Source organism: Capricornis sumatraensis, chromosome 10 (genome assembly GCF_032405125.1).
Source record: "Capricornis sumatraensis isolate serow.1 chromosome 10, serow.2, whole genome shotgun sequence".
Taxonomy (NCBI): Eukaryota; Metazoa; Chordata; class Mammalia; order Artiodactyla; family Bovidae; genus Capricornis; species Capricornis sumatraensis.
In genome coordinates, this window is record NC_091078.1 from 92,637,292 (window position 1) to 92,707,772 (window position 70,481).

At 45.1% G+C, this 70,481-nt stretch overlaps 2 protein-coding genes across 8 annotated transcripts; one reads left to right on the forward strand and one right to left on the reverse strand.

Annotated features, from left to right (window-relative positions):
• The first annotated feature begins 3,507 nt into the window (after positions 1-3,507).
• ACTR8 (actin related protein 8) lies at positions 3,508-31,120 on the forward strand. 6 transcript variants are annotated; one of them, XR_011145485.1, is made up of 17 exons: positions 3,508-3,739; positions 7,452-7,622; positions 9,205-9,315; positions 10,973-11,077; positions 11,361-11,534; positions 12,044-12,137; positions 12,346-12,478; positions 14,299-14,452; positions 15,227-15,322; positions 15,825-15,965; positions 16,890-17,154; positions 17,704-17,867; positions 18,930-19,117; positions 22,533-22,735; positions 27,465-27,552; positions 27,995-28,398; positions 30,896-31,120. XR_011145485.1 is itself a non-coding variant. In XM_068983056.1 (14 exons), the coding sequence occupies exons 1-13, from the start codon at positions 3,617-3,619 to the stop codon at positions 19,071-19,073; spliced, it is 1,875 nt and encodes a 624-aa protein (XP_068839157.1). In that variant the 5' UTR covers positions 3,508-3,616; the 3' UTR covers positions 19,074-19,117; positions 22,533-22,835. The 6 variants fall into 6 exon arrangements, 2 of the variants coding, with proteins under 2 accessions (XP_068839157.1, XP_068839156.1); XR_011145488.1 differs by having other exon boundaries at positions 3,688-3,739; positions 7,489-7,622; XR_011145487.1 differs by lacking the exon at positions 3,508-3,739 and adding an exon at positions 3,933-4,027.
• Positions 21,860-37,459, reverse strand: IL17RB (interleukin 17 receptor B). 2 transcript variants are annotated; one of them, XM_068983057.1, is made up of 11 exons: positions 37,396-37,459; positions 35,640-35,664; positions 34,801-34,941; positions 32,944-33,071; positions 32,209-32,335; positions 30,340-30,387; positions 28,772-28,914; positions 28,324-28,389; positions 27,021-27,117; positions 25,818-25,916; positions 21,860-22,803 (listed from the first exon to the last, which is right to left on the reverse strand). In XM_068983057.1, exons 1-11 carry the CDS (start codon positions 37,453-37,455, stop codon positions 22,244-22,246), a joined length of 1,494 nt encoding a protein of 497 aa, XP_068839158.1. In that variant the 5' UTR covers positions 37,456-37,459; the 3' UTR covers positions 21,860-22,243. The 2 variants fall into 2 exon arrangements, with proteins under 2 accessions (XP_068839158.1, XP_068839159.1); XM_068983058.1 differs by having other exon boundaries at positions 28,324-28,397; positions 28,771-28,914.
• Positions 37,460-70,481: the final 33,022 nt, after the last annotated feature.

Genomic DNA, 70,481 nt, shown 5'->3' on the forward strand with positions numbered 1-70,481 from the left:
GAAAATAGAAGTGACAGCATTTTATACTCAGACGTCTTATTTGGAAAAACATTTATATCTTAACCCTTGAAAAATTATCTTTTGAATCAAAATGTCTTTTGAAGAAGGTTTTATAACATGCAATGACTGAGTTTTTCATATAGATCCGAATTACCAGTGAGTAACTATTATAATGTTCTCTTTTAGGTAAACGTCTGCTCTAAGAAGCAGACAACTGGACGTGCACTTTAATAGCAGAAGGAAACCATCAAGAAATGGAGTGCTGATCATGCTGGACAAGTTAGGTGAACGTGTACGTCTAAACTAGGACTGCTCTGTGTCCTCACAGACGAATGAAGTCATGCTGGGAATTCCCTCTGCAGGGATCTGGCATGACTGACAATGCAGTTCTATAAATGCACATTGGTCTCATCTTTTTTGTATGGTCTGTGAAAGTGTTAATATAGTTTTAATAAGTAAATATTTTTAGGTTACAAAGCTGACTTCTCAACTTCTCATCTTTATAAAATGAAAACTCAGAAAGCTGCAAATTTAAAGGAAAATAAAAGACTGTGTATTGATTACTATTAGTGTCACCTTTTTCAACTTATAAAATATTGTTCATTGTTGGGTTTTTTGTTCTCATTTATAAATAAATCACTGTGCTTATTTCAGTAGTATGCATATGATATCTAATCTCTTGAATTAACTTTTAATCTTAAAACCTATCTGTCCCATGGATCTATAATACAGTATGTCTTATTTGCTACCAAATGTAGTTAGCAGGGTACTTATAAAGCCATAACCAACAGACCTGAGGTACAGAATGTTCGTTTGATAAATGATCTTTAAAATTATGGGCTTCAGTCTATCTGCCAATTTTAGTTCTAGAGATGCTACCTGTTGGCTTTAACCCCATCTGAATGTAGTGAAAGCTCTATTTGGTTAGAGATTTTTCTTCTTTATCCCAGTGCTTTGAACAGTGAAGTGAAGTGAAAGTCACTCAGTCATGTCCGACTCTTTGTGACCCCATGTACTATCCAGTCCATGGAATTCTCCAGGCCAGAATACTGAAGTGGGTAGCCTTCCCCTTCTCCAGGGGATCTTCCCAACCCAGGGATTGAACCCAGGTCTCCTTCATTGCAGGCAGATTCTGTACCAGCTGAGCCACAAGGAAAGCCTGCTTTGAACAGTAATAGAATTGTCTGTACTATTCATTTTTTTCATAACTATTTCAGTGCCTATTACATGTAGCTTTGAACAGTGGCCACATGTAATAGGCACTGAAGAAGTGAAGTCGCTCAATTGTGTCTGACTGTTTGCGACCCCATGGACTGTAGCCTACCAGGCTCTTCAGTCCATGGGATTTTCCAGGCAAGGGTACTGGAGTGGTGCTGGGGTCCAGCCCCGGTGGATCCAGGGAAATTTGAAGCGTGGATGGCGTTGGCGAGGAAAACTTATTTATTTATTAATATAAGATTAGATTAGGAAGAAATAGTGTAGTAGGAAGATTAAGTGGAGAAAGAAGGCTGAATAACTTGGTTTACATGGGAAGCCAAAAAAGTTCCAGACAAGGAGCTTGCACCATCTACTTTAGGCCACCAGCGTCCTCTTGAATATCGGGGGGGGTTCCCCGCCTTGGGCTTCCCATCGCGTGGATCTTAAAAGCCGGGACAAGTAAGTAGACATCGTGAGCCTCCACGTTCCAAGGGATCAGCCTGAAAAGGAGTAAAGAGGAGACACGGGGGAAACCAGTCCTTCCAATGACTGGCCCCGCCTCTATTGTCTAGAAAGCCCTTTTATACCTTTTTGATTGTACATAGAGATCAATGGGTAATACAAAATTATGTAGTGTTAGCCCAGACTCTTTCTGTATATCTTTTTTTATACGAAAGGTCTCAGGTGATTTACATTATCTTCTGGCCAAGAGGCTTTCTACCACTTTTTGGCTCTCCTTAATGAGTGTTAATTTTGTTTCCCCTGAAGTGTTTTTCTTTAATCTGCATCTCCTTAAAGCACTAAAGTTACATCTCTATAGAACAAAGGCACAGTAGGTTAAAACAAAGAAGATACTTGACTCAAAGATCTAATGTTGCTAATACCAGGTCTACTACTTGTTTTTCTATATACCAACTATATCTAAAAATAAAGGATGAAAATTTGGCAGCAAGCATTGGCTTAACAAATGAAACCTTTAATCAGTCCTATTCTAATGATTTTGACTCCTCGGAAGCCCCTACATTCCTAGGATGTTTTAAGCTTCCTGTGCCTCCTGCAGTCAGGAGGCCTCAAACAATCAATTGCGCAGCTGTATGAGCCCTGCAGGCAGGCTAAAAAGCCATCAGAGGGGTTTTTGGATTCAAACACCCTTTCAAATGCAGAAGACTAAAGCCTTGTGATGACTTTCTTTTCCAGGCAGGCATATTCTTGTTTTTTGGGATACACGCTCAGGAAATACCAGGGGGAAAACCTGAGATCTGACTCGACCTTGCCCATCAGATCTCTGCCGCATGACCTTGTCACGGGTGGGATTCCTCATGCTGGCTCCCGGCAGAGTGGGTTGCCATTTCCTTCTCCAGGGGATCTTCCCAACCCAGGAATTGAACCCAGGTCTCCTGCATTGTAGGCAGAGGCTTTACTGTCTGAGCTACCGGGGAAGTCATAATAGGCACTAAAATAGTTATGAAGAAATGAATGGTTCAGACAATTCTATTTTGTGTTTAATAGTCTTTGGATCCAAGGTGTTCGGGTAAAAGTTTTTGTATCCATTTGTAAGCATTTATTCAACTCTGCCTGGAAATAGGAGTGGAAGGGCATTAATACACTGGTTTGTATGAAGACCAGATCACAGGAGGACAAGACTGGAAGCAGGGAAATGCGTTCAGAGGATGTTGTATTCCAAGTGAGACAGTAGATTGGACTAGGTAATGGTGGTAGGAATGGAGAGATGGTTGCATTTGATGGATTTGGCTGTAGAAGATGTGGATGACTGAAGAAACAAAGTGAAACTTGCTGAGGATGGTTTAAGTGAGGGTAGATATGGGGGGATCAAGAGTTCCATTTTGTACATAAGTTTGCAATGCCTTGTAGACATCTAAGTGGAGATACTAAAGAAGCAATTGGTTATCAGGGAGAAATCCAAACTGGAAATACATATTTGGGAGTTATCTTCATATTTAAAGCCATGAAACTGGATCAAATCCTCCAAGGAGTGTGTGGAGAGATGCCCTAAACTCTCCAGGGAACACTAACATCCGAGGCCGGACTGAGCACAGCCAGTGAAGTACGAGAACTAAAATTACGTAGGTTATCTGAGAAGCCCGAGGAAACACGTGTGAGGTTTAAGCGAGATGCTAGGTATCCCGGATTCAACAGCAAGTACGGAAAATAAAACGCAAAGTAGCTGGCCGGCTCGCTGCAGCCCTGACCAATCGCATCAGCATCCGCCCAATCCACCCCCCACCCCGCCCGCGCCGGGCAGCTCCGCCTGCGCCCTTCCGCCTTCCCGGAAGCCTCTGGGCGGCCGCCTGGCGGCCTCGTTGTCTGTAAGCAGCGGGATCGTCTGCGCTGAGACCAGTTTTCTGGCATTCGGGTCGCGTCACTGAAGCTAGAGACTGGAGGGGCGTCGGCGGCCGACATGACCCAGGCGGAGAAGGGAGAGGCGGAGAACGGGAAGGAGAAGGGCGGGGAGAAGGAGAAGGAGCAGCGCGGGGTGAAGCGACCTATCGTGCCCGCGCTGGTGCCGGAGTCGCTGCAGGAGGTGAGGCGGCGGGGTCGGGCCTCGGACTCGGCTTCCGGGCCCGGGCGGGGCCCGCGGAGCTGGGCGAGGGGAGGAGACTGGCGAGCGACCCGAGGCTTCGGGCCCTCACCCGGGTGGGTGGCGCAAGGCGGTCATTTCCCGTTCGCTCCGAGGGCACTGGGCAGATGGCCCGGTCACTGCGTCCCCGCCGGTCCCCCCCCACCAGCTGCTGTACGAGCCCCTTCCGGACCGTGAGACCAGGACAGGGCTGTCACTTTACTGTCATAGGTTGAGGGAGCCGACTGGATGGTGGGTAGGGGCCGTGACAGTTCCCACTCTCTAGGATTCTCCCACTTGGAGAGGGGGAGGCGGGAGGAGAAAGCTCCAGTTGAGTTGGGGCAGTAGGTAACAAGGCCTGATGTCGGTAACAAGGCCTGATGTGGGATGGCTAGTGCAGAGCACCATTGTTGTTTACTCGCTAAGTCGTGTCCGTTTCTTTGCAACCGCATGGACTGCAGCACACCAGGCCTCCTTGTCCTTCCCTGTCTCCCGGAGTTTGCTCAAAATCAGGTGCATTGAGTTGGTGATGCCATCCAACCATCTCCTCCTCTGTCATCCTCTTCTCCTTTCTTCAGTCTTTCCCAGCATCAGGGTCTTTTCCAGTGAGTCGGCCCTTCACATCAGGTGGCCAAAGTATTGGAACTTCAGCTTCAGTATCAGTGCCTTCAGTGAATATTCAGGGTTGATTTCCTTTAGGATTGACTGGTTTGATCTGGCAGTCCAAGGGACTCTCAAGAGTCTTCTCAAGCACCACAGTTCAAAAGCATAAATTCTTCAGTGCTCAGCTTTCTTTATGGTCCAACTCTCAAATGCATGCCTAACTACTGGAAAAACCATAGCTTTGACTATATGGACCTTTGTTGTCCAACCAAAAGTGATGTCTCTGCTTTTTAACATGCTCTTTAGGTTAGTCATAGCTTTTCTTCCAAGGAGTAAGCAAGCGTCTTTTAATTTCATGGCTGCAGTCACCGTCTGCAGTGATGCTGAAGCCCAAGAAAATAAAGTCTGTCACTTTTTCCATTTTTTTCGCCATCTATTTGTGCAGCTGACACCTAGACAAAGACCTAAAGGATATTTAGGAGTTAGCCATGGGGAGTGTGAGGACAGGAGAACATTGTGGAGGAGACCTGGGCCAAGAGAGCCTAGGAAAGCGTTGGAGGTGAGAATATCTGGAATCAGGGAAGAGGAGAGCAAGAAATGAGAATGGAGATCTTAAGAGGGGTGTCATCATGAGAGTGGTATAAGGCAGAGCCTGGGCTCTTCTGAAGGGGAACTTTGGAAGAGCTAGCCAGACTCCGAGCTGCATGATCAACTCTTTTAATCCTCATAGTAGCTCTCTGAGGTAGGAACTTCAGTCAGAGCCAAGAAGTGGCACAGTCTGAATTTGAAGCTGTATCTGTTAATCCAGAGCCTGGGCCCTTAACCACTGTTGGAATATTTGTTTAACATCAGTCGGTCATGTAGCACCTTTTGGTTTTTCCATATCCTCTGTGGCACCTCTACTGTTATTTGCTGAATGCCCCCTTTTTTTTTTTTTTTCTTCTGAATCTTTTCTTAAGCAATAATGTCCAGGAAATGATATGTAGGATTCACTGGCTAGTTACTCTAATATGTTAAAATAAATATGTAATTAATAAAAAGTCCTTGTCCAGACTTTGAAAAACTATTTACTACTCCCAGAGCTTCCCAGTCAGTGTCCTGCAGCCTGTGTGCCATTGATGGGGTACAGGTGTCCCCGAGAGCAGGCTTCCCAGATAACTCATTGGTAAAGAATCCGCCTGCCAAGCAGAAGATGCCAGTTTGATCCCTGGGTCTGGAAGATCCCCTGGAGAAGGAAATGGCAACCCACTCCAGTATTCTTGCCTGGGAAACCCCATGGACAGAGGAGCCTGGGAGACTACAATCCATGGGATTGCGGAAGAGTCAGACACGACTTAGCAACTAATCCATCACCACCCTGTCCCAGATGGCAGGCAGCCTTGTTGGTTTAACTCAGTCGCCTAGGTATATGTTGTCTGCCATAACACACAGAAGCTCGAGGAGTCTGCTGCATAGCACCAGGCCTTGTGAGAATGGTGCCATCACCATTCAACAGATGACCTCTGTGCCATGCACTGGGCATAGAGTAGTGAACGAGACAGTAACAGTCCCCTCTTACATGAAGGTTTTGTCTTCTGGGAGAGCAATCAGTAAATCATTGTAAGAATGACAAGTGTCATGAAAAGGAGGGGTGCCATAAGATTTTATTACAGCAGGACAAACACACCTGGTCTAAGGACATTTAACTTAAGACCTGAAGGGAAGAGTAAGATTTAAAAGGGAGAAAGAACATTGCAGACAAAGGGAAGTGCCTTTGTGCAGGCCTGAAGGTCAGCACTGTAAGCTGAGAAATCAGGAGAAATCTGGATTCGGAAGACCACAGAGACTTAGAAGGAAGGAGTTCTAGAGTAAAGCTAGAGAAATAAGCAGGGTCCTGGTCTTGGAGGTTCTGAACTGTATCTTATCAACAAGTTACAGAAATGTTTCGAAAGAGGGCAGGCCAGGAAGACACAACTGAGGCCAACGGGTGGAACGGAGTAGGTGCTGGCTGCGGAGTCGTGCTGGAAAGGCCATTCTCAGCGGAGGCATCCATTTGTCAGAAGGACTCTCTCTGAGTCCCCCACTGAGTCCCTCAGCGTGTTTCCATGGTAACGGTTCCCCGGTCACTCAGGTTATATTCTTCTCCATTGAGAATTATGGCTCTAAAAGCCCACTGTCTTGATTTGTGCTCCTTGTCAGTCCTTGTTGACTGTCTCCCAAGAACGGGTGGTGAAAGGCAGACATACGAGGATAGAATTGTGAACTCTGGCCTTTTAACTCCAAACTCTTACCAGATCAGGTAAATAGCACAGAGTCAGTAAGGGTAAAGCGTTTAAAAAACAGTGACCAAAATACAGTTTATGCTCATTCTCGAAAGTGGTTCCTGTATTGAGCCTTACTTTCCAGCATTAGAAAACAGTGATTCTGTTCTAATACTACATTTCTTCCCTCACCTACTCAACCAATGTTGTCACAGCTGAGCGATGATACTGATTACCTCAGGAGCATTTGTAAATTGCAGATTCCTAGGCTGTCTCTCCCAGGAGATTCTGAATCAGAAAGTTTGTAGTGAAGCCTTAGGGTCTTTTTATTTGTTTTTTAAACAAGGATCTTTAGGTGTTCGGATTTAGGGAACCCAGCACTTGACGAGTCATAGTATTCCCCACACTCTTATTCCTTATTTAACTGTCTTCTTTAGTAAATGGAAAGTTCTCTAGTGGCTGGGACTTTGTCCTTGTCAGCACTGTACCTGTAGTGCTTGGCACAGAAACACCTTCAAATCATAGCTTGATTTGCACTGGGTGCTTGAAGTGAAGATGCTCAGTCGTGTCCGACCCTTTGTGACCCCGTGGACTGTAGCCTACCAGGCTTCTCTGTCCATGGGATTCTCCAGGCAAGAGTACTGGAGTGGGTTGCCATTTCCTTGTATTTCATTCATTTAAGCAAAGATTTGTTGACCTTTGTGCCATGAGTCAGATCCTCAAAACACAGATACAAAATGAGTTTGATAGTCATTATAGGAAGCTAGCTTCTTTGAGTCTGTTACCATCTATATTATTTTCTAAAGTCACACTCCTTTGTTTTATATTTACAGCAAATCCAGAGCAACTTCATTGTTGTCATACATCCAGGTTCCACAACTCTGAGGATTGGTCGAGCCACAGACACACTTCCTGCCAGCATTCCTCACGTCATTGCACGAAGACACAAGCAACAGGGGCAGCCACTGTACAAGGACAGCTGGCTGCTGAGAGAGGGGCTAAACGTAAGTCAGGATGAGGACCTGGAGGGGGTTCCCTGGCAGTCCAGGGGTCAAGACTGCTTTTGCTGCCAAGGGGCCAAGGTCAGCCCCTGGTCAGGGAACTAAGATCCCACAAGTCACACTGTGTGGACAAAAAAAACAGCACACACACACAAAATGTAGGACCTGGAGAGAAAGCCCAAGGTTGTCGCCTTGGGAGGGCTTAGATACTCAGTGTATGGCGTCATCTCGAACAACATCTTCATAGCTTTAATATATCTTAAAATAATGACATTGTTCAGGGTTACAAATATAATTTTTTTATTAAAGCTAGGAATTTTAAATTGTATAGAAATAATTGTAACAAAAGAAAATTAATTTTTATAACCCATCAGGAAGAATTGGGTATTGAAGAAGCTGATTTTTAGTGGAGGATACAGAATTGTCAGTTTCTTAAAATGATGCATCCAGGCGTCTGTTAACTGGCTGCCGTATTTTTTCTTCCAGATATTTAGAGTTTATATTGAGCTTATTTTTTCAATCTGTAGCAAATTGAATTCCTCACTTGTTATAATCTTAGGTTAAATCATAATTTTAAGGCAAAAAATAATATGTTCTTGGGGTCATTTACTTAGGATGCAGTAAATGTCCTATTTTGCAGGTGATAATTAACAGGAAAATTTTTCATGATAGGTATTGAATATGTATATAACATTATAATCCACTTTTAAGCTTTAAATCAAGGGTAGTTTTAGGAACTTGCAGTTTCTATAACTCTGATAGTAGGCCTTAGGATTTCATTTTCTAGCATAACTAGCAAACCATCCTTAAGTCCATTTCTAAGCTTAACTATAACTTGACAATGTAAGGGTTTAAAACTCACTTATACCTTTGGATCTTGTAATTCTATCTTAGGGACTAAATCTCAGGAGTAAAAATAGAAAGAAAATAAAATAATCTTTTCAAAAGTATTTATGGAATGTTCTTTGCAATATCACAATAACTTGAATACTCATTAACTAAGTGAAATAACACATGTAGGAAAAAATATTGCTATAAAATTGTAAGCATAAAAATTGTCCCGATATGTGGAAGAGTCTTGAAATACTTGGTAAGTTTAAAGTGCGCTATGCTCTGATATTAAGTCAGAAGTCCCTTGAAAGTGAAAGTGAAAGTGAAGTCGCTCAGTTGTGTCCGACTCTTTGTGACCCGTGGACTGTAGCCCACCAAGCTCCTCCGTCCATGGGATTCTCCAGGCAAGAATACTGGAGTGGGTTGCCATTTCCTTCTCCAGGGGATCTTCCCAACCCAGGGATCGAACCCAGGTCTCCCACATTGCAGGCAGACGCTTTTAACTTCTGCACCACCAGGGGTTATAGATATTTGCAACAGTTGGTTTATGTGATGGTGCTTTTCTGATTTTTTTTTTTATAAATAATAAATAGGTTACTTTGAATTCTTAGGGTTAACATATGTGACATAAGTGGAGGACACGCTTGTTGATGAGAGAGCATTTCCTCTTCCTAGATTAAATTAGTATTTTGTCGTTACTTTCTCTTTTTCACTAAATCATTTATGCTCTTCATCACTGTTTCTTTTCTGCCAGAAACCTGAAAGTAACGAACAAAGGCAAAATGGCCTTAAAATGGTGGATCAAGCAATATGGTCTAAAAAGATGTCAAATGGTACAAGACGGATTCCTGTGTCCCCTGAGCAGGTTGGGTCTCAGCTCTTTCTTCAGATTCATCCCTTGACCAGTGCTATTATGTCATAACCATTCGTGTGCTCTCCCTATTTCATTATGCAAATTATTAAAGATGGGATTTTCTTTAAAAAGGAAAGAAAACCATTTATAACCACCTACAGAATGCCTAAATGGGTGTTACAGATGTCTAGGCATGCCAGTTTGTAAGGTAGCGTTTCTTATGTCAAGCTGATGAAAATTTGGTTTGCCTGAGAGTCTTGAGTGTATTATTTCAGCATCTTGATGAGAAGCTGTATTCTTACTACGTTTGTCCTTTTAGTGTGATAAACCAGTACTGCTGGGGATGGACATGAGTCTATGTCCAAAAAGTTCCTTCAGTTTTTAAGTAAAAATAAAAGACAGATTTTTCATTTTTACCTAGAACTTTATTGAACAATGTGTTCACTGTTTTGTTTCACTGCCTTCTACTGCTTTTCAGGCAACTTCATAATTCTGTCTTCCCAAAACTTTTTATCTTTTTGAGCAAAGAACTGTTCCAAGAACCGTTCCAAGCCTTTTTCAGACTTCCAGGGATCTGAAATTTTTTCCACTAAAATTTTTGTGAATAAAATAAATGGAAATCAAAAGGTACGGTGTCTGGTGAAAACAGTGGATGAATCAGAAATTCCCATCCAAGCTATAGTAGTTTTTCCATATAGACAAACATGTGGTCTTACGTTAACCTGATGGAAGATTATGCATTTTCTGTTGACTAATTCTGGATGCTTTTCAACGAGTGCTGCTTTCAGTTGGTCTAATTGGGAGCAGTACTTGTTGGAATGAATCATTTGGTTTTCCAGGAGACCATAATACAGGACTCCCTTTCAATCCCACATCAAAGCAATTAACATAACCAAGCTGATACTAATATTACTCATTGCTCGATTGGGATATTTTCAGTATGTTGGCTATCTCTTGCATAGTATAATGTTGATTATTCTCAAGTAATGTCTCAGTTTGATCACTGTCAACTTCACTGGTCTACTGGACCAGGGAGCATTGTCCAGTGAGAAATCTCCAGTGTGAAACTTTGCAAACCACTTTTGACACATTTGATAAGTCACAGCACCTTCTCCATATTACTGTACATATCTTTCTTTGCATTTCAGTTGCATTTTTACCTTTTTTGAAATAACAAAGCATACTATGCAGAAAATGTTGCCCTTTTTTCCCCCCATCATCAATATTAAGATGGCTACACAAAAATTCACCCGTTTTGACAAGTTTTTGTTTTAAATGCACACTGATGTTACAGCTATCACAACATAATCTAACAGTTGTTTTGAATAAAGTTAAAGACAGCTATACTGCTACTTGAGCCATCTTACAGAAAAAACCAAATGAACTATTTGGTTAACCAAATATATAAATTTATATTCAAGTTTCAGCAGAGTGCAATATTCATTTTAGACTGGCTGTGAATCACAGCCTGAGTGTTAACGTGATGGGAGTAATCAAGGTTGTGGAAAAGGGCAGGAGAATCCACTTGTGACCAATCCCTATTTTGTCACTGATCTTGGATTCGTTATTAAAATTTGCCACTGTATCTATTCTGTGAGAGAGGAGAAGAGGGCAGCCCCTTTTTTTCTTGCATAGACTCAGAGAATTTTCTGATGTTCGTTTGTTTCAGGCACGTTCCTACAACAAGCAGATGCGACCTGCAATTTTAGATCACTGCTCTGGAAATAAATGGACAAACACATCTCATCACCCTGAGTTTTTGGTGGGAGAAGAGGTAGGAGACTTGTTTACAGTGAAATGGAAGAAGAAAACGGAGGTCCTATTTATAAAATTAATGTGCTTTGCCACCCAGTTCTGGTTGTTCCCAAGCATTCTGTAATCTTACCCTGAGAAACAGATAGTCACACAGGCTCCTGAGATATTAGACACTCCACTCTCAGCATGAGAACAGTCAGCAAATGTTAATGATAACTTCTGGCCTTTGGTTTTTCAATGTGAATCTGGGAAACACTGAGAGAAGAGTTCTAACAATGTATTCATCTCCCCATTGTTTCCAGGCCCTGTATGTTAATCCTTTGGACTGTTATAATATTCACTGGCCTATCAGAAGAGGTCAGTTAAATATTCATCCAGGACCTGGGGGCTCTCTTACAGCTGTTCTGGCAGATATTGAAGTAATATGGTCTCATGCAATACAAAAATACTTGGAAATCCCACTGAAAGATTTAAAGGTAAACAGAAATTCCCAGTTACTGGATTGTCTTTAGAGATTCTTGGTCAATAAAAGTACACCGTTCTTTGTAAGACAGTGTCCTTGAAGCCGTCTCCACTTTAAGGTGTTAAGAATATCCTTTTTTCCTTCACTAAATTCCCATCTGGTGCTTTCTTTTTTTTCCTCATTTTGTTTGGTTGTTGGTATTTCTATTGCTCTGCAATCAGCAAACTTGCTCGTGTTTATACGTTCTCTCTGGACCTTTTTCAGACATATCAGTTGTCATATTTTTTCATTTCACAAGTTTTATATAATTCAAAAGGAAAAAAAGGTCCACAAAACTTCAACTATTTTTTAATATAAAACCTAAAAGATAGAAGAGAGCTTTGAGCTTTTACTTTGGGCCTCTAGCCATTGCTGCTGCTTCTTTAGAGAGAATCCTCTCTGAGGACAGGTGTGGTGAAATTTGTTTTGACCTGACTTGAATATTAACCATTTTATCTTTTTCTCCTTTGTTGTTCTTTTTAGTATTATAGATGTATCTTGTTAATTCCTGATATCTATAATAAACAGCATGTGAAAGAATTAGTGAATATGATCCTAATGAAGATGGGTTTTTCAGGTATGTCTGTTATTCCAGGGAAACCTGCCTGAAATGAGATTGTTTTGTTTTTTCCTGACACAGTTGATTTAATTCACTGCTTGACTGAAATGCTTATTCTGGGAGGGTCAGTGATGCTTGCCTGGGGGTTCCTAGACTTTAATTAGATATCTGTTACAGGGTCTTCCCTGCTCCCCAGCTGATCACCCCTCTGCCTTTTGTCTTTCAGGGATTGTGGTCCATCAGGAGTCTGTGTGCGCCACCTTCGGAAGTGGCTTGAGCAGCACATGTGTTGTAGACGTCGGAGACCAGAAGACAAGCGTGTGCTGTGTGGAGGATGGAGTCTCTCATCGGAACACTCGGTGAGGAGCTTGGGAGGAGGTATTCTCTGCTGCTTCTTCCTTTACAGCCTATTCAACTAAAAGCATCTTGAGTTAGAAGTTTTTTTTAGGAATTATATGTAGCCCACCAGGCTCCTCTGTCCATGTGATTCTCCAGGCAAGAATACTGGAGTGGGTTGCTATTTCCTTCTCCAGGGGATCTTCCCAACCCAGGGATCGAACCCAGGTCTCCCGCATTGTGGGCAGACACTTTTTGACCTCTGAGCCATCAGGGAAGCCTCTGATGCCTAGGAATTATATATTCACATTTTTTTTATGAAGCCAGCGAGATTGTGGAAGTACAAATTTGAACAAGGCTATATACTGGTGATTCTAGGCTATAACAAGGCTATAAACTGGTTCCGTTGGAACCCTCTGATATGAGCCCAGGCTTCCTGGGTAGCTCAGTGGTAAAGAACCTCCCTGCCAATGCAGGAGACACAGGTTCAGTTCCTGGGTCAGGAAGATCCCCTGGTAAAGGAAATGGCAACCCGCTCTAGTTTTCTCACCTGGGGAATGCCATGGACAGAGGAGCCTGGCAGGCTACAGGCTATGGGACCGCAGCGAGTTGGGACACGACTTAAGAACTAAAAACAACAGCAGTGTGAGCTCACATCATTGAGTTCATGGAAGCCCTAGTGTGTGCTGTGTGCTTTCCCATAGGAGAAGTGTGTATGTTAGCTCTGTGTCTCTCACTGGTGTGGCAGTCACACTCACAGCAAAGCTTTATATAGGCAAGTCATTTAGGAGACAGTAGGTTTTTAGGTCTAAATTGTCTAGCTAGCATTTTAAGTATTTGCTTTTCTCTCTCTTTTTTTTTGGCCACACTGCATAGCTTGCAGGATCTCAGTTCCCCGACCAGGGATTGAACCTAGGCCACCACAGTGAAAGCTCAGAATTATACCCACTAGGCCACCAGGGTCTCCTGAGTATTTGCTTTTCTTGTCAGGTTATTTTTCATGAGTGAAGAGTAACTTGGTGGTGGTCCAGTCCCTTCATTACATTATCACTGACAGAAGAATTAATAAAGAAACTAGCCCGAGCAGGTTTGCAGCTTGCTTATCTGAGACAAGCCCAGCACAGGTGAGCATACCAGGTAGTGCAGATAACCAGTTCTCTGCAGCGTTTTGTGCTTCCAGGATGGCTTCTTCAGGCTGATTTTATTCTTCCTGTCACTCACATAGGTAGTTTTGACTTCTAAGGCATAGAAGCAAACTTAAAAGAGGGTTTAAGCAGTCCTTGAGAAAAGTTAAGCTGTTACCTCCTAGGTTACAGTGCATTCTCAAACCCTGATTGAGTTGTTTGAGCCCCTCCATTTGTATTACTTAATGCCATTGCTTCTTGAAGTATAGAGAGAACACTGGACCCCAGGTCTTCTACCACTGAAATGGCACAGCAGTGATCCCTCCAGATGGTAGAAATGTTCAGTTAGTGGCTAGTAGCCTCAGAGTTTTTCTCCCACAAGAGAGATTTGTCTTACGATGTTATTCCCTGTCGTCTCTATATGCCGGTAAGCATAGATAGCCAAACAGCTCTCATATGCTATACATATGGACTTGGCAATGAGCTGGACTTAATGTGTATTCTGTCTCTTGGATTTTTTTGCAAGTATCATTTTTCACTTCTTGATGCTCACCACTGGTTTTTTCTAGTTTCCTTCTCTCTCCCTTACATCCATTCTGCCCTTTCATTCTTTAACTTATCCTTACAACATTTCTTGAAACTTACTGTTTCGCTGTGCCTAATTGAGTTTTTGGAACACCTTTTGCATCTTTTTAGCTGCCCTTTTCTCTTAACTCCAGGCTCTGTCTGGCATATGGTGGATCTGATGTGTCAAGATGCTTTTACTGGCTGATGCAGCGAGCTGGTTTCCCTTACAGAGAATGCCAGTTAACAAATAAAATGGATTGCCTTCTTCTGCAGCACCTTAAAGAAACTTTTTGTCATTTGGATCAGGTGGGAGCAAAATCAAAATTGCTGATTATTTTTGTTTTCAGGGAAAATTGAAGATATTTAAGGATAATTAAAACATTAACAGTACTGTGCTACCCATTCAACCCAAGTTGATTAAACCTTGAGGCTGAAGCTCTTAAGAAGTGAGAGATTTTTGGTAAGACCCATACAGAAGTATCTCATACTCAGGAAAACACAGCTAGTTTTTTTTAAGAGAGTAGATTTCTCTCTTCTTAGGACCTATGATCATTCTAAGGATAAAGATTAACCTTTAGATGTAATGAACAGTAGCAGGTAAATACATAGTTACAGACAGTTAATAAAATGGTATCATTTGAAGTACTTTCTTACTATTGTGAACAGTCAGCATTTAATCATTGCTGTATATGAATTGCTGCCTTTTTATACTGTTCGTTTTAGACTTTTTAAGAAACCTTGTTTGAGTAATAAAATTCTGAGTAAAAATTTTTTTGAGAAATGTAGAACAGGGTAACATTTCCCAGTTATTGAGGGAATTTGCTTGTTGGTTTGGACATTGTTTGTATTTGTATATATTGATAATGAAAGAAACCAGAAATCAGGTGGTGGCAATTTCAGAAATGTTGAAAGAGAAACAAGGTACAGTTGAAGTCCTGTTTTTTAAGTTCCAGTGGAAGTGGTACAAAGTTGTAGGGCAACCCTTTCGTGGGTGAGATTTAGACCACAGAGAGGCTTGTCATTTGTAGAGTTTGTGTGCACTTTTCCTGATTGACTGACAGCATCTTTCCCCGGATTCAGGACATCTCTGGGCTTCAGGACCATGAGTTTCAGATTCGACATCCAGATTCCCCTGCCCTTCTTTACCAGTTTCGATTGGGAGATGAAAAACTCCAGGTAACATATGGGTGTGTATTTCCCATGGGTAGAAAGAAAGGCAGCCAAGTACAGTCAGACTGAGAGAATGTGTATTTGCTGGAAACTTCATGAAGTCAGAATGCCAACTGGGTGTAAATTAGCTGCTAGCCCAACATTTAAACCACTGATAGAGTATAGATCAGAAGAGATCTGAGCCATCTTTTTAATTAGGCGCTGTGTGAGGAATTGCTATTTAGAGAGAGGCACCATTCTAGGAAATTACAAAGTAGTTGACTAGGCACTTACTTTGCATTCAGTTTGAGACTTCTCTCTCAGGTGTATTATCACCCATTCAGTTTGATGATGAAGCCCATTACACACTGAGGAAATAATGCTCCTTCCAAAAGAGAATGCTCACTCAATCTGACTTACAGGATCTGACCTGCCAGTTTTGTTTTTGGAAGAACACAGTTTGTTTAACGGGTCAGTTTTTTCAGGAGGCAGTAGCCTTGATTGGTCATTCTTTTCCTTCCCTGCACAGGCTCCAATGGCTTTGTTTTATCCAGCAACTTTTGGAATCGTTGGACAGAAAATGACAACTTTACAGCACAGATCCCAGGGTGACCCTGAGGATCCTCACGATGAACAGTACCTGCTGGCCACGCAGAGCAAGCAGGAACAGGTCTGTGGTAATTCAGGGTGAGAGGAGATAGTTTTGTGCCTGAGAGAGGTTTGCCCACACTTCATGGATCGTTGCAATGACAGTATGCTAAAGCTGATGCTAATTTTAGGACCATAGATGAAGTCTACATTTAAAATCCAGATGGGAGATTTCTTTGTTCAGCAAACATCTATTTTCAGACTACTACTCCATACATGTGAAAGTTAATTTAATGATGATGCTTCCCTTTGGTGTGTATTATTTCTGAACTTTTCCTCTTTTGAATATTTTTCCAGTAGTAGTTTCAGTAAAATCTCACCTATTTTTTTTCTGACCTATTTTTAAATTATCACATGAAAGGTGGGTAGGCACAGGCAAGGAACTGAATTCCTTTGTCCAGAGCCAATCCTAGTTGTAGGATGTCTGCTGCAGGGGCACAAATTAAAGCTGTTACCTGCCAGTGAAACAGCAGCTCATGATGGAGAGAAGAGGGCTGTAAACCTTCTCTGGACTTTGTTCCTGTCCCAAAACTGAGCATGAGATTGCTTAGATAAGGTCTGAAAATGAGGACCCATGACAACCACTGGCCCAAGAATGCCACTGAAATAACTATACTCAAAAGCTCAGGGGGGAATAGTTCATCAACATTTCAGTCTTAAAATCCCACCAATATTCGGAAAGTCCTGTGGTCTGCCCGGCCAGCCTGGCATTGCCTTGGTTTGTTAGCATGTCCTCATCTTCTGTACCACCCCACCCAGTGATCCGAGGGCGGGGACTAGGTGCTAGGTTGCATGCTGTGGGGTGTTTCCTGTCTGCGGCACAGGGACAGGCCTTTGTTTTATAGAGAGTCCCGCAGGGGGGTGGGGAGGGGACATCCAGCTGGAGAACACTGACCACTGTCATAGTCGGACCATCCATTCGACTCTCCTTTTGATTGAATTAAAGTCTGCAAAAGCTACTGCTGACCGGAAGTCTGCATCCAAACCCATTGGATTCGAAGGGGACCTTCGTGGCCAGTCCTCTGACCTTCCAGAAAGACTGCATTCCCAGGAGGTGGATCTGGGACCCTCCCAGGGAGACTGTTTGATGGCTGGCAATGATTCTGAGGAAGCTCTCACCGCACTGATGTCCAGGAAGACTGCCATCTCGTTGTTTGAAGGGAAAGCCCTGGGCCTGGATAAAGCCATCCTCCATAGCATAGACTGCTGTTGTAAGCATATCTGGGGAGCCGGGAGCGAGCAGTTCCAGGGTTCAGGCTAGGGTGTAGTTTTATCTTGCAGCATGTTCATTCAAAAACTATGGAGGACCTACTTTGTGCCACCATTGTCAGGTATTAGAATCTGATTCCTGGCCTTGTTGAACATAGAACCAAGTAACAAAGGCCAAAACAAGTCAAATCACCACATAAAGGCATTCTAGGTAGAAGCAGCAGCCTGGGTACAGGCCAGTGTGACTGGGAAGCAGAGTGAGGCTGTGGGACGTGTGGGTACACAGCACACTGGACTTTGTAGCCCCCTTAGAGGTTGAGGTCCTGATCCTGCTAGTAGCAGGGTTGGGGGCGGGGCATGTGTGGGGACAGCAACTTGCTCACGTTTTGAGCTTTGCAAGGTTCCTCTGGCTGCATTGTAGCATTGTCGAAGACAGATGGGGGAGAGCGCTTTGAGGGGCTCCTGCCATTACCGATAGATGATGGTGGCTTGGCATAGGGTGGTGGTAGATACAGAGAAAAAGCGTGAAAGGGATTTCACTGTCTTTTCAGCATCTGATGAAACCAAAAAGAAGATGTACAGCTCCATCCTGGTGGTGGGAGGTGGTTTGATGTTTCATAAAGCCCAAGAATTTCTGCAGCACAGAATTCTCAATAAAATGCCACCTTCGTTCAGGCGAATTATTGAAAATGTAGATGTGATCACAAGGCCCAAGGTATGTTGTACATGGTGCAGGTCAGACTCTTTTCCGGTGAAACAGCATTATTTGTAGTTGTATGTGGACAGAGAAAATCCTGGGAGGCATGAGGCTGTGTTGGGGGCGTTCTCGAGGGCTTGGGGCAAGTAGAAAAATTACTTTCAGCAGGTCACACAGATGTGGTGGAAGGAGCTCTGGACGCAGGGACTGGATTACTGGCTTTCAGTCCCTGCTGTGTTCTCCAGAGTAGCATGACCAACTTCTGACTTTGTCAAAGGATGGGGTGGGCAAGGAGAAGACTGACTGTACTCACACTGTCAACTAGAACAGGTCATTTTCATCTCGTTCATATTGAGAATCTCCTGCTGGTCCCTAGACCAGGTGATCTTCAAGGATCTTTTTGGTTTGAACTGTCATGGAAACCATAAACACAGCAATTTAGAAACAGATTGTGTCTATATTTTATCATTCTCACTGAAAATTCCAGGGAATATTTCTGTTTAATTTTCTTTCAGAGGTAGAGGTTATGGGATATATTTATTCCACTCAAATTTCAAAATAAGTTATTTCCTTAGAAATGGTCCGGCCTATAGGGACTATTCGGAGAAGGCAATGGCCCCCCACTCCAGTACTCTTGCCTGGAAAATCCCATGGATGGAGGAGTCTGGTAGGCTGCAGTTCATGGGGTCGCTAAGAGTCGGGCACGACTGAGTGACTTCACTTTTGCTTTTCACTTTCATGCATTGGAGAAGGAAATGGCAACCCACTCCAGTGTTCTTGCCTGGAGAATCCCAGGGACAGGGGAGCCTGGTGGGCTGCCGTCTATGGGGTCACACAGAGTCGGACACGACTGAAGTGACTTAGCGGTAGCAGCAGCATAGGGACTATTAGTGGAATAATAAGAAATAGTGAATAATAGCATCTTCAGTAATAAAAACCGAAAAATTTTCTTGTGAACTGAAATAGAAAATGTCTGTGGTTAGTTCATAGGTCCTGCATGAGTCTGCCCCTAAATTCCAGTAAATGATTAAGTATATCTTGTCCATTTTCATTGAACTATCTTTGTCATTTCTTCTCTAGGACATGGATCCCCGGCTGATTGCCTGGAAAGGGGGGGCAGTGTTGGCTTGTTTGGATACCACACAGGAACTGTGGATTTATCAGAGAGAGTGGCAGCGCTTTGGCGTTCGCATGCTACGAGAGCGAGCTGCTTTTGTGTGGTGAAATGGACAGAAAAGTCGCTGTTGGAGACCAGCACAAACCTTGTGGTATAAAAGACTTAGTATAATTTATTGACTTAGGTGCGTTTAAGTTTCATGAAAATAAATGAATCTTAACTTTTTCTTGTTGAACACATTACATTGGTGTAAAAAAATAGCTGCTTTTGTAGTCAGGACATTTGAGAATAAATATGAACTTAGTCTTCCGTGGTGAATTTTCCTGCTCTTCCTCGGGGGTCTCAGACTCCCGGTGATGTCCATTGCTGCAGTAGAGTGGTTCTCGGGTGGTGAGCCCTTCCATTAGGTTGACTTCTGAGTGTTAGGCAGTCTCAGGTACCCATGAGGGTGGGTGTGTGACTGTGGCCCTGAATTGTGAGATGTGTCTGGTTCCACGTTTTCCCTCTTGTATAGCATAGATGTATGTCATGACTTGCATATGCTGCTAAAATTCCTTAGGGAAAAAAAAAGGTGTTTTTGTTGTTTTGTTTCATTTTTACAATTTCCTCTTGGATTACAAAAAATGGCGGGGCCCATTCAGGTCTAGATTTCCAGAAGCAAAGATTTAAGATTGGGCTGGTTGGCTTTTGTTACCCACATGATCTGGGGTGGGCTTGGGAAAGGAAACCAGTCATTATTTGACCAGAACAGAAATAGAAAAGGCAAACTCATTTTCTTCCTAAAGCCAAATAGAAATGGGTTATATATAATCTAGACCAGGTACCTGTCATAATTACTAAATTAATCATTAGCTCCCCAGTCGTCCTTTACCTGAAAAGCAAAGTGAAAGCTCTCCGAGTAATTCTTGTTCAGTGTGCTCTCCAGAACTGGGGCTGGGGGTGGGACTGGCAGAAGGAAAAGTAGGTGAGGGTAAGAGACAGGCAAGTGGAATATAGAAACAGGCGTGGTTGGGAGCCTTCCCTGGCGGTCCACTGGTTAGGCCTCAGCGCATGTGATCAAGGCTCGATCCTTGGTCAGGGAAGTAAGACCCCGTAAACACTGGGGCCAAAAAAAGGATGGCTGGAAGTTTAGGACATGGAGAAATACTAGAGTATTTTAAATAAATAGGATTATCTTGAGTGTGTGCTCAGTAGGTTGGAAACAAAGAAGAGCCTGCCAGTGTAACAGAATTTTAACTTGCTTCTCTTCTTTGGGATGCTTGCCTTCAATCTGAAAACTATATGCTCTTTTTTATTTTTTTTTTTAGTTTTTAATTAAGTTTATACACTTATGATTTTATGTTTCTGGGTTGTTTCAACACAATACTAGCTACCTAGTTCTAAAAGCATAATGAATTCTGTTTATAATAGCTTTTCACATAATAGCAATTTGCTCTTAAAACTGGTAGAGGTTGATTCAGAGGAAGTTGGTTTCTGGTCCATGTTTTGACATAGGTCATGTCCATTTTTTATTATCAGCACTTAAAAGCACCACGCAAACTGAACACAACAAGTAAGTGAGCTTTACCACATTAACTGTATTGCCTCAGGCATTACTAATTATTTGCTTGTGAAGCTGTACACTCTATGCTTCTTTATTTTGGTCTTCGTAAGACATGTATCTGGAGAAGGCAATGGCACCCCACTCCAGTACTCTTGCCTGGAAAATCCCATGGACAGAGGAGCCTGGTGGGCTGCAGTCCACGGGGTTGCTAACAGTCAGACACGACTGAGCGAATTCACTTTCACTTTTCACTTTCATGCACTGGAGAAGGAAATGGCAACTCACTCCAGTGTTCTTGCCTGGAGAATCCCAGGGACAGGGGAGCCTGGTGGGCTGCCCTCTATGGGGTCGCACAGAGTTGGGCACGACTGAAGTGACTTAGCAGCAGCAGCAGCAAGACATGTATCAGAGGAGTGGCATGGCCCTTTAGGGATACTCTACAGAAACATTTTAACAGTCATCCACCTGAAACTGATCCACATTCTAGAGCAGATGCAGTCTTGCACTGTGTGAAAGAGACAGGCTTTCCTAGAAAAATACAAATGCTAATATAACCAACTTTTGGTGACTTCTGCATTAAGGAAAAGATGCTTTGAGAAAAGTAAAAAAATTTGGAAGACTTAAAATGCCACCCATCTCTATGTTCTGTAATGCCCAGGTAGATTCTGTTTTTCTTACTTAAGTAAAACAGTGTAATTAAACTCATTTATAAAAAATTAATTACTTCAGGAGGGCTAACTTAGGAATTATTTTTGTTTTGAACATGAAACGTTATGTAATAATCAATAAACTCTGAATTCTGACAGTTCTAATGGGTAACTTTGGGCAAAGGTAGACTTCAGCTCTGTAAGTGATATATTTTGTTGATGTTAAAAATCCCCTGCCCAAGAGTCAGGTAGGACATGAAGCTAGTTCATCTGGTTCAGAGGGAGGGTCCTATTAAAATACCAGGTATGGAAGTGTTTCCACACACAGTAGGGCATATGGTCAGTGAAGATCGGCACAGCCTGTTACTCCCTATGTTTGTTATAAAGATTTTTGTGTGTTATAGAGGGCTTTTCACCTAAGAAGTTATTGAACTAGTGAGGACTCTCAGCTTTGGCATTCGTTAATTAAACTTAGTTACAGAGCTAAACAGTTCTACCTGCTCTGCAGGGCATGCCCTATTCAGGACTGGATGTTCAGGTGGGAAATGCTTTATTACTGAGTATCACAGTGGTTATAATTTTACAGTATAAGTGTTCCTGATTTTTAGATAAGAAATTGAGCTTTATAGTTATAAATTTAGTTCCCGTTCTTTAATGCCACAGTCTTTAGTAATATTTATAACAATTTTATTGGTATAACATTTCATGAATAGATGAAGGTGTATGTATTCCTTTGTAAATTATCCTGTTGTAAATCCTCCCTATTCCTTTTGCTCAAGCAGATATACATATGCTTGACTCTTGAACAATGTAAGTCTGAACTGGGCAGATACACTTAACGTGCAGTTTTTTCAGTAAGTAATGCACTGCACATCTGCAGATGGTTGAACCATGGAAACAGATTGGACTGTGAAGTTCTCCCTGGATTTTCAGCTGCAGAGGGGTCAGCACCCTTGGGCTGTTCAAGGTTCACCTGTAATCCTCCCTGCAAGTAGCCTATATGGTAAACTTCAGATTCTCACAGACACTTTTTTCCCTGTGATTGGAGGGGTCAGAAGGCTTTAGGGTCTCCTGCTTCGTGGTTGGGCTACAGGGAGAGGCAGCTGTAGTGACGGGCGCGTGACCTTCTCCCCGCCGACACATGCTGCTTGGCATGGAGAAGCTCTGCACAGAAATCTGTAGCGTCCTTCGTGAGGCGGTACGTGGGGCAGACACTGAGCGCGCTGTAGCTGTCTTTGATGTCACCCTCTCTGAAGTAGACCACCACATACTTGCGCAGATGAGTCTGGCTTCTCAGATCACTGCAGAAGAGGTTAAAGGCGAGGTGGAACAGGTCTTGGGAGTTCTCACAGGGGCCGCCCTCCTTCTTGTCACAGGTACCATCACACATGGTGTTATCATTGGAAAGAAGGAAAATGACCTTGTCCGCTGCTTGCTTCTGAGTGGTGAGCCACTGCACGGGACCCATCTCGGCTATTTTCTTTTTCTGCCACTTTTCAAGGATGACTTCACTTCTGCAGCGGTTTTGAAGAAATTCAGTGAAGTAACAAACTGTGTGATGGAAGCATATTTCAGAAGGGTAAACCACAAGAACCTTAAGAGAGGGCAGTAGTGTGGTAGTTGAGAAGGAAGTCTTCTTGATCCTTTCTGTGGGGGAGAGAAGCATTATGTCATCTCTGCACAGCAAATAGCAGGCTTTCACATCAGTCGAAACCATGGCAGATAAATGACCCCTTGCTAGGGCACACTGGCTGAGCATCAGAGGTGTTACTACTGCCAGAGAGGAAAATATCCCTAAAGTTCCTTTCGTACAGATCACCTGAAATATACCAGTACTCAAACCTTGAAGATGCTGCAAAAGATTCATTTTCTAAGTCTCTGTCACTGAGTTAGTCCTCTTGATCAAGCCCATCCCTTTTCAGATAAATTCACAGAAACTATTTAGGTTCAAAGTACTCTGTTTCAGGTGGGTGGTTGTAACTGTAGGATTTTCAGTGCCAAACATAAAAAGGACAGCTGACCTCTGCCCTTTCACATCATGTTTTGAGTTGGGTCAACTCAGTAGTAGTTCCATCTTCTACCTGTAGATGGTAGGGTTTCTTCACAGTTACATAAGGTTAAGTGGTAGCTCATTTCAGCTGGAACTCAACTGGAATTCTGTCCTCTACATGCTACAGAATGGAAGCTAGGTGTGAAACTACTGTAATGAATAGATACAGGTCAAACAATTCCCATTAATACAAGTATTTCTAAGGTCAGAGTTCGATACAGCTTGCTTACCTAAGAAAGAACACGGGATTAATCTTGTTCTATCTGTAACATCACAAACAACTCAAAGGCTGCATTTCCATGTCTATGTGTGGAGGGGAGGGGAAAGCAGAGGTTATCAGTGGGCCTCCCCCTAGCAGTTTATCTTTATAAATACTGATACTCTGATTTCTCATTCAGGTGTTAAGTGTTTTGGGGTTGGCAAGATCCTTGTTCAGTCACTCAATCATGTCCAATTCTTTGCTACCCCCATGGACTGCAGCATGCCAGGCTTCCCTGCCGATAACCAACCTCTGGAGTTTGCTCAAACTCATGTCAATTGAGTCAGTGTTGCCATCCAACCATCTCATCCTCTGTCATCCCCTTCTCCTCCCGCCTTCAATCTTTCCCAGCATCAGGGTCTTTTCAAATGAGTCAGCTCTTCCCATCAGGTGGCCAAAGTATTGGAGCTTCAGCTTCAGCATCAGTCCTTCCAATGAATATTCAGGACTGATTTCCTTTAGGATGGACTGGTTGGATCTCCTTGCAGTCCAAGGGACTCTCAAGAGTCTTCTCCAACACCACAGTTCAAAAGCATCAATTCTTTGGTGCTTACCCTTCTTTATGGTCCAATTTTGACATCCTTACATGACTACTGGAAAAACCATAGCTTTGACTATACGTTTGTCCCAGCATCAGGGTCTTTTCAAATGAGTCAGCAAAGTTTGTCAGCAAAGTAATGTCTCTGCTTTTTGCATGGACGGAGGAGCCTGGTGGGCTGCAGTCCACGGGGTCTCAAAGAGTTGGACACGACTGAGCGACTTCACTTTCACTTTTCACTTTCATGCATTGGAGAAGGAAATGGCAACCCACTCCAGTGTTCTTGCCTGGAGAATCCCAGGGACGGGGGAGCCTGGTGGGCTGCCGTCTATGGGGTCGCACAGAGTCGGACATGACTGAAGCGACTTAACCAGCAGCAGGTTTGTTACTGCTTTTCTTCTAAGGAGCAAGCATCTTAATTTCATGGCCGCAGTCACCATCTGCATTTATTTTGGAGCCCAAGAAAAGAAAGTCTGTCACTGTTTCCATTGTTTCCCCATCTCTTTGCTATGAAGTGATGGGACCAGATGCCATGATCTTCATTTTTAAATGTTGAGTTTTAAGCCAGCTTTTTCGCTGTTCTCTTTCACTTTCATCAAGAAGCTCTTTAGTTCTTCACTTTCTGCCATAAGATGTTATCTGCATATCTGAGGTTATTGATATTTCTTCCAGTGATCTTGATTGCAGCTTGCACTCATCCAGCCTGGCATTTCACATGATGTACTCTGCATATAAGTTAAACAATCAGGGTGACAATATACAGCCTTGATGTACTCCTTTCCCAAATTGGAACCAGTCTGTTGTTCCATATCCAGTTCTAACTGTTGCTTCTTGACCTGCATACAGGTTTCACAGGAGGCAGGTATGGTCATCTGGTATTCCCATCTCTGTAAGAATTTTCCAGTTTGTTGTGATCCACAGAGTCAAAGGATTTAGCATAGTCAATGAAGCAGATGTTTTTTCTGGAATTCTCTTGCTTTTTCTGTGATCCAATGGATGTCAGCAATTTGATCTCTGGTTCCTCTGCCTTTTCTAAATCCACCTTGAACATCTGGAAGTTCTAGGTTCGTATACTGTTAAAGCCTCGCTAGGAGAACTTTGAGTATTACTTTGCTAGCATGTGAAATGAATACAGTTGTGCGGTAGTTTGAACATTCTTTGGCATTGCCCTTCTTTGGGATTGTAATGAAAACGGACCTTTTCCAGTCCTGTGGCCACTGCCGAGTTTTCCAAATTTGCTGGCATACTGAGTGCAGCACTTTCACAACATCATCTTTTAGGATTTGAAATAGCTTAGCTAGAATTGTGTGACCTCCACTAGCTTTGTTCGTTGTATGCTTCCTAAGGCCCACTTGACTTCACACTCCAAGATGTCTGGCTCTAGGTGAGTGATCACACCATTGTGGTTATCTGGGTCATGAAGATCTTTTTTGTATAGTTCTGTGTATTCTTGCCACAGTGTTTGTCTTATGCCTTTTGGAAGAATTTATTTTAAAAAGGCAGGAACTAGCATAGAGTAGCTGTTTCGAGTAAGGGGCAATTTGTTACTAGCTATCTTTGGACCATTTCAGTCTTTGTAGATGCTTCAGTGATTTAAAGAAAAAGGGTGACTTAAAAAGGTGAGTGCAGATCCTGAGTCCCAACCTTTGCTTTACCCTTGCAGGTATGATCAGTCTTTAGGAGAGCTCTAAGGTATTAAATAAATGTTGTCTAACTCTATTCTGATGCCAAAATGTGATTGCCTCTGGAGGAAGCGCCTTTAAAAGAAAAAAATCAGCGTCATTCTTTATAAAGAGCTGAATCGTAACCCTTACCGTGCCTCCAGATCAGATAGATGCCAGCCACCAGCACCCATGTGGCCACAAGGAGAGCGGACAGGAGGAGAGGCAGCCAGCCACCCAGCACACTTCTCTCTGGGGAGAACAGAACTCACTTATCTTTAGCAGCACACAACCAGATTTCTTTCTTATTTGAAGACTAAGATTTTTATTTGACACTTTGTAGACAAGTTTGGGTTCCTTCAAAGCCAACGGTCAGTAGATCTCTGCAGATCAGTATTTTTTTAATAGAGTGTCCAGGTCTTTCACTACATGCTCAAAAAGGAGAGGGGGCCCAAGAGTTTAGGAGTGGTCCTTCAAAAGCACTTTGGCCTTTTACTCCACATTTTCACTGTGGTAACCAGAGTTTACATTCAGTTTTGTTTTTGTTTTTTTTTTTGTACTTTGATGAATTAATGTTATTCCGGGTGCAGTTACTTCATATAATGCATAGAGGGCATCTATAAAGGCTGTTCTGTCAGACTGACAAATGTGAGGGTAATGCCACCCGGTCACAGGAATGCTGAGAGTCAGTTAAGCTCCAGCGTGTGAAAGTGCTCAGGAATCCGTCGGCACTGTGCCCACACAGCAGGATTGTCAGGAGGCTGGGTTTCTAAAAACAGCACCTTCCAACTTTTGACCCTATGCCGGGCTAGTTCCGGAAGCATTTAATTTGAAAGAACTAACATCATTAAATCCAGAGAGACATTCTCCAGAACAGGCTGCTCTCAGGCACCAACAAGGTATGTCTCTCGGTGCCACTATTCCTAATTTGTTATCCAAATGTCTGTGTGGCCGTGTCGAGTTACAGTAACAGCTGGCCCTGGGCCACTGAGACAGATAAGAAAGTCAAAACACAATGAAATGCATGTTCCTTCATACACTCAGTCCTTTTACCCCCCTGACGTTTTTCAGCAGACCCTTGGAGCATTCTGAACATCTATTTTGCACCACTGATTTTTTTTTCTTTCCCTTCTTCTGTGTGTCCTGCTTGGTCAGGATCTTGATCTCATAAATGAAGCCTCATTCCTATTCATATTGTAGCTGTTGGGCACAGAACTGCTGTCTTCCCTGCACCCTGTTCAGCACTCACAGGCTGGGACCCTCTCTCACTCTCCCACTACACCCCCAGCCTGTTGCATTCTGAATGGGGTAGGGTTGGGGTCCTTCCTGTCCTGGGGCTCTGTGCTGGGCACCTACCATGATCCTGAGGAGAGACTCCCGTTTGTGGGCACCGCACCACGGTTGCTCTTTGTCGGATGCAGTCGTTGCCACAGGTATGGAAATACGGAGTCAGCTAAGGAGAAGCAAGGGGCTTAGCATTATTCCTACCTTTCACCAGAACTTCTCATCCCTTTTACGCTAGCGTCAACCCCTCTCTGGCATTGTAGTAAGGTGTTTTTTTTTTTCCCTTGGTCATACTTCTGTTATAAAGCCCTAAAATCCAGACCAGTGACCCAAGACCAGACACCTTCTACAACTCCTGGGTTGTGGATCTAAACTTTGTACATGTTGCCAAGAGGTTTTGCATGCTTAGTTGTGTCCGACTGCAACCCCATGAACTGTATGTAGCCCACCAAGCTTCTCTATCCATGGGATTTCCCCGGCAAGAATACTGGAGTGGGTTGCTGCTTCCTTCTCCAGGGAATCTTCCCGACTCGATCAAGCCCGCATCTCTTGCATTGGCAGGCGAATTCTTTACCACTGAGCCACATGGGAGGCCCACTAAGAGGTTAGTTTCCTTATCTAAAAGGGTTAGGTCGCATCCTAATAGATAAATATGTCCTCAAAAAATAGGGCAGTGGGACGCCTCTTGACCAACTCAGCACTTTTAAGTCCGTTGGGACTAGGAGAGTCTGGTTCCTTGGAAAAGGGGTGCAGTTCTAACATGCTAATGGGTATCTGCTCCCCTGGGCATGTCTGAGTGCTGCCTTTATGTCCCAGGAATGAAGAACAAAAGAGTCTTGTATCTTGGGTGTGGCTCTGTTCCAGTGGGACCCTCAGTAATATGAACTCGGAGCGGAAAGAGCCCTGAGAGCCTCTGCTGGCCTGACTTCCGTTCTCCAGCGGACTAATCATGGGCCCCGAGAGGACAGAATTGCCCTTCAAAGTTCATAAACCGATCAGGAACCCAAACCTTCTAAATTCAAATCCTTTTTTACTTCATTTTGCAGTGGAAATGGAGGCTTGGGATAACAAAATGGTATTCCTGTCTCAGAATTCCTTTGTGGCTCTGTGACAGCAAATGGGAATAAAAGCACATTGGAAAGTCAGCAGCCATTCACAGAAGCCAAAGGGACCGTGACAATAAGTTCACCTTCCTGACCTCATGGATTCCCCATCAACATCACATAATGCCAGAGAGGCTGCTGGCAGAAGCAAGCCGAGGGGAGAACGCATCTGCTCCAGCCAGAACGGACCGCTCAAAAGCAGCGAGTGGCAGTGCAGTGGGTCTTCACTGAGCCCCGTTCTGTGCCCCTCAGAGCATCTTGTTCAGCTTTACCTGGACCACAGCACCTTCACTTTCCCCAGTCACGTGGACCACCACGGAAGTTCGAGTTAGTTCCTTCTGGTGCAGGTGAGTGAGACAAAATCAAGAATTAGGAGCATAGGAGGGAGTAGGTTAAAGACTGCCAGTGAACCCACTGCTTTTCCCAAACTGACTGGAGCTCGTTCATTTGCGTGAGTCAGATTCACCCTGTACTTCTGAGACCTCTACCTTTGGTGGGTTTTAGATTCGCAGGGATGTTTCCAGAGATGCCCCCAGGGGGCTTGGTTTGTTTTTGTTTGTTTGTTTAATTAATCAAAATAGCCCAGCACATTTGTACAGCAATCAGTCCTGCCTGTTGCTCTCTCAGAAGAGTCTGTCCAGGGAAGTTCTCCAACAAGGGAAGGAGAGCTGGAGGTGGGGGACAGGACTGGTGTTGAGGACATGAAGGGGAAGAAAGTACCTCTGACACATAGGAAGTCCCAATCACGGAGGTATTTTGGATGAGCGCCATGTATCTGTCTCCAAGGGGACTGGTGGTAAAATTCACTTCCACCGTGTTCGCGCTCTTCTTGCAAGCGGTGATGTTTGGCTTCCACAGGCTTCCTGTGAGTCAGGAGAATCACAAGGATGGAGCGGCACACTGAGCCCTAGTTAAGTTCCCAGAAGGGCTTGACCAAAACAGATGTCTGTTCTGAGGCACACCTCCATGAGATACAAACTACTGCACAGCATGTCTTATTTATCATCTCAGAGTAGCCTGCTGCCCAGGAAGGTTTAGTGACCCCACGTCACTGCTTTGCTGAAAACAGCTTCCCTGGGCTGCAGGTGATGGGAGGCACAGGCCAGGTTCTACCACTCTCTTCTACTCTCGGTATCCATTTGGAGTGAAGGGCTAGGGGTCAGGATTTCCCCTTTCCAGGATGGGGAGCAAGAGCCACAGCTTAGGAGACGTGCCTGAGTTTATAGAGCGAGGGAATTCAGCTAGAGCTAGAATACTCTGGATTCCAGAACTCCATCCATCAGCCTGCTCTGCCCCAGCTTAACTGAATGTCAGGAAATAAGGAAGTGCCTCATGGCTTAAAAGAACACCCTGACAGGTCTACTCTGTGAGAAAAGCCCGTTGTTTCAGTCATGTGCCTTGCAAATTGGCGCTTGGTTCATTTCCAGGAACATGACACAGAAGAGCATGCATTATTTTCCCCACCCAGGAGGCCGTTTAAAGCCCTCACTCCAACTGTCTTTAGGAGTTGGGTCCTAGGACCGATTCAAGGCCCTCGGGCCCCCCTACACCCCCATGGGTCCCCCGCTCCAGATGCTCCCAGCAGGAGGCCACAAGGAGGCACAAAGCTCCAAGTCCACCTTCAGCAGGAGACACGTGCTATGTCTGCTGGGGTTCACAAGGACGCCTGTGGGGTGGGGGTGCCTTAAAGACAGGGACTGGTCCCCCCAAACCATTAGCCTCAGTAGCACCCTAAGACTGTCATTACCCAGAAATGCACAGAAACCCTTGTAAACACCTTGGAAATTGGAGGGTTGGGACTGATTAACCTGAAGGGGCTTATTTCAAAAATCAGTGGGTAGGGGCAGTTTCTAACAGTCTCCCTGTGAGATGTGACCCCTGTGAGGTCACGGGTTGGGAGCATGCTTCGAGGTCATTATTTTAGCTAATGCTGCCACCTTGAATGTTTGCAAATCCAGGTAGGTCCCTGTGGCCACAGCTCAGTGGTGCTGGTGTTTGAGCGGGCAGAAGACTTTAATAATAGAGTCCCATCCAGGCAGAGAGGGCCTTTGTTTGGCGCTAAAATGTTAGTTTAATCAAGGGAATGGGGTGTTTTTCCTGTGACTTGCTCGCCGCATAAACCTACCAAGAGTTTGTCAGGTTGGGGATCAGCCTTCACTGAGCAGTTTGGCTATGTAACAGCCCTACTCGAGGCCTCAGTTCCTTCATCGTAAAAAGTCTGATTGAGCTGTGCTGGCTCAAGGTATGGATTTCTTCTCATAACAAAAGCAAATGCTAAATTTACTTACCTGCCTCGATGCATTTTTTTTTATATTTCATTAAGTGGTCCAGGCACCCTGGAAATTTGAAAGTTTTCACATTTTAGAAAAAAGTAAGCCTGCTCCACCGCAGTGCCAACAAGTGTGCACACAACACATGCTTACCACACCTGTAATGAATTGCCAGAACATTTCAGATATGAGGTCAGATAGCAGATGTAAATAAGATGCTAACATACTATTAAACAGAAGATTATCGACCTGCGAAGTGATAACCAGAATCTAATTTGAATACAGCCTTTATCAGAATGGTATCTGTGATCCCCAAGAGAAGACCTCGAAACCAGCCATTCTTGAAAAACGCGGTTAAGTATTACGTGTAGCTACTGCCCCTTCCAAGAGGTGGAGCTTAATCCTGCTCTGTACCCCTCCGCCCCAGGGTGGGATAGACTTAGTGATTTGTTTCCAAAAACTAGAGTTGGGGAAGGGAAAGATACTAGATTACACAGAGAAACGTGGCAAGATAACCACTTAACAAAGGTGAGCATCACCTGTGACGCCCTGTGCACGTCACCCACGCCAACAGGTGCCACAAGAAGAGTGCTTCGCCTGTGTAGAACTCTCATCAAACTCCGACATCCCCAGGCTGATCATGAGACAGACCCCTGACAAACCCAGACTCGGGGAGCATCCTGCAGGAAGCACGGCCGTCACTCCTCAAGACTCACGGTCGTGAAACGGAAACACAGGCTGTCACAGACCAGATGAGATGAAGGAGACACTGGGGACTACATGCCACTGGGACGGAAAGATGATATTAGTGGAGAAGCAGATGAGATCCAAATAAAGTCTGGACTTTAGTTCATAGAAATACCAGTGCTGGACTCTCAGTTTAGACTAATAGATTGTGGTAACGTAGGATGTTAAAGGTAAAAGAAACTGGGTGAGCATTATATGGGAACTCTTTGTACTAGCTTTGCAACTTTTCTATAAAAGTATTCCAAATGTTTTTAAAATGAGATTTGGTCTCACCAAGAAACCTGGGAACTGCTGTGTAGTAAATGATGTGATGCTGAGAATACACTAGACCAGAACCAAGGAATGCAAACAGATCGGAAATTGCCCCCATTTGGCTTCAGTGCCACAGCTGGCACAGGGACAGGCGTGGGGACAGAACAGATGACCCAGCCCGAGCCAGAGTGATGTGGGAGCTGCTGGGACCAGGCACCATGCTGGGCCCTCCTCACCAGAGACCCCGTCTCATCCTCACACTGACCCCGTGTGTGATCGTGCAGGCGTGACACCAGAGGGCTGAGTGTGTGTCAGAGCAAAGGAAAGAACCAGCGCTCACCTCAGTGCCACTGGCCTCTCCTCCCGGCTCAGGGGGCAGACCCACTGGAGTCTGTACATCCTCAGAGACCAGCCACACATGGTCAGACTACACTTCCTGCCCAGAAGCTGAGACTGGAACACGTGTTTTGCGTTGATCGCAGAGAATGGCAAATGTGCATCAGTCAGGGAGGACCAGAGTTTGACCGGCAGCTTCGCTTCGCTGTGTGTGTAACCAGGGCAACTTTCTTAAGCTGCCAGTTTCTTTTATCTGTAAATCAGGGCTGTCCCAACCATGGGGTTTTTGGCAGCCCAGGTGAGACAGTGGGTGTCAAGGGCTCAGTCAGTGCCCGAGGCACAGGAATGGGCTCTCCCCTCCGCTTCACCCAACTCAGTCCTCTCCTTGTGAGTGAGATGCGGTTGCTGTTGTGTCCCTGGTACTCACGAGGAAACCGAGACTCAGCGAGGCCAAGCATCTCATCCAGGGGTCCTGGCCTCTCTCTACCAAACCACACACCAGATCAGGTGTCCCGGCGAGACAGAGAATAAGACAGGAGTGAGGATGTATACCTGGGGAGGTGAAGTTCACAGCCATGGAGGGGCCGTCCTCATTCATATTTGCATTGGGGATGTTATGGGCGCCAATGAAATAGACTGTGTTCAGCTCGACAGGAAAACCAATGTAGGAAAACGACCACTGCAAAGCAAAGCGGGAACCCTTGAATTGCCACGTCCTTTTCATTTATAATTTCATTCCTTAACCCACTGCTAAAACTTACGTCTCTAGCCAATGTCTACTAAGGAAATTGACCCTACACAGTTTGCCACTGTAATCGACAGAATCAGAGAAGTATAAAATTCTAGACCCAGGATATAATTTAGGGTCAGTTTCCCTCACTTGGGCTCCCCTGCTGGCTCAAATGGTAAAGAATTTGCCCACAATGTGGGAGACCTGGGTTCAATCCCTGGGTCAGGAAGATCCCCTAGAAAAGGGAATGGCAACCCACTCCAGTATTCTTGCCTTGAGAATTCCATAAACAGAGGAGCCTGGCGGGCTACCGTCCATAGAGTCGCAGAGTTGGACACGACTGAGCGACTAACACTTCCCTCACTTTGCTGATGGGGAAATTGAGGCCCAGGGATGCTGACTTGACACAGCAGAGAAATGGCTCCAAGTGGGATTTGAACCCAGACATCCAGGTTCCAGGTTGTAGCTGTCAGCAGCCTGTATGTGAATACAAATCCACACCCCCAACAAAGGGCCCAGATTAGTGACAGCCCTCCCAAGTGTCTCCAAGTGCTTACTTTGCCACCAGAGGGTCTGGTCTGAGTGTGGAACGCCTGGGTGTAATTGCACCTGACGCAGCTGCGGGACTGGAAGTGGCTTTTGCCCGTCACACAGATCTTGGTGGCCTTCAACAAGCGGATGCTGGCTGCCAAGGCAGGTAAGAGGGCAGTTGTGGGTTTAGTGCTTCCTCTGTAGCTGATTTGAAGCTAGACAGCCTGCCTGCCTTCACATTCACTGTGGCCCTCAGAGGTAGGCACTATGATTGTCCCCGGTGTACAGAAGGGGTGAGCGAGGCTTAGGGAATTTCAGGGAGCTGTGCCATAGCTTAGAGAGTTCATCAGCGACAATATGGATTCAGATTCCAAAGCCTTTCCTCCTCATAGGTGAGCCTGAGTTTCACAGGCACCTGCAAAGAGGAGGCTACCTTTACACTGCCCTGGACTCTTGTAAGAGGAACAGGCATGCTGTGTGGAGCAGAGGCCTCTCAGAGTGTCCTCAGCAGCCAAACCTGTTCTGTCTGTACCTTTATCCATGCTGATCCTTCTCCCTGCAATGCCTTTCCCTCCTGTTCTTCGTCTTGCCAATTCTTTCTCCTTCCAAGGCCCAACTCATGCACCACCATCTACAATGATAGCTAACAAACACAGGAGCTCACTCCGTGCCAGGGATGAAGCCAAATGCCATCTAATTTAATGTGGTCTCACCTGGGCCCGCTCCTCCTCCTCCTCTCCCCTCAACCCCCCCAAAGATGAAGTACATGTCCCTCCAGGATTCCCCTGACAGTCTGTCTGCCTCCCCCTGGCCCCTGAGAACCTGACTGAGCAGGAACTGGAGCTCACACACTTCTCCGTGCTTGGCACTCCCAGGTTATGACCATATGGAATTTAGCTGAATTTAGTGAGGGGACTCTACAGACATGGGCTTTAGGCCCCCAGTCTTGGTTCATCCAAAGTGCCTCAGAGAAATGCTAGGACTTCCATGATGTCCTTTGGGAGATGGAAAAGTGATCTACCCAAGAGAATGTTTTCCTAAACCTGCAAGATCATCTCTGGCCTTATCCCGTTTCCTTCCATGAAGAGCAGCGTATCATATAGAAAAACACCAACACCAGCACACCATCTGATGAGTTTTCACACTTGTGCAGCCAGTACCCAGGTCAAGGAACACCCCAGGAGGGCCCCTCAGGCCTCCTTTCAGTCACTCCCCACCAAGAATGGGCTTCTCTGGTGGTTCAGATGGTAAAGAATCTACCTGCAATGTAGGAGACCTGGGTTCAATCCCTGGGTTTGGAAGATCCCCTGGAGAAGGGAATGGCTACTCATTCCAGTATTCTTGCCTGAGAATCCCATGGACAGAGTAGCCTGGCAGGCTACAGTGAGTGCATAGGGTCATAAATAATCAGACGTAACTGAGCAACTTTTACCCAAGAATAGCCATTGTCCTGACTGCTAACTACATAGAGTAGTTTTGGCTGTTTTGCACTTTGTTAATGGAATCATCTGGTGGGTAGGACCGCAGGCCTGCGTGCAGAGGTGAAAGGATGAACTCCTGAATCTGGCTGCTTTTGTTTGTGAGATTCATCCACACATAGCCAGAAATCGTTCATGCTAATTGATATACTGGATTCCGTTTGTGAATCTAAGTCTACTGTCAGGCCTTGAAGAAGTTTTATTTTTGGCTGTTTTGAATACTGCTCCTATGAGCATTCTAGTCTGTGGGTTTGGTGTATGTATGGCACGTATCTGGTGTATCTGTGGCATGCGTGTATGTGTTCTGTTGGGTACATGCTGGGAAGGGAAGTCATGGGTTGTAGAGTCTGCCCATTTCTGCTTTAGTAGACATGTCAGGCTTTACATTGATTGATGCAAACTTACCATCTGCCCGGAGTATCCAGCTTATGTTCATCAAAATTGAAGAGTCCTCCAGGTCAGCACTGCTTTTAATAGGTTCCACTTGGAGGTCCCTCAGGTCTCCTGGGGTCAGGGTGTGTCGGACCATCCACTCTGGAGACGGTCCTGGGAGAAGGTGAAACTGCCCATGACACCCCTTCCCCAGCCCAGTCCAATGCCACTTGCTCTGCATGACCCACTGTGACCACCCCTCACTCACAACTCATCTCCTCTTTCAGCTAAGGCAGGCCAGACATTTCTCAGTGCTGGCTGATGTGCAGCCAAGGTGATGCTGAACCTCCTGGGCCCAACCTACAGGGCACATGTGCCCACTCTGGGTCCCTTCATACATATGTATATATCTAATTTATTTGACATGTTTGTTAGGATTGCTTCTGCCTACCCCACACCTCAGCCTGGACTCCAGCCAGTTTACCCCCATGACTCCCCCTTCTACCCTAGTCTCTGCCAGTACCATCTTTCTTCCAGCTCACTCTGTCCATCCACATTTCTTGGGCAGAAACACACCCATTCTTTAAATGCTGCCATCTCCAACACTCCTTTAAAACATTTGCTTCCTGTTCCCAAGTGCAAATGGCGTCCCTCCCATGGCACTTGATCTCCTGTGCCTCTTTCCAGCCAGGAGGCCAGCCCACCCGAAACCCTGGGAGCTCTGCCTTGGGCAGATGGAGGCTTCACCCGCATCAGCTAACAAAGCAGAGGTTCACCCTGCGCCTGGACTTCGATGACCCACTGCCAGGATTCACGTCCCCTGAAAGTCCAACTGTACTTCTGACGTAAAGCCCTGTTTCTAGTGCACCTACCGGGTTCAGAGCCACACTGAATTGTCTGCAAGAGAGAAAGAAACCGAGTGCCATGTTGAATACCAGCAAACCACAAGCCTTCATTTGCCAAATTAGACAAAACACCATCTTTTCCCTTAAATGCGTATACAAGTGATGCATGTTCAAAGAAAAGCTGAGCTGGTCCCACTTCACAGTTTGGGAGACATTAAGCAGCCCTATGATAGGCTATGATGGGCCATAGATTAACTACCATTAACTTGAACCTCAAGCCTGGCCATCATCTCCCTTAAAGATCAAAGGTGGGTTTACAGCCCTCTCTGCAGCTCAGCCTTCCCTGCCACAAGCAGTGGATAACTCTGGACCATCACAGAGGCCCCTTCACACTAACTGTAGCCTTCTAGGACAGTCTAGAATATTTATTGAGTTTCCCCAGGTTAAAGATAGGCTGTGCCAAGAAGAGCAGAAGAATGGAGTCCATGGTACCTTTCCGAGGTTCTTTAAAAAAAATTTCCCCTTCTGATATAAAAGGACTCACTTGAACTATTTACCAAATCATAAAGGAACTATGATTTCATCATGTTATCTTTTAAAAAGAACTTGTAAAAATAAATAATATCATCAGTATCTAAGAAAGGCCAATATTAAATCCTTTGGATTAACTGCTCATGTCTTTTTATAAGAAAAAGTAATTAGTCCTTTGGTTTGGGAATAAAATTCAGGACCTAAAAGGAAGCAGCAAGTTCCTGTGACACGTGACACAGCATGGGTAAGTCCACCAGCTCCGGAATTTGAGCCCTCACAGCCTCAACATTTCTCAACACCATGAAGACAGAAGGCAAGACTTGTTGATTTGAGTAATATGAGTGGGGTGGAACTGTCGATCATCTTTGTCTTTTTAAAGCTGAACTGCAAGGGATGTCACCAGACAGTTTTTTAAACAAATAAACCACCTTGGTGATACTGGGAGCTAAGTTCTTGTCAAGGGGCTGCTGAGACAAATTTTAGGAAGAAGCAAAGCCACAGCGCTAAGCTTTGTACAGAGTTCAAGCTACAGGCCTAGTAGCAGGTACTGCAAAAGCAATGAATTCTTCCTCTAGGGGAAAGGAAGGGGTGCGGTGGAGTGAGGGGGTGGGCTCTGAACTGAGACAGGACAAGGAGAGGAGCTGAAGACATCAAGGCAGGGTATGTCTTTCCATCAGCAAATGACACCACGCTTTTATGCTACGGCTATGCTTAAGGGCAGCAATATAGCTTCAAACGCAATTTTGCAAATGAGGTTTTGTTTGAAGACCCAGAAGAGTCCCTCAATCCTTTAAGGCAGGAGAAGAAGGGAAAGCTGCAGAGTTCAGGTGCTTAGCTCTGGGGACAAGGGCCCCAGTACAGCAAAAAGAACACGGTGAAAAAGGCGACTGGAATGTAGAAGCAGCTCTTGCGACCCCAGGCAATAACAATAGTGAACGCCTACTATGTGCTAGGCTCTTTGCTGCTATCTTACGGGCCCGGTAGCTGTCCTTCACTAAATCCTGGTGAGTGAGGTATATGGCCCTTCAGTTAGACAAATGAGGACACAAGGCTCATTGAGCGTAAACGGCTGGATCAAGAACGCATGGTGGCATCCGAACCCGTCCGATACCCTCGCCCCAGACTTAAGCAGTCCGACGCCCGATCCCTGCTTCAGATGGCCCTCTGCGAATGCCTCGGAGGAGCATGAGCTGATGGGTCCGGGTTTGAGGGACCGGAACGCGGGAGAAGGGAGCTTACTGGGGGTGCTTACCGGCTCCGGAGGCACGGCCCCCCAGCACAGCGCGGCCAGGCTCAGCAGTACTAGCAACATCGCGGGGCCACCGCCCGCCACAGCGCGGGGTCCGGATCGGCTTCGGGCCGCGCGCTCTTATTCAGGCGCCCGGGGCCACACCTCTGGGCTCCGCCTCCCCCAGCACCGCCCGGGTAGAGGCGGCCCTCTGGCGCCCTCCCACGGTGGGGAATGTAGTGCCCGGCCTGCAGGGGTCGCGCGGGATGGATGCCGGGGTCCGCGCGTCTCCCGGGCAGCCACGCACGCGCCGGCCCAGCGCACCGGTGCGTGCGGTGAGCCGGGTGCGCGAGTGCGCGCACGGCCCGCCAGCCCCAGCCGGCAGGCCCGCCTCGCTGCTGGGGGCAGGTTGGGTCCGAGACGCCCGCGGTGCCCCTCCTGGCCGCGCGGAGCGCCGGCGCTGCCGGTTAAAGTGTAGCGGGGCTGGGCCGGGCCGCCGGCGCCAGCTCCTCCGACTCCGCCGCCGACCGTCCCGGCACTCAGACCGACCTGCCCACGGTGAGTAGCGGGGAGGCCGTGGCCGCACTCCGGAGCCCGCGGCCGGGTCGGGCCGGGAGGTCGGGTGGGTCTGGAGATCCCAGGCTGGACGCCGAGGTTGGCCGCCCCCTCCGCGGGAAACCAAACGTGTGGGACGGGAACAGCAGAGTCGCACTGAGTTACTCGCAGAAATTTAAGTTGTGTGTAATTCGTGTAGTAGAAACCATCCCTATCGCTGCTTTTCTGGTCAATGTATCTTTCCACAAAATGAGACCTGATGCTAACAGTTGGGTCTCCGAAGAAGAAAGCCTTCACCCTTTGGGTTTGGAGGCGAGTTCTTGAGTTTCAGGGAGCTCAGGATTTCTGAGCAAAATTTGCAAATTAAATGCGGCCGCAGAGAGCCGACCTAGCTGCTCAGAACCAAGTAGGGTCTGGGAATTGCATTTAACTTGATCTCGCTGGTTAATTCTGCGCAGGTGGACCAGACCCATTCTTTGAGAGAGACAGTGGGTTTGGGAAAAGTTAATGAAAATCAGCTGGGCTAACAGTGAATCAAAGTGCTTGAAACTCTGCCGCTTTAGGCGCCTGGGTTTGCAGAGGAGGGGGAGGGTGACCAACTCAAGGTCCCTTAAACTTCTAGGCTGAGTTAGCTCCACTCTTTAGATGGGAGACCAAGGCCTAGGGAGAGATGAAGTTGTCAGCTATTGAAAAGTTGACTTAGTCAAGCAGTTGTTTTGCTCAGCTGCCTGATTCAAATTTTGGCCAGCTTGGAGCAGGCCCCAGTCTCAAGGTTGGCTGGGGACTCTGGCATGCACATATGTGAGGTGCAGGCGATGTTTTCCTGAGGGTTGGTCTGGTTCCTCATCAAGGTGAGTGGCTCAGGTGAGGGTATTGCCTCACCCATGCCTGGGCTGGGCCACCCGCGGCCCCTTGCTCAACGTCTCTGAGTTGCTTTGAGCCCTAGCCTTGTAGTCCCAGAGATCACTTGCAGCTCTAATAGTTGTCTGTATTCTTGAGCCAGCATGTGCAGGGTGCCTGTGCTGGCATGCAAAGGTGCCAGCTAACAGGTGCCCTTGGACTGAGAACGCGGGCAGTGAGAGTATGTTCGAGGGCACATGGACTCCCCAGTTCTGCTATGGAAGTGCAGATGCAGCCTCATCTTCCTGCTCTTGGGATCACAACCCTTGTCCCGTGGGGTGCCAGACATTTTGGTGATGGTCATTTTTCAGTGTTAGGAAGGTCACCTTGCTGGCTATGACAGGCCATGGAAATCAGTCCCTCTGACGGCAGTGAGAAGAGGCTGCAATTAGTCTGTTCACTGGACGAATAGCCAAGTGTCTGCGTGGGCCAGGCTCCAGGCTGTACCGGCTTTATAGGCATGCCCCAAAGCAGGCCCTGTTGCGAGAGCTTGGGCTCTTGAGGGTGAGGGCTCTGGGGTGGGGGTGACCAGGAATGCAAAGGTTAGTCCTGGAGACAGAGTTTGCGAGTCAGACATTTATAGGGGTTAGTAAAGAGGGGTGGAGAAGGAAATGGCAACCCACTCCAGTACTCTTGCGTGGAGAATCCCATGGACAGAGGAGCCTGGTGGGCTACTGTCCGTGGGGTCGCACAGAGTCTGACACGACTGAAGCGACGCAGCAGCAGCAGCAGCAGCAGCAGAGAGGGGAGGTAGATAGGGTCCCAGGAAGGGATATTCCCTATTCCCTTCTTTCTGTAAGATCCTAGAGTGAGGGAGCAGCCATGGTGTCAGGTGAGACAGGGGGGCCAAAAGTGGCCTGGCCTGCAGTGGGCCCCTGACTTAGATCTTTGGCAAGAAGTGTTGAGACAAGGCATGAGAGGAAGTGGCTTTAGAGATGGCAGAGGGCTGTTTTTCTTCCAAGAAAGGGCAAGGTTGAGATAGTTTCTCCAGGAAAAGAAGCTGGTGGGCAAAGGAGAGGAGAAAGGCGAGGCGAGCAAAGTGCCAAGGTAGCTGAGCATCAGGTCGAAGGAGTGGGAGGGGGAACGAGAGCAGCGGGTGCTGGCCGTTGACTTGGGATGCAGACCCAGTGACCTCCCCATGCCCTGGGTGCAGGGCTGGGCCTGTGTGGGCACAGAGATGATGCCACCCTGTCTCTACTTCTCTGCTGCCCATGGCTGGGTCTTAAGGCAGGACTGCAGAGTGATCCCTTTAGCCACGGCTGGTGTGCTCTGTGGGCCAGCAAGGTGTGCCTGTCCAGTAGAAGGGGTCCACGCTGGCCCAGAAGGCCATTCCAAACAGTGTTCTTCCATGAGAGGGCCTTGCTGGTTAAGCATGGAGCCTCCAAGCTGGCCTGCGGAAGGAACACCGTTTGTTGGAACGCCTAAGCCCAGCAGTGCCGTAGCTTGGTTAATGGGATGCAGGGCCCCTGTGGGTCAGTAGGTCTCAGCTGCCTCCCCTGTGACTCTGGAAGTCTCGGCCCTTCTCAGAGCCTCGGTTCCCTTTGCTGTCAAGTGTAATGGCAGTGAGGTGACTCAGGTCTGTGAGGGAAGTGCAGATGCTCTGACCTTTCCTCTTTGGCCATGAATTCTGCTGCGTCTGCATTTCTGAAAGAGCCTTGTGCAGCGTTCCTTTTTGTCTGGGTATTTAGTAGGTGCTTATTAAATGCTTGAACGAATGAATGCATACCTTCCTCCAAGCTGGGGCCCAAGCCTACCCAGTCAGAGCTGGTTTGGGTTTCCTTCTACACTTCTCTGGTGGGGGTGAGGAGCCTCTCATCCGGAGTCTGAAGGACCCCTCTGTCCACTACCCATGGCCCTGGCCCCAGACTCCCCCGGGACAGGCTCTGTGCTGCTACTGGGGTTCACACCTCCTGGCTGCACTATTCATTCCCCAGTGCCACCCTTGAGCGAGGCTCTGGGTGTCATAGGGCCTCGGTTTCTCCTCCATAACATGGGGCTGACGTCAGTCCTGCTGGTCTGGCGGGGCTGTTGGGAGAGTCTAAAGGGGTGGGAAAAAACTGGAGGACTTACAGGTGCTGTGTAAATTTAAGGACAGGGGAGGTGGGACGAGAAAAAAAACATGATTTCCCTAGCTTTGACAAGGAAATTCCTTTGGACCCAAGTGCAGAGATACCCTCAGGCCATCTCTTTGGTTGGCCTCTGTGTTTCTCTGTCCTCCCCATCCCCAGGAACAAGGCCATTAGAGGTTGCTGACCTGTCCCAGGTCCAGCCTCCACCCACACAGGTGGAATTTTCCACTTTTTTTTTTTTCAAACATTAATCAAGGCCCCAGCCGGTCAACAGTGGATTCATTGTCTCTTGAAGAGCAAGATTCAAGCTGTTTCTAGCAGCCACTGGCTGCCTCCCAGGGCCCCAGCGGCCCACCCAAGCTGGATGGGCTGTACTGGGGGCACCTCCACCCACAGTATCGCCACCCCCCCCACCCCCCCGCCGCCGCTGCCCATGTTCTCCTCTAGTTGGGGAGTTTTGCAGAGTCAGTGGTCATGCATACTTTGAGGCAGAGACCCCAAGGCCCCCCTGAGTGTTTGCCCCCTGTCCCCAGCAGGGCCACAGAGCCACAAACAGCCTCTGTGCTCCAGTGAGGAGGGCTGGCCCAGGAAGGCTCACAAGGGGTTAAGTCCATGTTAATACTACGAGACCCTGTGAGGCTGCAGCCTGTGTGTACTTGCCTCGCTCTTCACATGCTCTGTCACACTGGGGCGTCGGGAAAAGTCCAGAGCGCACAGGAGGCCGGTGCTGCTATTCTGTCAAAGCCCCATCTGTACTTGGGTGACTGAGTCAGCCTGGGCCCGAGGTGGGGTTACTGGAGAAGTTGGTGGCGGGGAGCAGTGACATGTGTGGGGCTCATACCACAGGGCTGGCCATGTATTTCTCCATCACTGATACTTTAATTACTCTGTTATTAATAATATCACTGTCATTCATAGTCACAGCATCACTCTCCACACTGAAAGGGATGAGTGAGGATGCACGGAGGAGAGCAAGGAGGGACTAAGGCCATGGTATGAACTTGATAAAATTACCATGTGCTTTTGACTTTGCACCTGTAATTCTCTGAAGAGTGTTTTCGGGTCATTTCTTTTTCCTGTCATAACCAACCTAAGGAGTGGGGCAGCTCTGTTCCCATTTTATAGATGTCGAAACTGAGGCCCAGAATTGCTAAACCATGAGTCGTGACAGAGTTGAGACCACAAACCATGGATCTTGACCTCCAGCTCCTTTCACTTTTTTTTTTTTTTTAAGTAGTGAAACTTCAACATGAAACCTCAGTATCTATGAAACACATACAGATGACGATGTTGCATATTAGTGTGAGTTATCTTGTAAGTTCATATTTGTAATTTATGTGTGTGTCTTTGACTTAAATATTCGCAGCCTAATAGTCAAGAGCTGTGTTTCATTCACCGGGAATTTTTAGGACTTCGAGCTCAGGAGGCAACATCTCAAGTGACCGTGAGAGAATTGCTCCAAGGAGGCCAGGCTGGAGTAGCCAGGTTATAATGGAAGTTTTGCAACAAAGGGAAGGTAGTCTGAACATCAGAAGGTTATTGTTAAGTAAAGAAACCCAGATAACCCAGGTTAAGGAATTCAGCACTTTTCCGTGTATGAGAGGATGTACGGTCTGAGCTCACTGAAATCATTCCTTTGATGTGCACCTCACTTATCTGAGGCCAGTATCCTGTGTATTTTTTAAAACTAATTTATTTTTATTTGGCTGCCCTGGATCTTAGTTGTGACATGCAGGGGCTTCTCTTTAGTTGTAGCACATAAGTTTCTCATTGTGATGAAATTTAAAAACTATTTTAAGATAGTTTTCCCAAAAGCTCTTATCTCATTTACATTTACTGTAAAGCTTCATCATATCAAGTTATTTTGCTTGCAGCAGATGCAATAACGTCTGTCTTATTTGACTTCTGTTAAACCTACATACCATAAAGTATTATACTTAATGATTCTAAATACATGCCTATAATAATTAGATCAACAAACAAACTTTAATACCAGGTAGCATCTTAATATTCAATATTTCTCAGTTCACGTGAACCTGAAAGTCATTTTGGCCTATTTCTCTTTATTTAATTTGTAAGTACTTTCTTTGAAATTAAATAGAGCTCTTTATAAATTCAATGTTGATGATACTATACTTTCCAGAGGTAGAGATATCTCATAGGTGCATTATGTACATAGGCATTCAGTTCAATTCAGTTCAGTCGCTCAGTCGTGTCTGACTCTTTGAGACCCCATGAATCGCAGCACGCCAGGCCTCCCTGTCCATCACCAACTCCCGGAGTTCACTCAGACTCATGTCCATCGAGTCGGTGATGCCATCCAGCCATCTCATCCTCTGTCATCCCCTTCTCCTCCTGCCCCCAGTCCCTCCCAGCATCAGAGTCTTTTCCAATGAGTCAACTCTTCGCGTGAGGTGGTCAAAGTATTGGAGTTTCAGCTTTAGCATCAGTCCTTCCAATGAATACCCAGGACTGATCTCCTTCAGAATGGACTGGTTGGATCTCCTTGCACTCCAAGGGACTCTCAAGAGTCCTCTCCAACACCACAGTTCAAAAGCATCAATTCTTTGGCGCTCAGCTTTCTTCACAGTCCAACTCTCACATCCATACATGACCACTGGAAAAACCACAGCCTTGACTAGATGGACATTTGTTGGCAAAGTAATATCTCTGCTTTTCAATATGCTATCTAGGTTGGTCATAACTTTCCTTCCAAGGAGTAAGCGTCTTTTAATTTCATGGCTGCAATGGAAATTGGTTTCCTTTAGAATGTTTAATATTTCCTGAGGGGCAAATTTATATACCTTGTCTTAAAATACCATATAGTATTTCCCAGTAAAGCATGCCTGTCCTACAATATACTTAAAAAGATGATAATCATCTTATATAAAGCCCATTTAAATATACCACTTTGATACACTTTCATCTCAATTTTGTCAACTTTTATACCTTTACTTTTTGTTAGTGTCCAATTAACAAGCTTTCATCTTATAGGAGGACTTTTAGTTTTTGTCTTTTTATTCCGTGTTTCCTGCCCATTTATCTGTTTTTATATAAAAGGCTCTGGGATCCCCAGAGAGAGGTTGAGTAGTGGAACTCAGGCCCTTTGGCCTATCTGTTGCCCCAAATAATTGCTGGTCTGGTACTCAATGTAAATTTTTCTAGCTCCTTAAATATTTATTTTAACACTGGGGGCGAATAGATCAGACTTGTTTGGCTTTTACTGTTGGGAACTAGTGGGGGTGCCCTTTGACCCATTTAACTTTAGGTAGAGTAGTATAAAACCTTGTGTTTTAACCACATAAATGTCCATTTTATTTATCATACTCTAAATAACCATCTAAAGATTTCTTTATTCATTTGAGATAATTCCTTTAAAAATGTTTACCTTTTTGGAAATAGTATCTAGATTTTCCTTATAGGATTTTCCCCATAAACCCTAATTACTGTAGTGCTTTTGTTATCATCTGTAAGACCCACTGAGGGGAAGCAAAGACCACAAATGAAGCTTCCCAAACCAGTTTTTTGTACTTGTTTTAAACTACAGAAGTTCTGAGGTTAATTATTAGATATATTTTTTCCACCTTAGGTTTGATTTTGTTTGTATAGGTACCAATAAAACAGCTTTATAATGAGAGTGCTATAGCTTCAGCAGTTTGTTTCTTCAGTTTTAAAGGAATCCATCATTTGACCATTAATAAAACATATATTAATAGTGATTCAAACCACTGGAGTGCAAGAGGCTTCCTCATAAGGGAGTGGGGGAGGATATAACCTAAGCAACAAAGAGTTTGCTCTCAAAAATAGCATGGCAGAGGTCAAGTTTTCAAAACAAGTACATGCGCACATACACAGAGTGTCCTAGGGAGATCATGTAGAAGTTTTATATCTCAAAGACTCAGGAAGAGAAATGGAAGCTTTCCCCTAGAAGCACTTTGTTTAACATCAAAATTCTGAAAAGGTATTTTTGTCAAGCCAGCTTTTTAACCTTAATTTAACTGCACATGCAGTAAGAGAGGCCCCTCGTTTTTAGGACAAGATTTCCTTTAGTTCCCAATTGAGCAGGCACTTGTAAGTTTTGTACGCACATTCACCTAACTGGGGTATTAGCTGGAGGCTGGCAGTCTGCCGTCCCTTTTATTTATTTGTGCCTGTGCTGGGTCTTCATCGCGGTGCGGGCTCTCTCTGGCTGTGGTGAACAGGGGACCCTCTCTCGATGCAGCGTGCAGGCTTCTCGTTGCGGTGCCTCCTGTGTTTGCAGAGCACAGGCTCTAGGGCCCTCGAGCTTCAGCACTGGTGGCTCCCAAGCTCTGGAACATGGGCTCAGCAGTGGTGGTGCATGGGCTCACGGCTCCGCAGGGTGGCGGGTCTTCCCAGATCAGGGATCAAAGCTGTGTCTCCTGCATTGGCAGGTGGATTCTGAGCCACCAGGGAAGTCCTCCTTTTTCTTTTATTTTGTAACCTTTGTTTCCCATTCTGAAGTTGGTTTGCTGAAATAAAATTACTAGTGATGATTCTGTGTGATGCATCAGTGTGCTGCTTGAGAGCTTAACTCCTCTAGATTTGGCGTCAGATTTTGTTTCGGCTCCCTCTTAGGTGTCTTAGGTCCTCCTAGTGGCACGTAAGACCACCATGGTGTTCAGCTCTCAGCATGATCAGTTTTTCTTCGAGTCCCTGGTTGCGCAGGTTCTTAGTGAAATGAGTGGGTCTCCCTGTAGGGACAGCTGCACAGAATGGGGTCTGGCCACCACCACCCCTGCAAATTTCTCAGTCACCTCAGAAAGCTGTTGCCAGCCAGGAGGAGAGAGTCCCTTCTTTGGAGCTCTGAAGCACTCATAAATTTTAGTGGTTTTTTTTTTTTTTTAAATTTTGACAGTCTCTATTAAGGTCACTGATTCAAGGAAAACCAACAAGCTGGTCTTCCCCCTAATGACTCAGGTGGGAGTGAAACCTTACGCACTGTTTAACTGAGCAGTCTTCCCAGCCTTTAAGCTGAGAATAACCACTCACTATCTAAACGGAGTCTGCCAGTGCCTTTTACACTGAGCAAAATCTTCCCAGTACTTCAACTGAGGATAACCCAGGTACCTCTTCTGGAAGCTAAGTTTCAAAGATAACTTATTCCCCCAGTATATGAAACTTAACAATCATCAACCAATAATGGGAGATACTAGAACTAAGGAGAGACTCGCCCAGATTTGTCTGGACTCCTCAAAGAGGTGGATGGGCACAAGTCACCTCTGCTGGTACCAAGGCCCCAGATCCTTGTAGAGCTCAGGTGAAGGAGAGGAATCTGCTCTGGTCCCTTCATCAGTCTCCATAACTGTAAATAAAAAAATATTCACAAGCTTAAAGTGGAGAGTTCTGTTTGATTTGGCGGGAATTTTTAGGACTTCGTGTCAAGAAGGCAGCATCTCAAGTAAACCTGAGAGAGCTGCTCTGAGGAGGTGGGGGGAGGAGCCAGGTTATATACGAGTTTTGCAGCAAAGGGCAGGTAGTCCGAACATCAAAAGATTATTGTGAGTTAAAGAAAACCAGATATCTCAAGCTAAGAGGTTTAGCACTTTTCTATGCGTGGGAAGATACATGAACCTGCCTTAGCTGAAGCCATTCCTTTGCTATGCCCCTCAGCGCTCAGGGGCCAGTATCCTGAGTTTCTTCAGGGCTCGCTGTCCAGAGTGGCTGCAGTGTGATGGCTGCTATACGGCAGGTGTTCCTTCCTTCCTGAGTTCCCTCCGGGCTCAGCAGCTCACCATCGGTGGTGGCTGCAATTGCTGATGACTGTGACATCCTTCATTTACTGATATGGCAGGAAATATTCCATTTCTTATTTGCATGTCATAGAACAATAATGCTGTTTTCTGTGAAACCAGGAAACCCCACGAAACCTGTGAAACTCTTGAAACCAGGACCCGTGGGTGCAGGTTAATGTCATCCAGCAGCCCTGCTGCCTGATTGATTTCTGTACTTCCGTTCAGCGATAGAGCTGTTTGTAGTTGACACAAGGAAAACAGTGGACATTTTTGAAGCAGTTCGCCTGGCATTCTTTAGGGCTCTCTGCAGCTAAGGCCCTCCAGCAGCTTGAAAGGGGCACAGCAATGGACATGTGTGGGAAAGTTGGCTGACTCATCTCTCACCGTTGGTTTACAGATGAAAGTGGCTGGCTACCTACCCCTGGGGCTGCTCCGGGGTATGAGTTGGCGCCCCTGCCATGCTGTGGCTGGGATGGCACCCTGAGAGGGGGGTGCTCCGCTCCTCCTGGCCTTGTGGTCATGCGTGGAGAGTGGCTCCAAGCCTGTGGTAGTGCCTGAGTGAAAGTGGGTTGAAGATCAAGCAGGCCTGGCAGCTGCCGCTGTCTGCCCTCTGCTCAGCCCCGTGTTTGCAGCAGATGCCAGAATTGGCACTGCCAGCAGTGGGAAGGCACACTTTGTCCTGGGGCCTTGGGCAGGCCACCTCAGCAGACGGGCCTGGGCCCCCAGGGGGTTGATGTCCAGTCCATAGTAGTGTGTCTTCAACTCCCTCTGAAGGACCACACTTGTTTGGTTTTTAAATTTTAATCTTGCACGAAATGATTTTTTTAAATGTAATTAAAGTTGTTATGACAAAAACAAAAATACCTCACGTTTAAGCCCATTATCTTATTAGGAAATGCAAGAGACGTCAAGTAACTGTGTCAGATTGCTGGGAACATTTCTAAAACTGCCTTTTGATTCAATGCTTATCTGTCACGGACAATCAAAAATAACATGCGGACTGGCCCTGCCCACCCCCACCCCCCACCTCGAGCCTGAATCCTTCACATCTGGGTGTGAGGTGGGTGTTTCTTAATTGAGATTTTAAAAACTGATTGAAAACGTGTTTGAAGGAGGAAGCAGATAGCAAACCTTTGTGGAATGCCCCGACTTCTGTGGAAGAGGGTGGAGTCCCTGAGCCAAGACCAGGCTCCCGGCCTCAGCGTTTCTCCCACTCTGCCTTCTTTTACTCCGTTAGCAGGGAGATTTGAGACTTAAAACAGACAGCAAAAACAAAAGCCCTTTTTGTTATGGAAAATTTGGAACACGTACAGAATTAGCCAGAAGAGAGTATTGAACCCCACATACCATCCCCTCGTGGGTGATCCTGTTTCGTTTGCTCCCCAAATCCCTGGGTTATAAACAAAATCCCAAATACTATTTATTTTTTTCTGTTGGTATTTCAGTAGGTTCTGAAAGAGTCATTGTAAGCAACATAACCACGAGACCAGTGTCACAACTGACAAACAGTGACCTCTAAATACCCTCCAATATCCAGTCAGCATTCAAATTCCCAGGACCCGAATGAAAGCCATAGGTCATTCTCTTTCAATGTTTGGGTTTCCCTCAGTCTCTCTCTACCTTGTTTGTTTTTCACTTGAACTTGTGGAAGAAATGTCCCTTGGCCAGCATTCGGTGCTTGAGATCCCTCATGTCCTTGCACACCTTCCTCTGACATTTGAATTTCCTCTGAATCGGTGGGTGGATTTAGAAGTGTGAGTAGACTCAGGCCTGGGAGTTTTTGGTGAGGATATTTCATTGTGTCACCCCGTCTCCACTTGAGGGAAAAATCATTTGAGTTTTCAGTTGCATCCTGGTGGTAGGGATACTGCTAGGATGCCAGCGGGACTTGGTGGGGACTGACCCATGGATAGGCCAAGGTGGGCAGATTCCTTAGTGCCGATCCCACCCCTTACAAGAGCTGTCTCTGTCCCTCTGTGCCTCAGTTTCCATGTCTGCCTCCTCTTGTGAAGTGAACACTGTGTTTTTACACATTAGTCAATAACACGTGGACTTCCCAGGTGGCACAGTGGTAGAGCAACCGCCGGCAATGCAGAAGACATGGGTTCCATCCCTGGGTCGGGAAGATCCTCTGGAGAAGGAAATGGCAACACACTTCAGTATTCGTGCCTGGAAAATTCTATGGACAGAGGAGCTGGTCAGGCTACAGTCCATGGGGTTGCAATCAGTCAGACACAACTGAGTAACTGAACATACACACACGCGTGCTCGCGCGCATTTATTGAGTGTTTTAGTTTTCTGAATGTTGAGCTTTAAGCCAACTTTTTCACTCTCCTCTTTCACTTTCATCAGGAGGCTTTTAGTTGCTCTTCACTTTCTGGCTTAAGAGTGGTGTCATCTGCATATCTGAGGTTATTGATATTTCTCCTGGCAATCTTGATTGCAGCTTGTGCTTCTTCCAGCCCAGCGTTTCTCATGATGTACTCTGCATAGAAGTTAAATAAGCAGGGTGACAATGTACAGCCTTGACATACTCCTTTTCCTATTTGGAACCAGTCTATTGTTCCATGTCCAGTTCTAACTGTTGCTTCCTGACCTGCATATAGGTTTCTCAAGAGGCAGGTTAGGTGGTCTGGTATTCCCATCTCTTTCAGAATTGTCCACAGTTTATTGTGATCCACAGTCAAAGGCTTTGACATAGTCAATAAAGCAGAAATAGAGGTTTTTCTGGAGCTCTCTTGCTTTTTCGATGATTCAACATGTTGGCAATTTGATCTCTGGTTCTTCTGCCTTTTCTAAAACCAGCTTGAACATCTGGAAGCTCATGATAGATGGGGAAACAGTGGAAACAGTGTCAGACTTTATTTTTTTTGGCTCTAAAATCGCTGCAGATGGTGATTGCAGCCATGAAATTAAAAGACGCTTACTCCTTGGAAGGAAAGTTATGACCAACCTAGATAGTATATTAAAAAACAGAGATATTACTTTGCTAACAAAGGTCCATCTAGCCAAGGCTATGGTTTTTCCAGTAGTCATGTATGGATGTGAGAGTTGGACTGTGAAGAAAGCTGAGCGCCGAAAAATTGATGCTGTTGGAGAGGACTCTTGAGACTCCCTTGGAGTGCAAGGAGATCCAACCAGTCCATTCTGAAGGAGATCAGTCCTGGGTGTTCATTGGAAGGACTGATGCTAAAGCTGAAACTCCAATACTTTGGCCACCTCATGCGAAGAGTTAACTCGTTGGAAAGACTCTGATGCTGGGAGGGATTGGGGGCAGGAGGAGAAGGGGACAACAGAGGATGAGATGGCTGGATGGCATCACCGACTCGATGGATGTGAGTTTGAGTGAACTCCGGGAGTTGGTGATGGACAGGGAGGCCTGGTGTGCTGTGATTCATGGGGTCGCAAAGAGTTGGACATGAGTGAGCAACTGAACTGAACTGAATTGAGTGTCTACTCTGTGCCTGGCTCTGGGAGCTATGAGCTCCATCTCCCGCTGGTTGTGAATAAACAAACATGGTCATGGCTCTGCAATAGAAATCTTGGTAGACCACGGTCACTCTGCCCCTGAGCCTGGCCCAAAGGGGAACTTCAGTGCCCCCAAGAGGGAAGAACAGTCTCTCTTCCTGATGTTATGCCTTTACCGTGTAAGCGGCACAATGCCAGGGTCTTCTGTCCCTGCAGCCCACCTCTGGTTTTGGCTCAGACTTACCCAGACCCACCACAGTGTGTCCCTCCGTATCCTCACTTTCACTTGGACCTTCTCTGCTGCAGGAACCCACTCACCCAGGCGTAGGGCAGCCCCGAGTGCAGGGGCGTTCATGTCTGGAGGGGCTCCTTTGTTTCTCAGCAGCCAGCTCCAGAGGCTTCATCCCTGATCCCCAGCGGGTCAGGGAGGGTCCCCGTGGGAACTGAGTCCCCAGCAGCGACCACAGTATTGCACCTGCCTCCAAAGTGTGTCTGTGGGAGCACACCAGCAGCACAGATTTGATCCACAGACACGCTTGCGAGGGAAGGAGGAGATGGCAGGCAACCCCAGGAGCTGCCCCTGGGTGGTAAGGTTTCCCGTCTTACTGTTGGTTAGACCACCACCATAGGGATTTGAGAAAGCAGGGAGGTCACCATGGGAGTCAGGAACTGTGAACGGAGGGCAGATGCCTGGAATGCACGGTGCGAGGTCTCACTGCAGAGGTGGGGAGGGAGGAGCTGCAAACATCAGAGGCCCCGCAGAGGCCAGTGCCCACGTCAGCAGCCAGAAACCCCCCGGCCTGGGTCACACAGCAGTCCCGGCAGAGCTGGGGACGAAAGCCTGGCCTTCGCTTGGTGTCGGACTTGGGGCTCCCTACTGGGGCTCTCTTGGCAGCCTGAGCAGCCTCTGCCGTGTCCTGTGGCCCACCCTCAGCCCCAGGAGGGCCCAGGGTGCCAGAGTCGTCTCCGAGGCAGTGAATGGTTAGCTGTTTCAAGAGAAGAGGGGAAAGTTTCTGAGTCATTTGTTTATTTGGCACCAGGATGTGGAAGATGAGAGTTTTAGGAAGAGAATCCTAAAAAAAATAAATCTTTTTAATTAAAAGATAAAGTATTTATAAAGATAAACGTGAAGTATTTCCTGCTGTGCTGTGCTGTGCTTTTGTGACCGCATGGACTGTAGCCTGCCAGGCTCCTCTGTCCATGAGGTTTTCCAGGCAAAAATATCAGAATGGGTTACCATTCCTGCTTCAGGTGATCTTCTGACCCCGGCATTGAAGTCACGTCTCTCGCATCTCCTGCATTTGCAGGGAGATTCTTTGCCACTATGCCACCTGGGAAGCCCCAACATGAAAGTATACTGATGGTGAATTTTTATTAGTAGAAAAATTATATATGTATAATTGCATACCCAGGTGATCATCACCAGGTCAGGATCCATAACGTTCCCCGTGCCCTTTCTTTTTTATTTAGGATCTTAGTTCCCCAGGGATCAAACCCGCACCTCCTGGAGTGCAAGCACAGAGTCTTAACCACTGGACTGCCAGGGAAGGCCCACCCGGTCCCCTGTCTAAGTGGTCCCTCTCTCTGCCCCGGTACAGATGTATGAATTGAGCGCCCACATCTCAGGAGGCCAAGGTGTGGGAGCTGTAGGCTGCATGCTGGCCCAGCCCCGTCACATCTCTGCTTTGCCTTACAGAGGGCCAGGCTCTGCATTGGGACCGAGGCCACAGAGCCTTCGGCCGGGGCGATGGGTTTTCAACAGCTCATTTCATTTTTAGAGTGGAGGTCTCCGTATGTGGTATAAGGAGAAGCCCTATGATGTACATGGCCAGTGGCCAAGGGGGGCTTCTCAGAGGGAGCATTGGCTGAGCAGGGCCTGAGGGAAGTTAAGGAGTGACCCAGGTGTGATGCAGTGCAGACCCATTACCTGGAAAGGGGAACATGTGCAAAGACCCTGCATGGGACAGAGGGAAGGTGGTCCCGACGCCTGGAGCCCAGAGCGTGAGGCTCATGGTGGGGTGAGATGTGATGGCTGGGACGGAGGCAGGAGGCAGGGCTGGAGAGGGGCCCTGGGGCTGTGAGGATGCTGGCGGAGTCGTCTTAGGAGGACAGATGACCTGGGCTGGGGGTGGGCAGTGAGGTGCCTGTGGCAGGAGGAGGCAGCTGCCCAGGGTTCTTGACCAGACCATTGCTCCCTGATGAGACCCTTCCCACCTCGGTCCTTTGCACCTCTGCCTCAAACTTACCTCCCACCAAGGGCTGGCCCATTAGGTGGCCATGCCATCAACAAGGCTGTGCCAGACTGCAAGAAAGCAGCTGGACTTCACCATTTTTCTTGGCCTCCAGAGCCCTGGAAGGCACGTGGTGCCTTGTTCCCATTCCATGTACTGATGGTGACTTTTTATAACGCCCAGGATGCAGCTTTGTTGGTCAGGCCCGTGCTGGCCCGGTCTCCCCTCTCAGGCTTGTTTCCCTTTCTGTGATGTTGGACCGATGGTGATGACGGTGACAGCCGTGAAGCCCGCTCACCCAGTGTCTTTGGGGGGGGTTCACAGTGTGATAAACCCACGTGAAGTGCTCAGGATGGGTGGCTGCCCCTTTTATTATTGCTGTGCTTACAACGGATTCTGTGGCTTAGTGGAGCTCTGTGAACAGACAGTGGCAAGCTATAGGACAGTAATCATTTGACCCACCCAAAGCCCGGCCTAGAAGGTTGAGAACCTCATTACAGGTTTTTTAGGAGAGTGGGTCAAAGCCAGGACTGGAAGGCCAGGTCTCAGGCAGGTGGCCGGCTCTGAATCCTGCATTGGAGAACTGCCCCCGCCCCCTACCCCGGAAACCCCCAGAAAGGGGAGGATGGCGGTGCCTCCACCACACTTTTTACAGTTCTCCCTTGAGGTTGTTGTCTCCACTCTGGCCCATGGGCTCAGAGAGAATGTGAAGGCCAAGTACCTCTGAGGCACTCTGCCAGCTTTGGGGAACCAAGGGGCTTAGTGCCCAGGTTAGCTTACGCTGTGTCTGTCGTGATAGGATTACACAGTCAGTATGTAAAGAGTTAACAGGGTGCTTTCTCATGACTGGGCCCTTTTTCCTGCTCTGTCCCCCAGCAGTGGACAGTCCGGCTTTCATCATCGTTTGCCATCTGAAACAATCCGGGATAGACCTCTTAGGTTTGTTTTTTCACAGTCATGCACAGTTCTCTTTTGGTTGAATTCTTAGAAGTGGGACTGCTGACACAGAGGGCTGCCCCTGTAGAACGCTGAGGAGTCCATGACCTTGGAGAAGGTGTACATGCTCCCCAGCTTGCTCAGAGTGGAATCACTGTTACCATTGGCCCTGCCCAGCAGCGCTTTTCAAAGGTTGAAGCAGGTCTTGAGCGCTGTTTCACGTGCAGGCCTGGCCGAGACTGCTGGCCCCTCTCCAGAGTTCTGTCCTCTCTTCTTGACTGACAAAGGCCAGGATCTCAGTGGCCCCAAGGATCTGATGCTAGTCTGGTCCACTGGCCCAGAGCTAGAAAGGAAGTACACACGCATGCATGCACACACGCACGCATAGATGCATGCAGGAAATTAGGAAGAACCTTCTTCAAGGGTTGTTTCAAAAAAGTTTGGTCAGCCTTCCAGCTGTGCAGTTTTAGAGGCTGTGTCTGAGCATGGGTGCTCTAGATGTGGGTAAGCATTTTTTCAGGTCACAGTTCTTTTGCAATTTGGCTTCTCCAGAATTATCAAGTTTGTTGTGCAATTGACCACAGGCTTAAAATTACATGGAAATCTGGCTTATCATGCAAGGCATTCAGTGTTCCGATCATAAAATTTGGGAAATTTTTCAAAACCAGTGTTTGCTTATTGATTTCAGAGTTAAGTGAGAATTGTTAGTTGTGACAAAGGACTCCGGTGATGAAAGCCACAGTACTCAGAAGCGGGTGGGCGCCCTACCTTCGTTCTCCCTCATTGAATGTCATCTCTTCACTTGACGTCTCTCCACATCCACTGTGTCCATTACTGGTGTTGAGGGTCATGGCCTGAATTGACCAAGACCTTCTTCCTGGCTGGAGGCACCATGCAGTCCAGGTGTCCAGCTCCAAGCTGACCATTTGGATGCAGTGTGTGGCTTGGTGTGCTGCCCTGCAGCCCAGGAAGATGCGTGTGGTTGAGGGTCTTGTCCCCTTGACTGGGAGGTGGAGTGGGTAGAAGTGTCCTCTTCCTTCATCTTCCACTCAGAGCTGTAGGAGTGGACAGACAGCCCTAGCCACAGAGCCGAGGCTGGTTCCAGGAAATGGGTTCAGGGTACAGGTACCCAGAATCAGAAGGAAGCCTTGAATGCCCCCACCATGGTACAACCCCTGTACTGCCCTCCTGCACCCAACACACACACACACACACACACACACACACACACACACACACATGTACGCACACACACGTGAACACACATGCACACACGGACACACTAACACGCGCGCAAACACTAATACACGAACACACACACTCAAACACATGCGTGCACACATGAACACATGTACACACAAACACACAAACATGCACACGCATGCACAAACACACGGACAGACGTGCGAACACGCATACACATGCATAAACACGCACATACACACACAAACACATGAGCACATACACACACGCACAAACACGCACACAGGTGCTATCCTGTCTTTCTCTGGCTCCATAGTTCCCACCCCCGCCCCACCCCTCATGCTCCACAGTGCCAGTGACTGGCAGCCCTGGACTGTGGAAGGGGCTGCTTCCCTGTGATGCCTGAACCTATCCATCAGTCTGTCCACCCACCCACCCAGTATGGGAAACTGAGGGGCACTGTTAGGGGTTGGAGGGTCTCTGCCCTTTGGGTAGCAGGCCCCTCCTGCTTCGGCGCTCCCACTTCCCCCATCCCCCGGGCACTGTGAGTACGTGTAGGTCTTACCACCTCCCAACACCGTGAGGCCGAGACTCCCGCTTCCCCAGCTCAGGGCCTGGCTGCTGAGGGGGGCGGGAGGGAGGCAGCCCCCTAGGATGGGTCTCAAGAACAGGGGCATGCGGCTCCAAGGTGGGAGCCTCCCTCCAGGGCTGGGCACCAGGACTGCCAGGGTGAATAGCAGAGGCCATCCCGCTCCTGGCCATGGCACGGGGTGGAGAGCTGGCTGCAAGCACCGCGAGAAGGGGAAGTGAGAGTGGGCAAGTGCCCTAGGCTGTCTTGTCTTCATTATTTAGCAAATCCTGGGCAGAAGACTGTTAAGGGAGTAGGGCTTCAGGGCGCAGGCACATGGGAGAATTTCTCCTCTGCAGACGTGGGGCCACAGTGGAATGTCCAGCTTGGTCCAGCCCTGCCCAGGGGCCAGAGAGATCTCCTCCTAGTCCCGGACTGGACTCAGACCTTCGAGAACAATGACATGTGCTCTCCATGTTGGGGCATGCTGGAGAAGGATGTCGGAGAACTGTGATAGAAGCTGAGGTCTGGGGATGGCTGGGGCCACGGAGAGTAAATGACCTGCCACCTCATGAAGAAAGGTCTGTAAAATACACATAACATGAAACATCGTTTTAACCACTTTTTTTAGAAAGTGTATAATTCAGTGGCATTAAGTATATTCACAGTGTTATGCCGTCATAACCTCTATCCATTTCTGAAACTTTTCATCACCCCAAATAGTCCTTATCCATTGAACAGGAATTCCATATTCCCTCTCCCTCAGCCTCTGGTAATCGCTCATCTACTCTCTGTCTCTCTGGATTTGCCTCATATAAGTGGCTGCTGCTCCTGCTAAGTCACTTCAGTCGTGTCCGACTCTGTGCGACCCCATAGACGGCAGCCCACCAGGCTCCCCTGTCCCTGGGATTCTCCAGGCAAGAACACTGGAGTGGGTTGCCATGGCCTTCTCCAATGGCATGAGAGTGAAAAGTGAAAGTGAAGTCGCTCAGTCGTGTCTGACTCTTAGCGACCCCATGGACTGTAGCCCACCAGGCTCCTCCATCCCTGGGATTCTCCAGGCAGGAACACTGGAGTGGAATTGGAACCATACAATCATTGTTGCTTTGTGACTGGTTTATTTTACATAGCCTATTTTCAAGGTTCCATGTTGTAGCATGGTTTTTTGTTTTTTTTGTTTTTGGTTGAGATTAATTTTTATTTATTTATTTTAATTTAATTTTAATTTATATTGGAGTGTAGCTGATTTGCAGTGTTGTGCTGGCTTCCATGTGTAGCTGAGTGATTCAGTTATACATATATCCATCCTTTTACAGATTCTTTTCCTATTTGGATGATTACAGAATAGTGAGTAGAATTCCCTGTGCTATACATTAGTAGGTCCCTGTTGATTACCTTTGTTATATATAGCAGTGTATAATGTTAATCCTAAACTCCTAATTTATCCTTCCCCTCCACTTTCCTCTGCCCCTGCAACCAAAAGTCTGCTTAAGAAGTTTGTGAATCTGTTCCTCTTTTCAAATAAGTTCATTTGTATCATTTAAATAGTCCACATTTAAGTGTTATCATATGATACTTGACTTTCTCTGACTGACTTCACTTTAGTCTAATCTCCAGGTCCATCCATGTTGCTGCAAATGGCATTATGTCATTCTCTTTATGACTGGGAGATATTCGTGTGTGTGTGTGTGTGTGATATTCCAGTGTGTGTACCACATCTTCTTTATCCATTTGTCTGTCAGTGGACATTTAGGTCGCTTCCATGTCTTGGCTATTGTGAGTAGTGCTGTGAAAATAGGGGTGCGTGTATCTTTTGCAGTTATAGTTGTTATCTGGATACATGCCCAGGAGTGGGATTGCCAGATCATATGGTGGTTCTGTTTTTAGTTTTTGAGGAAGCTCCATGCTGTTCCCCGTCGTGCTTGTACCAGTTTACATTCCTACCAGCTGTGTAGTAGAGTTCCCTTTTCTCTACACCCTCTTCAGCACTTTTTGTTCGTAGACTTTTTGATGGTGGCCATTCTGAGGTGATACTTTATTGTAGTTTTGATTTGTATTTCTCTAATAATTAGCAATGCTGAGCATCTTTTCCTGTGTGTGTTGGCCATCTGTATATTTTCTTTGGAGAAATGTCTATTTAGATCTTCTGCTCATTTTTTGATTGTTTTTTTTTTAACCTTTAAAATTTTATATTGGAGTTATAGCCAGTTAACAATGTTGTTATAGTCTCATGTGTACATCACCATACATATACGTGTATGCAACTCATCCATACATATACATGTACCTGTTCTCCCCTAAACTCCCCTTCCATCCAGGCTGCAACATAACATTGAGCCAAGTTCCCTGTGCTACACAGTAGGACCTTGTTGGTTATCCATTTTAAAAATAGTGGCGTGTATGTGTCGATCCCAAACTCCCTAACTCTCTCCCCCCAATTCTTTCCTCTGGCATTTGTTTGTTTTGTTTGTTCGTTTTTTTTTGTATAGAGCTGCATGAGCTGCGTGTATGTTTTGGAGATTTAATCTCTTGTCAGTCACTTCCTTTGCAAATGTTTTCTCCCATTCTGTAGGTTATCTTCTCACTTTGTTTATGATTTCCTTTGCACTGCAAAAGCTTTTAAGTTTAATTAGCTCCCATTTGTTTACTTTGTTTTCATTTTCATTAGGCGGTGGATCAGAAAAGATATGCTGTGACTTTTGTGCAAAAGTGTTCTGCCTATGTTTTCCTCTAAGAAGTTTATAGTACCCAGGCTTACATTTAGGTCTTTAATCCATTTTGAGTTTATGGTGTTAGAGAATGTTCCGATTGCATTCTTTTACATGTAGTTGTCCAGTTTTCCAGCACCGCTTATTGAAAAGACTGTTTTTTCTCCATTGTATAGTCTTGCTTCCTTTGTCAATAATTGACCATAGGTGCATAGGTTTATATTGATCTGTATTTCTGTTTCTGTGCCAGTACCATACTGTCTTGATGACTACACCTTTCTAGTATACGCTGGGTCAGGAAGTCTGATTCCTCCACTTCTGTTTTCCTTTTTCAAGATTGTTTTGTCTATTCGGGGTCTTTTGTGTTCCCATACAAATTGTAAAATATTTTGTTCTGGTTCTGTGAAAGATGCCGTTGGTAATCTGATAGGGATTACATTGAATCTGTAGATTGCTTTGAGTAGTATAGTCATTTTCGCAATGTTGACTCTTCCAGTCCAAGAATAGGGTGTATCTCTCTGTGTCAACTTTGATTTCTTTCATCAGCATCTTATAGTGCATATAGGTCCTTTGCCTCCTTAGATAAGATTATTCTTGAGTATTTTATTCTTTTCAATGCAATTGAAAATGGGATTGCTTCCTTAATTTCTCTTCCTGATCTTTTGTTTAGCGTATAGAAATGCAAGAGGTTTCTGTGTTTTAATGTTGTTTCCTTCAGCTTTACTGAATTCAGTGTTGAGCTCTAGTAGTTTTCTGGCAATATCTTTAGGATACTTTTCCACTACGTATAGTATCATGTCATCTGCAAACAGTGACAGTTTTACTTTTTTTCCAATTTGGATTCCTTTATTTTTATTCTCTGATTGCCATGGGTAGGACTTTCAAAACTATATTGAACAAAAGTGGTGAGAGTGGACATCCTTGTCTTGCTCCTAATCTAGAGGAAATATTTTCAGCTTTTCTCAGTTGAGAGTGATGTTAACTGTGGGTTTGTCATGCTGCTGCTGCTGCTGTTAAGTCGCGTCAGTCATGTCCGACTCTATGCGACCCCACAGACGGCAGCCCACCAGGCTCTGCCATCTCTGGGATTCTCCAGGCAAGAACACTGGAGTGGGTTGCCATTTCCTTCTCCAGTGCATGAAAGTGAAAAGTGAAAGTGAAGTCGCTCAGCCGTGTCCAACTCTTCACGACCTCATGGACTGCAGCCTACCTATTATGTTGAGGTAGTTTCTCTTTATGGCTTCTTTCTGGAGAGTTTTTTTTTTTTTTTTTAATAATAAATGGGTGTTGAATTTTGTCAAAAACTTTTTGTACATCTATTGATACGGTCATATAGTTTTTATTCCTCAGTTTGTTAATACAGTTTATCACAGTTTGATTTGTGTTTATTGAAGAATCCTTGCATCCTTGGGATAAATTCCACTTAATGATGGTGTGTGATTATCTTAACGTGTTACTGGATTTTGTTTGCTGGTACTTTGTTGGGGAGTTTTGCGTCTGTGTTCGTCAGTGATAGTGACCTGTAATTTTCTTTTCTGTGTAATGTCTTTGTCTGGTTTTGATATCAGGGTGATCTTGGACTCATAGAATGAGTTTGGTAGTGTTTCACCCTGTGCAGATTTTTGCAAGAGTTTCTAAAGTATAGGTGTTAGCTCGTCTCTAAATGTTTGATAGAATTTCCCTGTGAAGCCAACTGGACCTGGACTTTGGTTTTTAATCACAACTTCAGTTTCATTGCTTGTGATTGAAAGTGAAAGTGCTAGTCGCTCAGTTCATGTCTGATTCTTTGTGACTCCATGGACTGTAGCCCACCAGGCTCCTCTGTCCATGGAATTCTCCAGGCAAGAATACTGGAGTGGGTAGACAGTCCCTTCTCCAGGGAATCGTCCCACCCAGAGATCTAGCCCACATCTCCTGCAGTGTAGGTGCAGTCTTTACCATCTGAGCCACCAGGGAAGCCTGCTTTTAATTGGTGTATTCATATTTTCCATTTTTTCTTGGTTCAGTATTGAAACATTGTACCTTTCTAAGAATTTGTCCATTTCTGCCAGGTTGTCCATTTTATTGACATATAGTTGCTTCTAGTTGTCTCTTATGATCCTTATGTATTTCTATGGTGTCCATTGTAACTTCTCTTTCTTCATTTCTCATTTTATTGATTTGAGTCTTCTCCCCTTTGTTCCCTGGATAAATCTTGCTAAAGTTCTATCAATTTTGTTTATCTTTTTATAAAACCAATTTTTTGTTTCAGTGATCGTTTTATTGTTTTCTTTGTCTCTGTTTCATTTAATTCTGCTCTGGTCTTGATAATTTCTTTCCTTCTATTAACTTTGGGTTTTGTTTGTTTTTATTTAAGTTGCTTTAGGTGTAAATTTACGTTGTCTATTTGAGATTTTTCTTATTTCCTAAGGTAAGATTATATTGCTGTCAGCTTCCCTTGTAGAACTGCTTTGCTCTGTCCCATAGGTTTTGGACCATCACGTTTTCATTGTCATTTGTCTCTGTATTTTTCGATTTCCTATTTGTTTTTTCAGCGATCCGCTGGTTGTTTGGTAACATATTGTTTAGCCTCCATGGAACTTCCCTGGTGGCTCAGAGGTTAAAGCATCTGCCTCCAATACGGGAGACCTGGGTTCGATCTCTGGGTCAGGAAGATCCCCTGGAGAAGGAAATGGCAACCCACTCCAGTATTCTTGCCTAGAGAATCCCATGGATGGAGGAACCTGGTGGGCTACAGTCCATGGGGTCTCAAAGAGTCAGACACGACTGAGTGAAAGTTAACTTAACTTTTTTTTTCCTGTAATTGATTTCTAATCTCATAACATTGTGGTCGGAAAAGATGCTTGATATGACTTCAGGTTTTCTAAATTTGCCACGGCTTCATTTCTGGCCCAGGATATCTTGGGAAATGTTTCATGTGCACTTGAGAAGAAAGTGTGTTTTGTTGCTTTGGATGAAAAGCATTTTATACATATCAATTTTTATAAATTTTATAAATATCAATTAAGTCTATCTGGTCTAATTTAAGGCCTGTGTTTCCTTGTTGCTTTTCTGTCTGGATCATGTGTCTCTTAATGAAAGTGGTGTGTTAAAAATCCCTCATTACAATTGTGTTGCTGTTGATTTCTTTTTTTTCTGGCCGTTAGTGTTTGTATTATATAGCACGGTGTTCTTATGCTGGGTATGTGTATATCTATAATTGCTACATCTTCTTTGTGGACTGCTCCCTTGATCTTTATGCTGTCTCTAGTAACAGTCTTTATTTTAAAGTCTGTCTTGTCTAATGTGAGTATTGCTATTCCAGCTTTCTTTCCATTCCAATTCCCATGGAATACCTTTGTCCATCCCCTCACTTTTGGTCTGCACCTGTCCCTAGATCTGAAGTGAGTCTCTTGTAGCCATCATACATATGGGTCTTCTTTTTGTATCCATTGAGCCAGTCTGTGTGTTTGGTTGGAGCATTTAATCCATTTGCATTTCACATAATTATCAGTATGTATGTTCTTACTGCCATTTTGTTAATTGTTTTGGATTTGTTTTTATAGGTGTTTTTTCTTCCCTTCCTCTTGTTCTCCTCTTGTGATTTGATGACTGTATTCAGTGTTGTGTTTGGATTGCTTTTTCTTTTTTGTGTGTTCATCTATTGTAGGTTTTTGGTTTGCAGCTCCCATGATGTTTTGATACAGCTATCTATACATATAGGAGATTGTTTTAAGTTGCTGGTAGCTCAGTTTACAGTCTATTTCCAGTATCTTGCATCTGCACTCTCCTCTTCTCACATTTGCTGGTTTTGATGTGTTTGTGTTTGGATGATTTCCTGCCTTCGCTTTGTGTTTGCCTTTACCAGTAAGCATTCCCATTTATAATTTTCTGGTTTGTAGTTGTAGCTTCTTGTTTTTGTCTGGATGTAAAATATCTTTTTTGATAGGTTCCAGTCTTTTTGATTGATTGTTGTTCAGCTGTTAGTTGTGACTTTGGTGTTTCTGTGAGAGGTGAGCCAGCGCAGGTCCTTTTGTTCCACTCTATTGTCCAGAATCGAGGGGCTGCTTTTAGTTTGGATGCTTTCTGCCTCTTTTCTCAGTGTGTGCTGAGCATTAGCCCCTTGATATGGGCTGTGTAGATGTGGTGGCCCACACACACTCCTCATAGAGTGGAGGTAGTGATTGGTGCCCACCCTGTGGGTTATGCAACAGGGCTGGTGGGCCACATGCTCCCGGCACAGCAAGGGCAGTGCCTCCTCCTTGCAGGTCCCCTAGCTGTGGCAGCAGCCTACACACCCCCAGGACAGCAGGGGCAGTGACTGGCACCTGCCCCCAGGCCTCCTAGTGGCAGCAACAGCCCACTCACTCCTGGGACAGCAGGGACAGCAGGGACAGCAGGGACCACCACTGGAGCCTGCTCATGGCCTGTGTGTGCTCCCCAGGTGTCGGGGGCAGTGCTTGACACCCACCTGTGGCTCTCCCAGTGGCAGTGGCGGTCTGTGCAATCCCAGGACAGAGGGGCAGCCCTTGGCACCCACTTGTGGGTTCCCTACAGCAGCAGTGGCCTGTGCGCGCCTTGGTCAACAGGGACAGTGAATGGTGCCCACTCCTGTGTCCTAAATTTCATTCCTTTTGGGTACTGACTAGTGTGGCATTGTTAATACAATCATCTGTTGATGGACATTTGTGCTGTTCCCACCTTTTTGATATTGTGAATAACGCTGCTTAAAAGCACTGGCATTCAAGTATCTGTTTGAGTCCCTGCTTTCAGTTATTTTGGGTGCATACCTAGGAGTGGAATTGCCAGATCACATGGGCTTCCCTTGTGGCTCAGCTGGTAAAGAATCCGCCTGCAGTGCAGGAGACCTGGGTTCGATCTCTGGGTTGGGAAGATCCTCTGGAGAAGGGAAAGGCTACCCACTCCAGTATTCTGGCCTGGAGTAGTCCATGGGGTTGCAGAGAGTCAGACGCAGCTGAGCCACTTTCCCTTTCACACATTCTCTCTCGAACTTTTCGAAGAATCACCAAACTGTTTTCCGCAGTGGCTGCGCCATGTGCGTTCCCACCAACTGTACACAAGTGTTCCATCTTCTCCACATCCCTGTCAGCATCTGTTACTTTCCACTTTTTTGGATGTGAGGCGGTATCTCATTGTGACTTTTTTGTTTGCTTTGCTTATTTTAGTTTTGGGTTTTTCTCTCTTGGCCACCTCAGGTCCTAGATGCGGCATGCAGAGCCTTCGTGGTGTCTGTGGGAGCGGCCTTCCAGCACACAGACTTTCTGGCTGTGGCATCTGGGCTCCGTAACACGCAGCCTCAGTAGCCGTGGTGCCTGGCTCTCCCTCTGCGGTGCGTGGGCTGCGTTGGGACGCAGTAGTTGCAGGGTGTGGGCTTAGTTGCTCTGGCGTGTGGGATCTTAGTTCCTTGACAGGGAATTGAACCTGCATCCCCTGTATTGCAGGGCATAATCTTTTTTTTTTAATTAATTAATCTATTTTAATTGGAGGCTCATTACTTTACGGTATGTAGTGGGTTTTGCTGTACATCGACATGAGTCAGCCATGGGTGTACATGTGTCCCACCATCCTGAGCCCCCCTCCCCACTCTCTGCCCACCCCCTCCCCCTGGGTTGTCCCCGAGCACCCGCTTTGGGTGCCCTGCTTCATGCATTGAGCTTGCACTGGGGATCCGTTTTGCATATGGTAATGTACACGCTTCAGTGCTTTTCTCCTGTATCGTCCCACCTCGCCTTCTCCCACAGAGTCTAAAAGTCTGTTCTTTACATCTGTGTCTTTTTTGCTGTCTTGCATATAGGGTTGTTGTTCCTATCTTTCTAAATTCCATATATATGCGTTAGTATACTGTATTGGTGTTCTTCTTTCTGGCTTACTTCACTGGGTATAATAGGCTCCAGTTTCACCCACCTCATTAGAACTGACTCAAATGTATTCTTTTTAATGGCTGAGTAATACTCCATTGTGTATATGTACCACAGCTTTCTTATCCATTCGTCTGCTGATGGACATCTAGGTTGCTTCCATGTCCTGGCTATTATAAACAGTGCTGTGATGAACATTGGGGTACACATGTCTCTTTCAATTCTGGTTTCCTCGGTGTGTATGCCCAGCAGTGGGATTGCTGGGTCATATGGCAGTTCTATTTGCAGTTTTTTAAGGAATCTCCACACTGTTCTCCATAGTGGCTGTACTAGTTTGCATTCCCACCAACAGTGTAAGAGGATTCCCTTTTCTCCACACCCTCTCCAGCATTTATTGTTTATAGACTTTTTAATAGCAGCCATTCCGACCCAGCGTGAGATGGTACCTTACTGTGGTTTTGATTTAAATTTCTCTGATAATGAGTGATATCGAGCATCTTTTCATGTGTGTGTTAGCCATTTGTAGTCGTCTTTGGAGAAATGTCTGTTTAGGACTTTGGCCCACTTCTTTATTGCGTTGTTTATTTTTCTGGTATTGAGTTGCATGAGCTGCTTGTATATTTTGGAGATTAATTCTTTGTCTGTTTTCTGTTTTGTTTTGCTTTGTTTTTGCTCTTTTCTCCTATTCTGAAGGCTGCCTTTTCACCTGGCTTATAGTTTCCTTTGCTGTGCAAAAGCTTGTAAGTTTAATTAGGTCCCATTTGTTTGCTTTTGTTTTTATTTCCATTACTCTGGGAGGTGGATCACAGAGGATCTTGCTGTGATTTATGTCAGAGAATGTTCAACCTATGTTTTCCTCCAAGACTTTTCTAGTTTCTGGTCTTACATTTAGACTGTTAATCCATTTTGAGTTTATTTTTGTGTATGGTGTTAGAAAGTGTTCTAGTTTCATTCTTTTTCAGGTGGTTGACCAGTTTTCTCAGCCCCACTTGTTAAAGAGATTCCCTTTTCCTGTTGGTATATTTTTGCCTTATTTGTCAAAGATAAGGTGTCCATAGGTGCGTGGATTTGTCTCTGGGATTTCTATTTTGTTCCGTTGATCTATATTTCTATCTTTGTGCACAAGACATATTCTTAACCACTGTACCACCAGGCAAGTCCCTCTCGTTGTGGTTTAATTTGTATTAGTGATGTTGAGCATTATTTCACATGCTTACTGGAAACTCTTGTATCTTTGGAGAAATGTCTTCCAGTGTACTGAGTGTTTTTATTATAAAAGTGTATTGAGTTTTGTCATATACTTCTGCATCAAGATGATTGTGTGATTTTTATTTTCATTCTATTAATGTCATGTATTATATTGATTGATTTTCATATGTTGAACTATATTTGCACTCCTGGGATAAATCCTACCTACTCATGGTATGTAATCCTTTTTTTTTTTTTTTTTGTAATCCTTTTTTAATATGCTGATGAATTCATCAGTGAAATCAGTTTGCTTGTATTTTGTTAAGAATTTTTACTTCACTGTTCATAAGAGATATTGGTCTGTGGTTTTCTTGTTAGCACTTTTGTTTGGCTTTGCTATCTGGTTAATGCCTGCCTCATGCAGTGAGTTCACTTGTCCTCCTCTTCAATTTTTGGGAAAAATTTGAGGCGAATTGACTTTAGTCTTGTAAGTCTTTGGTAGAATTCACGACTGAAGCCATTTTGTCCAAGGCTTTTCTTTCTTGGGAGGTTTTTTATTATTCTGTCTCCTTACTGTTTGCTGGTTTCTTCATATCTTCAACTTATTCACTGTTCAGTTTTTGTAGATGGCATATTTCTGAGAATTTGTCTGTTTCATCTAGGTTATTCAGTTTGTTGATATACAGTTGTTCACAGTACTTTCTTATTTGCTTTTTGTTTCTGTAAAGTTGTTAGTGATGGCCCCACTTAAATTTCTGATTTTACCAATTTGAGTCTTCCCTCTCTTTTCCTTAGTCAGTTTACCTAAAGTTTTGTTCAAAAAAGTTTATTTTTGAGAATCAGCTTTTGGTTTGACTGTCTTTATTGTTTTTATGTTCTTTATTTCATTAATCTGTGTGCTAATCTTTATTATTTCCTTCCTTCTGCTAGTTTTGGGTTTAGTTTGCTCTTGTTTTTCTAGTTCCTTAAGATGTAAAGTTTGATTTTTCTGATATCTGTCTTCCTTTTTAATGTGACCATTTACAGCTGTAAATTTCTCTTCTTACCACTGCTTTTGCTGCATCTCATATGCTTTGGCATGCCGCAGTTGTTTGGATCTTTTTGACAAAATAAATATTGCACTTATTACTTATGTTCAAAAGATACATTCCTAATTTATCATCTTCATATTTGAAAAGAATTTCAAAATAAATTAATTTTATACAGCACACAATGCAGGGTAGGATTGGGCTCAGGGGACCAATTCATTGTTCACAGAATTGTTCACGGAGGACAGAAGCCTCTGCATCCAAACGTTTTTTGAGCTAGTTTAACTTTCAGCTCTGAATCCTGGTCCCAATCTTGAAATCACAGAAGGTTAGGCATTCGGAATCACTCAGCCCTAGGGATGAGCTTTTAGTTTAGACATGAGGAAAGGGCTTCCTGCACAGGACCAAGAAAGCATCTGTAGGAGAAACAGAAGACGAGGGCAGAGGGGGCTGAACCGAAGGGCCTGGCATGGAGGGAGGGCGAGGAGCCCTTTCACAGTCCGCCTTGCCCTGCGTTCCCTTGTGTCTCCACTCAGCGGGACAGGGGCCGTGGGCTCAGTCACTCGGTTGTTTCTGCCTCTTCGTGGCCCCATGGACTGTAGCCCACTGGGCTCCTCTGTCCATGGTGTTTCCCAGGCAGGAATACTGGAGCAGCTTACATTTCCTACTCCAGGGGATCTTCCTACTCAGGGACCAAACCCGTGTCTCTTGCATTGGTACGTGAGTTCTTTACTGTAGTGCCACCAGGGAAGCCCAGAACGGGGGCATGCCACAGTTTTATTTTCGTTTGTCTTGTTTAGTAGTTTCCTTTTTGATTTCTTCTTTGACACATTGGTTGTTTAAAAGTGTGTTGCTTAGTGTCCACATATTTGTGGATTTTCCAGTTTTCCTTTTGATGCTGATTTCTAGTTTAGTTCTGTTATGATCAGAAAATATACTTTGTTTTATTTCAGTCTTTTAAAATTTATTAAGATTTGTGACCTAACAGATCACAAGTGTGATCTAGAGAATGTTTCATGTGCACTTGAGAAAAATGTATATTCTGCTGTTACTGAGTCGAGTATTTCGTAAATGTCTTTAAATCCATTTGGTTTATCATGTTATTCAAGTTCTTTATTTTCTTATTGGTGTTCTGTCTGGTATTCTAACCATTATTTCAATCTGAGTCTAGAAGTCTTCATTTATTACTGTGGAATTGTCTCTCTTTCTAAATCTGTCAGTGTTTGCTTTATGTATTTGGGGAGTCTGATGTTAGGTACATATATGAATTGCATGTTTTAAAGTTTGATATAAAGGCCTCATTCAAATCATACCATCTTTTTTTGGTATATTTTGAATCTATTTTTAGGATTCAACCATATGGATATGAGGTAGTGTACTTCCTTCATTTTCATTGCCACATGAGGTTTCTTTTTATCTGTCCTGTAACTTTTTCTGTCATTTGCATTTCCATACACATTTTGAAGTCAGCATGTCAATTCCTTAAAAAAAAATTCCTGCTGAGATTGATTGTCATTCCATGTAAAATCTGTAAATCAATTTGGGAAGAACTGATACAACAGTCTTAGATCTTCCTATTCATGGTATCTCTCTCTTTGTTTTTGGATCATCTTCAACTTCTATCAACAATGTTTTGTAGTTTTCAGTGTTTAGGTTTTGCACATAAATCTAATCCTAATTATTGCAGATTTCCTGATGCTCTCATAAGTGATATTGTTTTGTCTTCTCAGTTGAATACACTTCCTCACATTTGTTTAAATGTTGGGACTGATGGTACCACACATGTACCAAGAGGCCATGGAAAGTTTTATTACTCCATAAGGGGGCTTTCCCTGATGGCTCAGACAGTAAAGAGTCTGTCTATAGTGCGGGAGACCCAAGTTCGATCCCTGGCTGGGGAGGATCCCCTGGAGAAGAGAATGGCAACCCACTCCAGTACTTTTGCCTGGAAAATCCCATGGATGTAGGAACCTGGTAGACTGCAGTCCATGGGGTTGCAAAGAGTTGGACATGACTGAGCAACTTCACTTTCATTTTCAAGGGGGCTTCCTCGGGGGACAGGACAGGCACCCAAGCTAGTCTGGGATAGCTTGAGTGAAGGGAAGGGGGAGCTGCTCTGGGGAGTTGATCCCATATATGGGATTCCCGTATATGGTTTGAGTTTGCATGGTTTGAACTTACCTACTGACAACTAAGGCAGAAATAAGAGCTTTTGTACTGACTTTCTCAGATGTGAGTCAAGACGGAGAAATGGAGCTTGAAAGCTGTCAATGGCCAAATATAAAAAATGGACTCAGACTCTTCATTACATTGTTTTCCACTTAAAACTTTCATTACTCATTAATTGTATATAAAAATGCCATTAACTTTTGTATGTTAACCTTGTATCTTGTGATATTGCTTAATTCACATATTAATTCCAGTAGCTTTCTTTATAAATTCCTTGGGAATTCTGTGTAGATGACTGACCATCTTGTCTTCAAGTAAGTAAACACAATTCTTTCTTTCAGTCGTTATGCCTTTTACTTTTAATTAACTAATTAATTAACCTTAAACCCTTGGTGAGGATATTCAAACAATGTTGAACAAAAGTGATTAGAGTTAACATCCTGTCTTGTTTCTGATCTCCTGGGGAAAACTAGTCTTTCACCACTGAGTACAAGATCTGTGGATATTTCATAGATTCCCTTTATCTTCTTTAAGTACACAGATTTTAATTTCATGGAAGTTGTACGTATCCAAATACTTTCTGTATTCTTATTAAGATGATCGATCATAGCTTTATTCTTTTAGGGTGTGTTAAACCATAGACTGATTTTCAAATGTCAGATCAGTGTTACATTCCTGGAATAAATTCTAGTTGGTCGTGATCTATGCTTTTTGTATGTTGTTGGATTTGATTTGCTACAGTTTTATAAAAAAATGTTGCATCTTGGTTCATGATGGATCTATTGGCCTGTAGTTTTCTTGTCATGTCTTTGGTTTGGGTAAGTGGATACTGCTCCCCATATAAAATGAGTTGGGGAGTGTTCTTGTCTGTTTTCTACAGACTTGATGTTATTTCATCTTGAATGTTTCTTAGCTTTTACCAATGTAGTCTACAGAGTTTCCACTGTGGGAAAAATTTAAAGGATGGATTTAAGTTGTTAATAAATATACACAGCTGTGGTACTGTAGCTCGGCTTGCGTGAACTTCGATAACCTTTTAAAGGACGCCTCCGCATCATCTTAATTATCGGCTGCATTGGCATAAAGGCGTCATAGCAGTCTTACTGTCTGTGGAATATGTCGGGACGCTCCCCTCCATTGCCGGCGTTGCTAATCCGTATTATTGCCCCTCTTTTCTTTGCCTGAGTACAGGTTTATTAATTTTATTACTTATTTTAAGAACTGTGCTTTGGTTTTATCAATTTTTTCCTATTTTAAATTTGTTTTTAGTTTGATTGATTTCTATTGTTATGTGTATTACTTTCTTCTAATCACCATGGGACCAATTTTCTTTTTTTCTGACCTTTGAAAGGTGAAAGTATCGGTCCTCAATTTGAGATCTGACTTTTTTAATGTAAGCTCTTTATTGCTGTATTATCCCCTCAAAGCACTGCTTTCCTGCATCCCACACTTTTTTGTCTGTTGTGTTTTAATTTTCATTCACTTCAAACATTTGCTAATTTCTCTTGTGATTTTTTTCCTTTGATTCATGGGTTAATTAAAAGAGTTTTAAAATTTTCTTAATATTTAGGGGTTTTTCAGATATATTTTTATTACTTATTCCTAAGTCAATTATTTTGTGGTTAGACAACATACTTTGTAGCGTTTCAGTCCCCTTAAATTTGTTCAGATTTTTAGGATGGCCCGGAATGCTGTCTGTCTTGGTGACGTGCTGTTGCAAAAGACATGTGTACTTCTGGGTTTTTGGGTGTTCATGCTAAGTGTTAATTAGGTCAACTTACACTATAATTAGTGTCTTCTTACTGACTTATCTAGTACTTTTATCTTTTACGAGAGGAGAGTTTTAAAATTTCCAAGTATAGTTGTGTTTTTATTCATTTCTCCTTTCAGTTTTATCAACTTATACACTTAGAATTGTTTTGTCTTTATGATATATGGACCTCTTTATTATTTTGAAATGTCTTCTAGACCTTGGATAATATTCATTCCCCTGAAGTCTACATTGTCTGATATTAATGTAGTCACTCTCTTTTTTGTTGGGTATTTGTGTAGTCTATCTTTTTTTCCATTTTTAAATTTGTGTCTTATGACTTTATATTTGCAGTGGGTTTTCTTTTTTTTGCAGACAGCATATATTTGAGTCTTGCTTTTTAAAAAATCCTATTTGACAATCTGCACTTTGATTGGAGTGTTTAGCCTGTTTATGTACAGTTATTAGTATGGTTGGATTTAAATCGACCATTTTGCTGTTTGCTCTGTCTCCTCTTTGCCTAGTTTCTTCTACTTCTTTTCAATGTTTTATTGTACTTGTCTCCATTATTGGCTTATTTCCTGCAATTCTTTAATTTTTTAGTGGTTGTGCAAGGTTCTGCAATATATATCTGTAATTTAGCACACACCTTCAAATAATATTTATTTTATACCGCTTCATTTATGGTATAAAAACCTTGTATACTTATGTTTCTTCCCTCTCCCA

Bases quoted from the DNA above. Each gene is read 5' to 3' on its own strand.
- ACTR8 (XM_068983056.1), top strand. From the start codon at position 3,617: ATGACCCAGGCGGAGAAGGGAGAGGCGGAGAACGGGAAGGAGAAGGGC. The intron at 9,316-10,972 runs GTTGGGTCTCAG...CGTTTGTTTCAG, and splicing joins TTCCTGTGTCCCCTGAGCAG to GCACGTTCCTACAACAAGCA. The intron at 15,323-15,824 runs GTAACATATGGG...TTCCCTGCACAG, and splicing joins TGGGAGATGAAAAACTCCAG to GCTCCAATGGCTTTGTTTTA.
- IL17RB (XM_068983058.1), bottom strand. From the start codon at position 37,455: ATGTTGCTAGTACTGCTGAGCCTGGCCGCGCTGTGCTGGGGGGCCGTG. The intron at 28,915-30,339 runs GTAAGTAAATTT...CCTGACTCACAG, and splicing joins AAAAAAATGCATCGAGGCAG to GAAGCCTGTGGAAGCCAAAC. The intron at 27,118-28,323 runs GTAAAGCTGAAC...GCTTCTCCTTAG, and splicing joins GTGAAGGTGCTGTGGTCCAG to CTGACTCCGTATTTCCATAC.